Source organism: Orycteropus afer, unplaced genomic scaffold (assembly GCF_000298275.1).
Source record: "Orycteropus afer afer isolate SDZICR_OR568_19922 unplaced genomic scaffold, OryAfe1.0 scaffold00165, whole genome shotgun sequence".
NCBI lineage: Eukaryota > Metazoa > Chordata > Mammalia > Tubulidentata > Orycteropodidae > Orycteropus > Orycteropus afer.
Genome location: NW_006921752.1, coordinates 5,141,266 through 5,193,215, shown reverse-complemented (window position 1 = coordinate 5,193,215; position 51,950 = coordinate 5,141,266). Strand labels below are relative to the sequence as shown.

General features: G+C 47.1%; 4 protein-coding genes across 4 annotated transcripts in view; 2 read left to right on the top strand and 2 right to left on the bottom strand.

Moving 5' to 3' along the window:
- Positions 1-2,788: 2,788 nt before the first annotated feature.
- On the top strand, positions 2,789-14,104 carry LOC103201810 (cytoskeleton-associated protein 5-like). The gene is made up of 10 exons (XM_007946555.2): positions 2,789-2,812; positions 5,343-5,522; positions 6,354-6,541; positions 6,848-6,923; positions 7,907-8,095; positions 8,190-8,327; positions 9,411-9,494; positions 9,588-9,747; positions 13,560-13,711; positions 13,859-14,104. Exons 1-10 carry the CDS (start codon positions 2,789-2,791, stop codon positions 14,102-14,104), a joined length of 1,437 nt encoding a protein of 478 aa, XP_007944746.2.
- Positions 14,105-20,789: 6,685 nt separating this feature from the next.
- Positions 20,790-32,865, bottom strand: F2 (coagulation factor II, thrombin). Its single transcript, XM_007946554.1, has 14 exons — positions 32,787-32,865; positions 32,288-32,451; positions 31,550-31,574; positions 31,277-31,327; positions 29,539-29,644; positions 29,294-29,430; positions 26,849-27,163; positions 26,431-26,559; positions 26,217-26,343; positions 25,262-25,429; positions 24,548-24,721; positions 24,120-24,301; positions 21,088-21,158; positions 20,790-20,933 (listed from the first exon to the last, which is right to left on the bottom strand). The coding sequence occupies exons 1-14, from the start codon at positions 32,863-32,865 to the stop codon at positions 20,790-20,792; spliced, it is 1,872 nt and encodes a 623-aa protein (XP_007944745.1).
- A 7,496-nt stretch (positions 32,866-40,361) lies between these two features.
- ZNF408 (zinc finger protein 408) lies at positions 40,362-45,051 on the bottom strand. The gene is made up of 5 exons (XM_007946552.1): positions 45,003-45,051; positions 44,407-44,684; positions 43,390-43,451; positions 42,699-42,958; positions 40,362-41,890 (listed from the first exon to the last, which is right to left on the bottom strand). Exons 1-5 carry the CDS (start codon positions 45,049-45,051, stop codon positions 40,362-40,364), a joined length of 2,178 nt encoding a protein of 725 aa, XP_007944743.1.
- Positions 45,052-45,524: 473 nt separating this feature from the next.
- The window catches only part of ARHGAP1 (Rho GTPase activating protein 1), a 22,261-nt gene continuing 15,835 nt past the window's right edge, over positions 45,525-51,950 (top strand). The window contains exons 1-3 of the mRNA XM_007946551.1: positions 45,525-45,579; positions 49,137-49,277; positions 49,498-49,593. Of these exons, the coding sequence (XP_007944742.1) occupies positions 49,145-49,277; positions 49,498-49,593 (229 nt within the window). The 5' untranslated portion in view covers positions 45,525-45,579; positions 49,137-49,144. The remainder of the gene's footprint in view (positions 45,580-49,136; positions 49,278-49,497; positions 49,594-51,950) is intronic.

Sequence of the window (51,950 nt, the reverse complement as noted above, 5' to 3'; positions counted from 1 at the left end):
CACTGCAGCGAATTATTGAACCCAGGAGAGAGGTGGTGGGTGCTTTGGGAGGAACGGTTGGTGAAAGGGCTGGAGGGAGGCAGCATGTCTGGCCTGGCAGGAATAGGCCTTGGGTTACTGCTGGTAATCCTGTCTTCCTCTTGTGGGATTAGAGGAGGTCAGAACATGCAGCCTCCTTGCCGTTTTTGCAGTGCTCCATCCATGTAAAGGGAGGTGATTTGGTAACCATTTAAAAATCAAGTAAAGAAAATTAAACAACATAATACAGAAGCCCACGTGGTTCTTGGAAATAATATAGATTGTTTGTTATGATTGACCATATAAGATTCTGTAGGCTGAATGATTTGGAATGAATTGTGCTATTATATTGATTCTTTCTAAGATGAAGTTAACAATTAGGGCACTCCTTATCATGCAAGGTATAAAAATTGTCGTAGAAAAGGATTTATATCCATATGTTTTGTTTTTCTTTTGTAAACTTTATCATGAGAATGAACTAATAGTGCCAATTTTTCTTCATTTTTTTTTGTCATAAGCAAACAATATAGGAATTTTAATGCCTCCTCTATTCTGAAAATTCATATTATTCTTCCTTCTTTTTTCAATATTCTGTGTTTACAGTCTTTGACATGCTTTAGTAATTCTCAAAATGCTCAAAGTGTACAATCATGAAAATTGGATATGAGATCACAAATAAAAATGGAAACTAAATATGACTGAACTAAATATGATTCTGTTATTTTGATAATTGCAAGTAGTCCTAACCAAATTCACTCCTATTTTGTTTACTACATTATTGCAATTTTGAGTTTCTCTTCAGTTATAGAAAGCATTTATACATTTCAATGATTATTATAACTGCACAATTTAGCACAAATTAATGTCCTATAAAGAAACACATGTTTAGTTTTACTATGTTTCAAAGTCATCTACCTTTATTTGCTTAAAGCTATAGATGTTGCTTATAAGGTGCCATTTTGTTTTTCCACAACATAAACTTAAATGAAAAAAGAACTCTAAAAGTCACATTTTCTTCTTACAATATTCTGTCAAGGAATGTTAAAGGACATTTCTATTTCATATCCCTGTACCCCTGGTGGCTGCAAAGTTGCAAGAGCAGGATTTGGAGGGTATAATGGAAAATAAAAACTGTGGCCTGGGAATTTACTTATTAACTGTGTGATAGTCACTTAATACCTATGGGTTACAGTTGCCTTTTCTATAAAAGGAGGAACTTGCATTAGAATGATTCTTTCTTTTGATTTTTTAATGTGTTTTGAGTGAAACTTTACAGAGAAAAATTGGTTTTCCATGAACTCTTCATGCATGTTTTGTGTCGTGACATTAAATGTAGTCCCCATGATGTGACGGCACTCTTCCCACTTCTTCCGCATGTTTACCATTTCCATACCTCTTTCTTTCCTATCCTTTCTTGCCTTCTGAACTTTGTCCCTGGGCAAATGCTAAAGTCTTCTATAACTTCAGGTTTTATGTGTTGACAGTCAGGGGGTTTCATTTGTCAGAGGAAGAAATTCTGTTCCTGATTTGATCTGGAAGGCAAGAATTTTTAGGACTGCACAAGATGATTCCTTTCTTAGGTAATTTTCTTGTTACATGAATATTCCTCTATCTTGAGTGTAAGAAGACAAGCCACAAGTAAAAAAAAGCTCCATTTAACATTAGTGATGTATTCATGTGCTCTTGCAATAGTCACAGCACATTTTCACCTGTTCAGGAGGTGTGGGCCATCACTTTTATGGTTTGAGGTTCCTCAGTGATACTGAAGAATGAGCTATAGAAACAATCTTAAAACCATATGTATGATTTTATGATTGTAAACACAACCTTCAACAAATCATAACTTTTTCTGAAAAGCCTACTACCTACTGTAACTTTAGGAAAAAATGATTTAATCTTTTTTATGGAATAGTAAGTTCATTGAAAGTAGGTTCTGATTTTTTAAGTTATGAAAGTAGTAGATGAATGCTATAACAAGTGAAGCAATACACAAAGATGCATAAAAAATCTTAATCACCATCTCTGCCCCTCCTACGACCTCTATGCACTAAAGTAGCCACTTATAAATAGCCCTAAGTGTTTTAGTTAACACATTTAACTGCTCATGCAAGCACATGCAAGTAAGCTCTCTTTTTCCAACTTACACAAGATAGCATAAAAGTCCAAGTGACTAAAAAAGCATGACTCTTTTCAGTGACTATGAACATTTCATTGCTAGGTGAAGTCCTTACTTAAAACTTATCTTCGCCTGAGCTCAAACTCAGAGCCCATGATCCTTTGCCATTTCGATGTCTCTCATTCTTTGAAAATGAAGCCATTAATTTCTTAAGAAAGCTTTCTCTTGGGTGAGCAATAAGCATGATACTTCCTTTCTAGTAGCTATAAACTTAACTGTAGATAAAAAAAAATTTACTTCCCACACTGAAACATTTGAACAATATTGATACCTAAATATTTAGCCCTATTGTGGAATAGCCAGAGCAGATTCCAAAGTTTCTTCTGAAGTGATTCAAAGAAGAAGAATACAATCTCACTTGCAAAGTGTTGGTTAGACTTACTCACACACTGCATAAACTTTGATCTCATTTCCAACTACAAATTTTATTTACAGAGACAAAACAGAGATTCTGAGAGAGTTCGAAATACTATTTAGGAACTAGTTTGGGAATATATCCCTTTCATTCTCCAACCATAGAAGTTGGCTACTTACTGTGGTATATATCTCTCTGATTCAAGTCTCAGTTGAAAATAGCAATTTCTTCAGGAAATAATGGTTTTTGTGGTAGAAGAGCAGGTTCGTTGTATGCATACAATGTTGATCCTGAAGTGCCACTCCCTAGGTTGGGCAATCTACTTCCGTAGTAATACTGCCTACATTTATAGAAGCTGGCAAGTCCAAAGTTCCTGGATCAAACGTCAAGCTGGAAGCTTTTCCCGACTCTTGCAGCCACAGAGGCTGAGGAGCTTAAGGTAGGCAGGCAGTACACCGGCTGTTGACTCCAACGAATGACGAATCCAAGATCTTCAAGCTGAATGGTGGATTGTTCACTCATGGACAGTTGTAGGCAGCACAACAGAATCCCAATCCACAGAAGAATCATGAGCATACCTAGTGTCTAGATATTTGTCATATAAATATCTTTCCACTAAGAGGAATGAGGGCTCCTTGGAGAAATGGCCAATTCCAGGGCTGAGTTAGAGAAAATACAAGATGAGCCTAGAACATCTTATGGTGGCAAACAAGAAGAGGCTCAAGGAATGATAGGGATATGTCCGAAGGACACAGAAGTCAGTTGGAATTGCCTCCTATGTCTGGATAGAGACAACTGGAGTACAAAATAAATAATGATAGTAATGAGTTACAGGTCAAATAAAATTCAGTAAATTTATTGAAGGAGCTTTGGTAGCACAGGGCATTTGACCGCTAACCAGGAGGCTGGCGGTTCAAACCCACCAGCCGCTCTTCGGAAGGAAGATGGGGCAATCTACTTCTGTAGTGATACTGCCTCAGAAACCCAAGGAGGGGTCGCTATGAGTCGGGTCCGACTTGACGGCACATAACAACAACAAAAACAGTTCATGCACGTATTAATTAATTAAAACTTTTAAGAGACATGGAATATTTGCATAGTTTCATAGTACCTCCCTGCAAAATACTTAAATACAAAGAGTAGTGTAATACACGAGGTGTTTATTGTAACTTTTGTAGTGAACAAAAAACAAACTAGAAACACACTAAAAGTTCATCAGTGAGGGAATGATTGAATAAATTTTGGTACATACATACATGGACTGATGTAGTCTTTAAAAATTAATTAGAATTTGTTTGCACAGGGAGAGATAGCTCAGGGGTGGGAATGCATGATAGGGAAGGACACAGGGAAGAGGTTGTGGGGAGAAAGTAGAAAGAGAGCTGTTACATTGTGGGGAATTGCAGTTTGTAATGAAACAAAATGTGTATGAAATGCTGTATGGAAAATGAATTTGCTCTGTAAACTTTCATCCAAATCACACATACACACACACACACAGAAACTGTTCCTGTTGATTTAAGGATTTCACAAGTTTCTGTGGAGTGAGAGAGATGCAGAGAAGTGTATATATGCTGTAGTACTCTTGTACAGTGAACAGTGGGCCAAATCTTGACCCTCTCTGTGTGTGCATTTGTGGTTGTATATAATTCTGTGAACATGAAAGAATATATATCAGGTTCTTAATGTTAGTTACCTCAGTAAAAGGTAGAGAATAAGCCACAAACAAAATCAAACCTACTGCCCTTGATTCCAACTCTTAACAACCCTGTAGGACAAAGTTGAACTGCCCCATAGGATTTCCAAGGCTGGAAATCTTTTTGGAAGCAGACCACCACATCTTTCTCCCATGGAGTCTCTGGTGGGTTCAAACTGCCAAGCTTTCAGTTAGCAGCCAGTGTTTAACCACTGCACCACCAGGACTCCTTGAGGAGTAAGCGCTCCAATAAAATACAGTATTTTTTTTTTTATGTTGACCATGTTGAAACAGCAATGTTAAATCATCTCAGTTATACAAACCTGTGTGTATGTGCCTGTGGGGTGTGCATGCATAAAGAAATGAAAGGACTACTGGCTTCCAGGATTCCAGAGGCACCATTCATGTTATAGTGTATAGAAATGCTGCCTCCTGGAACATGGGCTACACTGAAATTTGGTGCCCCTTGGAGTTGTGGAATTGTGCATTGTGACAGCCCTGCATAAAAGCTTAGTCACTGAAGATTGATTATGGTTATTGCAGAACATAATGTATGTAATTTATAAAATTGTAAAAATAAAGCTATTTTTACTATAGTGAATAGATTTGTTTATCCCCCCAGTAACATGTTACCATTAGTGACAATCAGTGTACTGAACCAAAAAGAGCACTGCACCAAAATGTGGGAGACCCAACTTTTGTGTTGGACTCAGTAGTCTGATCTTTCTGAACCTCGTTTTTCTCGTCTGGTAAATAGATACCTTACTCTCAGCCCTGTCTACCTTGCAGTAGCTACTGGGATGATCAAAAGATAATGGGTATAAAAGCACTCTTACAAATTGAACAGTTAAGCATAGGGATTATTGGAATAGGATCTGTAACTGATTCACCTGAGAGTGTCTTGCTCAGTAAATATTTACTGAATGATTGAATCCCAAAGGACTAGTTATTTGTATGTTAAGTGACTGGGTTTTTTCTAGCTAATATATTAGAAGTGCTTTGCCAATAAATACTCTTTCAGATGAGTTCCTTGCAGTGTCTTCTGCTATTTAGAAGTATGAAGTTTGGAAAATACATCTTGGATTTTTTGTTATCAGATTGATGAGGTCCTGAGACAGGAAGACAAAGCTGAAGCTATGTCTGGCCATATTGATCAGTTTCTGATAGCCACGTTCATGCAGCTAAGACTCATCTATAACACACACATGGCAGATGAGAAACTGGAGAAGGATGAGATCATCAAGTTGTACAGCTGTATCATTGGCAACATGATTTCGGTAAGGGCACCTCCAATCCCTCACTCCACCCAAAGCCTAAAGCCCAGGTCAGTGCAGGTGTTCCAGTGAGTCCTGTGTCTCTTGGTAGAATTGTACACGTGTGGTACAGCAAGCCACTGACTACTTACGTTGGATACTAGACTATATTCCAGCTTACCTTATTCTTAGGATATAAAATAGAATGCTTCAGACTACCTAAAATTCTGCTTCTTGTCAGTTTCTTCATCAGGCATGGTGGGTCCCAGCTAGCTTTGCACAGATGAGTATGCTCATGTTAGAAATATTTTATAAACCAAGGAAGCACATCAATTAATTTTGGTTATTACTCGTGGCTATAGGGGATTGTGTTGGTTTTTATTTTTTCTCAATACTTTGAATTTTTAAAAGTATGGTTGAATATATATATATATATATATATATATATATATATATGATTAAGTGTTTATTAGAATATGCCATATATATATATATAGATATAGATATATAGAGATATATATATATGATTAAGTGTTTATTAGAATATGCCACCCACAAAGGACAACAACATGGAAGATTAGATAGGAAATTTAGAGGGCAGTGACTTTATGTTAAATGGAGGACGAACAGTTTGGAAAAGGAGGGTGAAAATGGTTGTACAACTTGAAGAAAGTTATCAGTGTCACTGAATTGTATGTACATGGAGAAATTATTGAATTGGTGTATGTTCTGTTGTATATGTCCTCAACAACAACAAATAAATTATTGAAAATACATATTTATGCCACCTACGTTTATCTTCTTTAATCCACGTATTGAGTTATATACCTCCCTAACACAGTTGTGCTTGGGTAGCTGTTTCAGATAGAGAGTCTAGCCCGGGAGGCCTCAACTGGAGTACTGAAGGACCTGATGCATGGCCTCATCACCCTAATGCTGGATTCTAGAATTGAAGATCTAGAAGAAGGACAGCAAGTGATTCGCTCTGTGAACCTATTGGTGGTGAAGGTTCTAGAGAAATCAGACCAGACCAACATTCTGAGGTAAATCTGTTCTGTCAGCATTAGAACCTAGAACGGCCTCTCTTTTGTCTACACCGAAAAACCAGAAAGTCACTAGATCAGTTGTAACTTTACGTTTGCCTAATAAGGCAATTTATTACTCTTCTTTTCCTTATGGGCCAGAGGTAATCCAGCCTTGAGACAGAAGCTAAATCCAGCAACAACTCAGTAAGCCATCCAAGATTAGGAGTTTCTAGACTAGGACTGTAAACGTATAATTGCCTTCAGTTACTGATTTTAGGTGGAATGCACATTTGAAATTCATGGTATTGTATTTGTTTTTTCCAGTGCCCTACTTGTTTTGCTCCAAGACAGTCTACTAGCAACAGCCAGTTCTCCCAAATTCTCAGAGCTTGTTATGAAGGTGAAGTTGAAATGATTTGATCTCATCTCTTTCAAAGATGCACTCACTTGTTAAAGTGTGAGGAGAGGGGCGTTAGAGATAAGGCATAGACACAGTCCAACCAACACCCACTTGAAGAAGTGGTTGGTCTTCAGTTTTCCCTTTCTCCAGTTTATGCCCCAAGTCCATGCCTAAACGAACGATTCCTGTATGATACTGGCCTCAGAAAGAGTGAAAAGGAGGAGCTAGTTTTTAAATATCTTGCCAATTCTCCTAGAATCAAAAGGCAAGAAGTTTGGAACCCAGTCTTAGAAATTAATGGCTTTTTTTTGAGACAGATTTCATTTCTGTGTAGAAAAAAAGATATGTATAGTCCTATAATATTTTTGTGTTTAGTGGAAGACTCCAACTAAACATATCTATGACACTGTAAAAGAAGCCATGGACAGTGGCCCTCAGCTGCTAACCGAAAGGTCAACAGTTTGAACCACCAGTAGTTTAAGAAAAGACCTGGCACTCTGCTCCTGTAAAGATTTCGGCCTAGGAAACCCTCTGGGGCAGTTCTCCTCTGTCACAGTGACTCAGTCTGTCACTGAGTCGGAATTGACTTGATAGCAACAACAACATGACATGGTAATATTGTTACTCCACTGTAACAGGGTAAGATGCTTTGTCTCCTCAGATTAAGTTTGAGTAAGCAGTCTACTCCCAGGTCCCAATCACACCCAGGACAGAAGTTCCACATTTTCACAATCATTTAAAGCCCTTATCTTGGAGAGCAATTGGGTGGTAGGAGTGAGGAAGGTAGAGGGCTAACTTGTCACACCAGCCAGTGACATGGTTGATGTGGTTTAGTAGCTGAACTTGAAAGACATGATGTTCTACAAATATATCCTTGACCATCTTTTAGAAATGGTCCCAGAGCTTAGGGAAGATGAATGGTGGCAGAAATGATCCTCATTTTACAGTCACTCCTTTTAAACATTGGTTTTACTTTTCAATAGTGTCTCTGGAGAATGGTTCGACTCTTGCCTGATACCATCAACAGCATTAATCTGGACAGAATTCTTCTGGATATACACATTTTCATGAAGGTCTTTCCCAAAGAGAAGCTGAAGCAGTGCAAAAGTGAATTTCCCATAAGGACCCTAAAGACTCTGCTGCATACCTTATGCAAATTAAAAGGGCCCAAGGTGAGCAAGAACAGGACCTGGTCCCTGCACAAGCTTGAGAGAACATCACGGACGTGGCATTACTACCATTTGAATATGCATATGTCTCCCTCAGATCCTGGACCACCTAACAATGATTGACAACAAGAATGAGTCTGAGCTGGAGGCCCACCTCTGCCGCATGATGAAGCACAGTATGGACCAGACCGGGAGCAAATCTGATAAGGAAACAGAAAAGGGAGCATCTCGAATAGTGAGTGTCCTGACTGGAAGGAGGGCTGAGGGAAATGAGGTGATACCAGAAGTGATCTAAGGTATAAGCCAACTGGAGCCTGTCCTTCTTTGAGCCAAAGGTGAAGGTTCAAGAACCAGTATAATCAATCTCCTGCTATAGTGCTGTAACTATTTCTACCTTGAAATTTTTTAATATATTATAACCATGTGCTTCTTGGTCCCCAAGGAAAGTTTCTATGTATGTGCCTGTTCTGGTTACCTAGTGTCGCTCTGACAAGAATATACCATGAATGGGATAGCCTTAACAAACAGGAGTTTATTCTTACAATTTGGAGGCTTTAAGTCCAAGTTCAAAGTACCAGGCTCTATGGGCTGGGTGAAAGCCCCTCAACCTTGGGATCCAGCTCTGCCTCCTGCTCCTGGCCCACTGAAGTTTGAGGCATTTCTTCACTCAGACAGCTGCTGGCTGCTGAGGCTGAGAAGCCCCAAGGTTGACAAGTAAAAAGGCACAGACTTGATGTTACCAAACCACATGGCAGGCCATTAACTTAAGTCATTGTAAATCCCAAGGTCAGCAGAGCATAGCAGGCTGCTGAACAATGACACGGCTACATGCAGGGGCCAAGCGTGCCATAGGCTAGAGACCATTCTCAAAGCTTCTCCTTAAATACAGGAAGCAGACCACATCCCAAAGGCAGTTACTCAGCTGCTTGTGGTAGATCCCACCCTGGAGTTGATTGCCAGTCTCATCATGGGGAATAACTACCACCAGCTGCCCAGCCACTCAACCAGGTCCAGCCAAGTTGACACACAAACGTAACTACCACAGTGCCTAAGGTATTGGTCTCCAGATAAATCCACTGTCAGTTCCATTTAATTGGGAAGGAATGGTCCAGGTCCTTCATCAAGTGTAATTGAAAACCCAGATTGTTAGTGTTTCCACCACAGACCCTGTAGTGTTTGGGCTTCCTGTAGTATGTCTGCAAGAACATAACTAATAAGCTCCAGATTCTGAGATGTTTTCAGTACATATCCAGTTATTGGTTCCTTAATTAATAACTCAAGGCTAACTAGTCCTTCTTGGTGTCTTTCAACTTTTCAGGATGAAAAATCATCCAAGGCCAAAGTGAATGATTTCTTAGCTGAGATTTTTAAGAAGATTGGCTCCAAAGAGAACACTAAAGAGGTGAGCGGGGAAGAGTTAAGCCATGTTGGGATCTGCTTTATGCAAAAGGGACACTAACTAACATCCATTTCTACCCCTTTTCCTTTTGACTAGGGTCTAGCAGAATTGTATGAATATAAGAAAAAATACTCAGATGCTGATATTGAACCGTTTCTAAAAAATTCCTCACAGTTCTTCCAGAACTATGTGGAGAGAGGCCTTCGAATGATTGAGATGGAGAGGGAGGGCAAAGGCCATATCCCCACCTCCACAGGTATGGTTTCTTCAGTGTTGTTGAGCTGGCCGCTGACTCATGGCAACCCCGTGCACCGTAGAACGGATCATGGTCCCGTGACATGCCCGTGATCAAACTGCTGTAACCCATCGGGCTTTCATTGGCCAATTTTTGGAAGCAGATCCCCAGACCTCTCTTCCTAGTCTGTCTTAGTCTGGAAGCTCTGCTGAAAGCTGTCACAAGCATGACAAGTGGTGGCTGCCCATTGCATTGGCTGGGAATCGAACTCATATTTCCTACCTGGTAGCCAAGAATTCTCCCATTGAAGTGCCTTCATCTAATAGCTCTGGGAATAAGCTCAAAGTACCTTCCAGCTCAGAAGTTAAAGTTTTGATTAGTTTAAATTCATATCCGTGAACCTTGAGGTTAGGGTCACCAATGATCTTCACAGTGCTCTATCCTGTGGTCGATTCTTTGTCACCTTCATAACTCACTGCTATTATTGGATAATGATAATCATTCCCTGACCTTCAGATGGTATCTTCACTTTGCTTCCCTATCTCATTTTCTTCACATTAGCTGTTCCTTTTTGTTGTCCTAGTTTTTAGTGCTACTGTAACAGAAGTACCACAAGTTGGTGACTTTATCAAACAGAAATTTATTTTCTCACCATTGAGGAGACTAGAAGTCTGAATTCAGGATGTCAGCTCTAGGGGAAGGTTCTCACTGTCTGCTCTGGGGAAGATACTTTCCTCATCTTCTGAAACAGTCTTCTCGGCATTCCTTGGTGATCACGTGCCATCTGCTTTTTCCCCATGTTTGCTTGTTTCTGGACCTAATCTGCTCCTTTTATATCTCAACAGTGATTGCCTTATAACACACTCTACACTGATAGGGCCTCATTAACATAACAAAGAAGACCCTATTCCGAAATGGGATGACATCCACAGGTCTAGGGATCAGGATTCCAACACATTTTTGTGGGACACAGTTGAGTCCATACATAACAGTCTCTTTGGCTGCTACTCTCCTTGACCTCATAATATTGGTATCCCCCAGGGTTCAGTGCATGATTATCTCTTTCCTCTTACTCTTATACCCTTAACAAATTCATCTACTCTCATCACTTTAGATGCCATTTACATTGCAATGAGTCCAATTTTTTTAATCTCCACTTCAGACTTCCTCCTGATCTCTAGACTGATAGATCCCACATGACATCCCCACTTGGGTTTCTAGTTGTTGAGGTTAGGTGCTTTGAGTCAATTCCGACTTACAGCAACCCTATAGGACAGAATAGAACCACCCCATAGGGTTTCCTAGGCTGTAACCTTTATGGAAACAGGTCGCCAGGTCTTTTCTCCTGCAGAGCAGCTGGTGGGTTTGAACCACTGACCTTTTGGTTAGTAACCAAGCACTTAACCATTGTACCACCAGGGTGCCTTTGGGTTTCTAGTAGACATGATGAATTTAACATGTCAAAAGCTACGTTCCTCATTTACCTCAAGTAGACACACGCCCTGGAGAGAACAATCATGGGAGAAGGAAGGGCTGCATATGCACAGGGAGACAGCTCAGGGGGCAGGAGAGTATGGAGGGATGGACACTGGGAAGTGGTAACTATGTGGAGGAAGTGGGAGGGGAGCTGTTGCATTGTGGTAAACCGTGGTCAATGACATGAGACAAAGTATATGTGAACTGCTGTATGGAAAGTGAATTTGCTCTGTAAATCTTTACCTAAATCACAATTTAAAAAAAAAAAAGCTACATTTCTGATCTCTGCTGCCCCTCTTCACCCTCCCCCAAAAAAATAAACCTGCTTTATTTGCATTCTTCTCCATCTTGGTTGATGCCAGTTTTGCACATACCGCATACTTTTGAATCTTCTCTTTCTCTCTATCAGGAAATCCTTTTGGCTCCATCTGCAAACTGTATGCAAAATCCACCCACACTTATCACCTTCGCTGCTGTCACCCTGGTCTGAGGCATCTCAGCCTGGATGTAGCACTTCCCTCCTAGCTGATCTCCATGTTGCCACCCCTGCCTCCCTGTATTCATTTCTCCACATAGCATCAAAACAGCTCTTCTTGACAATGTTCCTCCACCTATGAAGTCCTACACTGTATGGCCTCCTGACACCTCTGTGCTCTCATCTCCTGCTGATCTCCTGAACTCTTTCCACTCCAGGCCCACTGCCTCCTTGCTATTCCTGGAACATACCAGGCGTGTGCCTTCTTAGGGCCTTTGCGATGGCTATGTCTTACATGTAGATTGTGCTTCCTCAAGGTGGCCTTGTGGCTAGCTCCCTTTTCTCCTTCACATCTTTGTTCAGAGACTTTATTTAAAACTTGCAACCTACTCCCTACTCCTTATAGCACTTACCACCTCTAACATACCATATAATGGACTACTTATTAGGTTACTTGTTTGGTGTATGTCTCTCTGCTAGAATTTAAAATCCACAAGGGCAGGGAATTGTATCTGTTTTGTCATCTAGTACAGAGTAGGCCCTTGGTAGGCATTTGTTGACCAACATAAATGAATGTTTATCCTAAGAGAAATTGAAATGTTACTATCCCCACAGTGAAAAGCCAGTCTTTTAGAATTACTGCTCGGGATCTAGAGACTAAAGGAAAACCTTGGAGATTTTAGTGACAGGAAATACTTACCAGAGTGTTAAGCCAAAAAAGAAGACCCAGCTGCAAAACTTCCCTCTCACGAGTGCTAACTGGGGCTCTGGCATGTTCCCTCAGCATGCACCCTGCTGGGCTGATGTGCCCATTCAAGTGTGTGTGCTCTCTTAAATCATCTCTTTGTTTCCTTTTGGCCCATTAAGTTATCCTTCTTCAAGACCTTAAAAGTCTTTTTCCTAAAGTGTGGTGAGAAGACTGTCAAATAGTGTGCCAGCATAGACGTATCAGAGTCGGGTAATCAGGCTAGGGCCTCCTTTTCTCATTTCCAAAGTCCTTTCTGGTGATGTCCAGCATTTGATTGATATTTTGGGCCTAAACGTCACATTTGTAGCACAAGTATGTGATCCCACTGATTAATTGGTCTCATGCCTGAAAGTATTCACACATCTCTCATGACTGGTCCTTCCTTTTCCACCCTGAGAGTGTTCTCACCTTCACATGAAAGGGCTCTTCTTTCCCTCTGGTCACTTACTTTACTTCCTGTGGACCATAAGGGAGTTTTCTTCTCAGCACCTCCATCATGCGTTTTCTTTGCCTATATTTTATGACTATTCTTTGCTGAAGTGTAGACACATTAAGGCACCTTAAATTTAGGCATGGGGTGTTTTGGGTTTGGTTTGGTGTTTTAGTTTTTCTGTCCTGTCAGAATGTTGATCCTCGTCAGGGTGTTACACATACTGCCGTTTCTCTCACCGTAGCAGACAGGTCCTTGTTGCCCTTCACGGGTATCATTAGGAACTTTACTCTGTGTCATCTGGGCTCAACTGAGACGAATTCTTTCAGATACTTGAAGTCCTCAGAGTGTTCCTTTAGGAAGTTACAAGGGTGGCTATTTGCTCGCACAATTCAGAGGGCTGAGACCTGGGATTATGGAAAACAACCTTCTGTATAACCTAGAGTATAGATGGACAGCCCAGCTTATGTCTGCCCTTCTGTGTCAGTTCTCAAAGTTCCTGCTAAGCTTACTGTGTATATTTCAAAGTACCCTTTACCATCAACCCCTGGTGGATGCTTGTGGATTACTTAGTTTTCAAGTATAGTGGAGATATGTAAGCCCCCAGGAAATTCTTCATTGTTCCCTTTGTTGGTAGATCAGCCAGGAGTCTAGAAGTGGGGAATGTATGGGTCTGAATATTCTTTCTGCATTTTCCTCTGTAGGCATCTCCCCTCAGATGGAAGTCACATGCGTCCCCACTCCCACAAGCACAGTGTCCTCCATAGGTAATACAAATGGAGAAGAGGTCGGACCATCTGTCTACCTGGAAAGGCTAAAAATCCTCCGGCAGCGCTGTGGTCTGGACAATACCAAGGTACTATTCTTTTACTTCTGGGTGGTCCAAGGAGGCCAGTGACAAGCCAGGGCAGGGGCCAGCTGGCCCGTAGAGAAGTGTTTCAGTCTTGCTACATGCTGTTCTGGAGCTGCTCCTTGACCTGGTTAATGTCTCTTCTCTCAACAGCAAGACGACCGACCTCCATTGACGTCTTTGCTTTCCAAACCAGCAGTTCCTACCATCGTCTCCTCCACAGACATGCTTCACAGCAAACTCTCACAGCTCCGGGAGTCACGGGAGCAGCACCAGCATTCAGACCTGGATTCTAACCAGACTCACTCTTCAGGAACCATGACCACATCGTCCTCCTCCACAGCAAACATTGATGACTTGAAAAAAAGACTGGAGAGAATAAAGAGCAGTCGCAAATGAAGCTGCCCCATTCTCCCAGCACCCTGCAGCTTTAGTTTACTAAACTAGAAGTCCTCATAGTTTAAAGTGGCCTCGGCAGGCCTAGTGTACACAAACAGGTTGTATGTATCATACCGTGGATCTAGGGGAGGAGTCGTTGTGGCACAAGTATTTGTACATACTCTGCTTCTCTCCGTCAGCATCCTGCCTCTCTGAAAGACTGTCTGTGTATTAGTTTAGTGTACAGACCTGTAAACAGCTGCTCTCCTCTCAACTCAGACTAGTTTCCCTATCCTTTTCCTTTTATTTTTAATTTCTCATTTGTAAAGTCCTAATCTTTCCTAGCTTTTAACTATTAGAAACTCTTTAATAGTTTTCCTTTCAGTTTGTGAGTTCTTCTCCCTGTAACCCTGAAGGGTCACTGTATTCTGTATGAATGCATGGCATGATAAAACTAATTTTAAGAGTCTTCTGTAAATAAAGTTTGCATTAACTATACTTGTCTCCCAAGAAGTCCCATATCTTGGAGTGCTGAGGTAGCTCTTTCTGTGACCTTTTCTTGGGACAAGCTGGTGTTCAGCCAGCTGGAGAAAGGTCACACCCTTGAAGTCGTCTTTCACTCTTTTGGAGTAGGAAGAACACACCTCTGCAGCTTTTTCTCAGCTGCTAGGGGAGCAGAGAAATGTCATTTTGAGATTTTGATCATGACTTCCCTCCCATCATCACTGCGGTTCCAAGGAGCTCCTAGGCATCTTTCACTTCCTGCCCAAGTGTACTTGAGATTATGCCCAGGGATTGACTGTGCTACAGAGGTTCTTCCACTGCAACGTGATTTGGGTGCATTTGGCTCGTGGATTGAGGGCTGGCTTAGGGGCTTCCTGCTGGTTTTCTGGGGCTATTTGGATACAGGGTAACAGCTGTTTCACATTCAGTCTGAGTGAGAACCAGAAAGTGAACTGACAGTTCCCCACTGAATAAATTCCACAAGGCCTCCCTCCACAGTCAGAAAACTCTTCAGGTCTAAGAGGTTTAGGATTCAGGTGGGAGAGAAACTTTTTGGACAAAGTTCAGAGGAACTTTCGTCTTCTAGTCCACCTTGTACTCAACTAATGTTCAAGAAATGAAAGGAAAAATGAATACCAGGCATCATTTTCAGGTGGCCTCTATGCTGCCTGAAGTTAATAATTCCTCTCCCTTTTGTTTACTGAAGGGAAGATAGAGTTCAGTGCTACAGCAGAAAGACATGTTAAAAAGAGTGGCTGCATTTGGCTCTGAAATTAGCACAGCTAATAAAAACGAAGTACCCAGAGCTTACAACCCTGACAGCTGTGATAGAGGGAGGCATTCTTATGAGATTGTGTGCCCTTGTTTAAAAAGCAGATTCAGGATGTTACAACACTTTATTATTATTATTATTGTGATTTGGCTGAAAATGTACCGAGCAAATTCACTTTCCACACAACAGTTCATCTATACTTTGTCTCATGACATTGACTACAATTTACCACAATGCAACAACTCCCCTCCCACTTCCTTCCGATGGTTACTTATTCCCTGTGTCCATCCCTCCATGCACTCCTGCCCCCTGAGCTGTCTCCCTGTGCATAAGCAGCCCTTCTTTATCCCATGATTGTTCTCTCCAACGAGTGTATCTACCTCAGATAAATGTTCAACTCATATGCCTATCTTTTGTTTGGCTGGAAGCCACAGGAGTGGGTTCAATTCCAGACCTGAAGGGCAGCTAGGGGCCATGGTCTCAGTGGTTCCACCATGCTCTATCAGACCAGCAAACCTGGTCCCCCTTTCCCCGCCCAAATGATTTTGAGTTTTGGATCCCCCTCTGAGTGGTTGACGGGTAGCCGGGCACCATCTAGTTCTTCTACTCTCATAGTCGTATAGGCTGAAGATCACAGGGTGTACCAGTTGCAAGGACTAATTGTTACCATGAATCTTCAGTTTTCTTCATTCTTCTTTACTCTGGACAAGGAGAGACCCATCATTGCATCTAGATGGCTGCTTGCAAGCTTTTAAGACCCCAGCCACTACTTGCCAAAGTAGGAGGTGGAACAATATCTTGTGTAGTATGTTATGCCAATTGAGCTTGATGTCCTCTGTGACTATGGTCCTGAGCCCACAGGTTCAACTACTTGGTCCCTCTGGATAGCTGGCTGTGACCACGAAGTGACTACAACCTTGTCCCTTGTCAGCTCTACTATACTCCTGGGAGTTCTTACAGAACATACAAGTACACTTGTAGAACCATTGTCTGCCAACCCTATACGTGGTCTTGGGTACACTCCCTGCTGCATAGACGTACCTAATAGTTCAGCTTGTCCTCCCATCTATCTACCTGTATACCTGTGTTTGCCTTCACTGACAACGCAGTACTGTATGTGCAAAAGGGTTCATCTTTGTTGTCTGCACCTCCCATGTACCTCTCTATGTCTTCCTCTTCCTCAATTCCCCTTCTCTGCACCCAAATCAATACTTATGTCTACCTATCTGACAGTGTTCCCTCCCCTCCCCTCCCACTCCTGGTAACCAGCAAAGAAAATTTCCTTCCATATAGAAAACTTTCCTTGACTTGTACAATAACGGATTAATACAGTAGTCTCTGTGACTGACTTATTTCACCCAGCATAATGTTCTCCAATTTCATCCACATTATGCGGTTTTTGTTTTTAATGCATTTCATTGAAATATAATTTATGTACAGTGAAATACACAAAACTAAAGTGGCATGGGTCAATGCATTTATTTTTTTCAGTGTTCCCTTCCCTCCTCTCCCACCCCTGGGAACCATCAAAGAGTTTTCCTCCATATATAAACCTTTCCTTGACCCTCCACAACAATGAACTAATACTATATTTGTCCTTCTGTGATTGACTTATGTCACTCAGCATAATGTCCTCCAAGTTCATCCATATCATGCAGTGTTTTGCAGACTCTACATTATTCTTTAATGCTGCACAGCATTCCATTATATATGTGTGTGTACCATAGTTTGGTCATCCACTCATCCACTATAAATCTTAGAGGTAAGTCCCTTGCCAAATACATAATTATCGGCAAATACGAACTTGTTGCATCATTTTTGTTATGTGCTTTTTCATGGCATCAATTTCTTTGTTCCATATAATTTTCTATGCTGAGCTCGTTTTGTTTATGAATTGTGTTATCACTTCCTTCATTGCTATTGTTTTAGTATTTGCTGAATATTTATGCTGGTTCTCTTTTTTGATGTGAAGGTTTATCATTTTTCTTTGAGGTTACCCTGTGATTTATAGTTTTCTTCCCAAGTTTAGAACAGTCTATTCTATCTCATAGTTGTCATGACTTCCCTACCATCTATAAGTTCTGTAATGCCACGGTTTTTTTCCCTCTTTTTGGTTTGCAGTTGTCCTCATTTGTTAATTGATGTCTCTGGTTCCCTGTTTACAACCTTGTAGGCTTGTTTACTTTGGCTATTTCCATAGCTGGGTTGGTTTCTGGGTTACATCATCATGTGTGTTAATGATCAGTTGTTGTTGGCTGTTCTTGCTTCTCTGTCCAAAGGGCTCCCTTTAGCATCTCTTATAAGGTTGGTCTGGTTTTAACAAATTCCCTTACTTTCTGCTTATCTGGAAATGTCTTAATTTCACCATCATATTTGAGGGACAGTTTTGTTGGGTACATCATTCTTGGTTGGAAATTTTTCTCTTTCAGTTTTATATATACCATCCCATTGTCTTCTCGCCTGCATGGTTTCTGTTGAGAAATCCAAGCTTAGTCTTATTGGTTGCCCCTTGTAGGTAACTTTTTGTTTTTCTCATGTTACTCTCATGATTCTTTGTCTTTGGTTTTGGTAAGTTTGTTGATGATATGTCTTGGTGATTTTCTTTTGGGGTCTATCCTGTTTGGGATTCATTGGACTTCCTGAATGGATATATTCTCATCTTTCACCTTACCAGGAAAATTCTCTTCCAAAAAATCTTTCACAATTTTCTCTGTGGTTTTATTTGTGTCTTCCTGTTCTGGAATTCCGATTACACGTAGGTTATTCCTTTTGATGGTATCCCACATGACCCTTAGGCTTTCTTCATTTTGTTTTGATCTTTTTTCCGATTGATTCCTTTCCAAAGAAGTGTTCAGGTACTTGCCTTCAGATTCCCTTAATTCTGTTTTCCATTGATTCAGTTCTGCCCCTTTGCCCATTCAGTGTCTTATCTATTTCTGAAAATTTAGTATTAATCTTCTGGATTTCTGTGTGTATATTTTGTATCATTTCTAATTTTTCATTTATTTTGTCATTTTGTTCTTGTGTTGTCTTTCAAAATTGTTCTAGGGTTTTCTGTGTTTTTCTTGCTCTGTCTCTCAATTCGTTGAAGATACCTAAATATAATTCTTTCGAATTCCTTATCAGGGAGTTCCAATGCTGCCTCTTCCTCAGGGATGTGTTTTGGGTCTGTATCCTGGTCCCTTGTTTCTCCTGCTTTATCTTGCTTCCTTGTGTGATGCTCTGCTATCTATGAGGCATTGTGATGTTTTTGTGTCTAAAGTTAATTGGTGATTGTATGTTGGAGTGACTTACCCATGATTTTAGTTTGCTTTGTATGTTATCTATGCAAGCAGGGTACTATGCTCCTCTATTAGCTAGTTGACAGCACTTTGGCACTCACCACTTGTCTCCTGTTGTCAGCCTCTCAATGTCCCTGCCAACCTTGGCTAACAGAGCCTATTCTTAGGTCCCTGGAATCCGAATGAGAATGCTATCACTTTAAAATCCAAAATGGCCACCACTTGTAAACATTCAAAATGGCTGCACCCTCAGTCAGTTTAAATATCCCAAATGGCCTCCACTTGTAAACATTCAAAATGGCTACCCCTCAGTCACTTTAAATATCCAAAATGGGCACTACTTGTAAACATTCAAAATGGCTGCATCTTGGTCACTTTAAATACCCAAAATGGCTGCCGTGTGTAAACAACCAAAATGGCTACACCCTCCAGACAATGGAAAGTCCACAGCTTAGGTAGTCTCCCTCCTTGGTGTTTCCCTTCCTAGTCACAGGCCACCAGTGCAGTCGTCCATGCAGCCTTTGGTGACCAGGGCTGAACTTTAGGTCAATTCTCAGGTCCCAACACCACTTGGAAATATTCAGGCTGTCGGTCCCGTCAGAGTAGCTGATAATCTGCAGCTCCGACCATCTCTGTACTCACTGTTTTCGTTCCAAGTTTTTCCACTAGTTGGTGCCTAATCCACTTCTGTATAGTTCCTTTCAAAGTTCAGGGTTCCAGGATAATCTTCTATGTCTCTGTCAATTGGTTTTTCTTTTCTTTGTTGAAGAGTGTCTGTGTCGCTTGAATGCCTATTCTTCCATCTTATTCTCTACGTTATTCTTTAGGGTTGCATAGTATTCCAGTGTGTGTATGTACCATACCCAATCACACAAGCTGAAATTCACTGTTGTAGGCTATGGTGTCTAATTCCCCGAGTCATAAATGCACCTAATGGGCAGAGCTACATTTGCTGAATCAAGAACTATAGTTTGAGGGCAACAGTGGGTAAGTGCCATGCTTCATGCCTGACTGTGACCTCTGACAGCAGTAACGGGAGTGTGCACCCTGCAAGGGCATCTTTGTGGTTCCATGACTCACAACTTTCAGATATGCCCAAACCCTTATGAATCCACGTGTATACCCTAGCTCCCACTTCTTGGAAAAACAAGTGGCCTAAGTCTGACAGCTGCCGTGTGAGTAGGAATTCTGTGAAGCAACAGCCCCACCAGTATGCTATTTACGGGAGCCAGAGGAGGGAATCAGTAAGTGGCAGAGGGACTTTCCACATGTAAGCACTAGTGACAAAAAAGAGCAATGTATGGACAGCTGAGCGAGTACTAGGCATTGTGCTAAGTACTTCCGTAATACCACATTGAATCCACACAACTTTATGGGGTAGTGTCATTCTATGTATCTTTTCAAAGGTTCAGGAAGGTTACTTGACCATAGCTATCCATTAAAGTCAGAATCAGAATATGAACCCAGGCAATCTGACGCTAGGGCCCATGCTCCCAAGTGCTGGATCCCACAGTACTCTTAACAGGAAGACATTTAAAATACTAAGCTCTTTTTCGGCATAAACTTGGTATTTTAATGACACGCAGAAGGATGTAGGAACTTACAGAAGAGTTAAGGTAAAGACAAACATGCATCTGTCCATCCTTCACTACACCCCTCCTCCTGCATCTTCTCTGGTCCTAGGACAAACGCCCTGTAGCACAGCCACTAGGAGCATAAGCCTTGCCATCTTGTGACCACATTTCAAGTCTTAGATTTACCCCTTCTTAGCTGTGGAACCTTGGGCAAAATACTTCAACCCTGTTCACTCCTCTATGTTTTATGAGGACAATACCTATCACTTGTGATAAATACAAGAGAGAAAGGCCCAAGTCGAACTTTTTAGGTGCTCACAGATTCAAGCTGCCTTCTCCCCTCTCACCCGGCCCTGGCCTGGAGGTGATGGGTTCTTTAAGTCCTACCCAGCATTATTACAGGGTCTTCCTGAGCCCGCTCCAGGGAGCTGCCCACGAACAGCACCAGGAGCACTGAGACTCGTTGAGAGAGTCACTTTTATTGAGAACTAGTCTTAGAAACAAACCACAAAAATACTTTGACTGGATTGGTTTTGGTGATTTTGCAGTAAGGAGTACAGAATGTGGGTGGCCCCCTAACTTCCAAACCGATCAATGACTTTCTGTATCCACTTCTTCAGGCGGAAGACATGTGTGTAGAAGCCATATTTCCCATCCCGGTCGCAGCCTTCGCCCCATGAGACGATGCCCATTTGATACCAGCGGTTGTTAAAAGAGCTCTGTGAAAGAAAGATGGGATTTCCAATAGAGTCAGATCCAAGGTAGTCTTCATATTACCCTGCCAGGAAGCTGTTTCTGAAAAGAAGTCCCTTCCCAACTCCCCTCCCCCAAAAAGTACCTACCCAGCAGGTCCTGGTCTATAGAAAAGCTTACCTTCATGACAAAGGGTCCCCCACTGTCACCTTCACAAGCATCCCCTCTTCGCCCCTCCTCAGGCTTGAAACCTTGGGCGGGAACAGAAGTGTTCAGGGGCACAGCTCACATGCTAGCTGCTCCCCTTCAAAGAGGCGTAGCTGGTGAGTGTGAGTGGAAGGGATGAGGCTTGAGAATTGGTGGCCTAGGGGTGGCACTTCTCAGGAGATACTTTTGTTTTTTTTGAGGGGGATACTTAAGACTTTTGGAACCCTCTTAATGTTTCACATAATCCAAAAATAAAAACAAGAATGAAGGGGAAGAAAAACTGAATATAAACAAATGAACCTAAATGTATTTTTAATAACCCTAGGGAACCAACGCAAGTACTTTTTTCAAACTAGTTGGATTTTGTACCCTCACGCTTAAAAGCAAAAACAACTGTAAAGAAACATTGAACTCTGGCTAGTAGAATTGTTTTTTATAGTAGTATGGGTGAGCAATTCTGGAACTCACTGATCAGTATATTTCTATTCTTAAATATATATGGATAGTGAGAGTTAGATTTCTGGTTCTTAAGGAAGTAAGGGAGAAGTTAAAATTAGCCTTGTGCTATAGGATTGGAATTGGAGATTTCAGTATGAATTCATGATTTTTAATAGACGATGGACAGATGGACAGAGGAAAAGAAAAACAGACACAGATGTAGGTATATGTGTAGCATACATACTTCCCAGTTGTGTCTGCTGAGAGCACTTAGAAGCTATGATACCCCAGTAGCAGTGTGCATGCCTAGCATCCAAACCTTAGTTTCTGAACACCATTCTCCACTAGAAGTGTTCCTTGAAGAAATGGCTGATTGTAAGACTGCAGTTAGGACAGCAGGGTGAAAATGGAACATCCTGCTGTGACGAAAATTAAGAAAGTACACAAAGTCTATGGGGACATCCCCAAAGTTACAGAAGCCAGCTGGAAGTGACTCCCACTGGCCAAATCTTTATCACTTGAACGTCAAAATAATAATACAAATAAATACTACATCCTTTACAATAAAATAAGCGTGACTCCACACTGACAGAAAAAAAGTGATAAAAATGCCAACTAATAAACACAGAAGGCTTGGAACATCGCTGTTAGGCAGCCACCATGGCTGAGAGAGTGCTCTGACAAGAGACAGGATGCACAGCATCAACATGTCCCCTCACAAGATATTTATTAATTACAAAAGGGAAGACAGAATGTCACCGTCAGAAACCTGGCAGACACCACCTTCACCTAATGGTCAGCGTTAATACCCCCAGTAATGGGACAAGCCGGCATCACAGGCCTGCTGATAGGATGCACCGAGAAAGATACAACATCACTCTGCCTAAATCTAATTGTGAAGAAACAGACAAACCCAAACTGAGGGCCAGTCTTCAAAATAATTGGCCTCTCCTCTTCAAAATGCCAAGGTCATAGTAGACAAAGAAAAGACTGACAACAAAATGGGCTACATGATCCTGGACTGGATCCTGGTGAGAAACACTTTTTTTCCTTTGTTATAAAAGATATTAGTGGAACAATTAGCAAAACGTGAGTAAGGTCTACAGTTTAGATCATAGTATTATATCATTAATTTCCTGAGTTTAATAATTGTACTGTGGTTATGTAAGAGAGCATCCTTAGTTTTTATGGAAATACATACTCAACTATTCAGGGCTAAAAACACATAAGCACAATTTACTCTCAAACAGTATATGTGTGTAAACACATGTATGTACATGTAGATACATACATGTATTATATAAATAAACACACAAGGAGCCTTGGTGGTGCAATGGTTAAGCACCCAGCTGCTAACTTAAAGGCTGGGGGTTCCACAGGAAATGATCTGCTTCTGCAAAGATTCCAGCCTAGAAAACCCTAGGGGGCAGCTCTTTTCTGTCACGTGGGGTCATTATGAGTCAGAGTTGACTCAATGGCACCCAGAAACATACACACACACATACATACATACTATATGTATGTATACACACACACACAGATGTACATACATACAAAGACAGAGAAATGGGATCTAGATGAAAGTATACAGAAATCCTTTACAATGATTCTGTAAGTTACATTAATCACATTAAATAAATAATGTAATTAATACATAAATAACATTATTTACATTAAAAAGTTTCTTTTTAATTTATTCACCTGTCCTAAACTCTCTGATAACTCCCCATCTCACTCCAAATAAAAGCCTAAGTGCTTCAAGGCCCTAAGTGAGATGTCCATCGTCTGCCCACGTCCTCTGCCACCCACCTCTCTCTCCTCATCTGCTGCTGCCTCTCCTGTCTTTACTGCACTCCAGCCACACTGGCCTCCCTGCTAGTCTTCAGACGCACCTCACACGCTCCCACCTCAGGGCCTTGCCCCTGCTCCACCTGCAGTGCACGTCCTCCAGATGCGTCTGGCTCACTCCCTCACTCCTTCCAGTCTCTGTTCACACCTGTCCTTTTCCAAAAGGCCTTCTGGGACCACCCTGGCTCCTGTCCTGCCCTCTCCCTTACTCTGCTTCACTTGACTCATAGCAACTATCTGGGCCTCAACGAACAGAGCTGTTGATTAACGTTCCCTCCTAAGAAGGAAGCTCTCTGAGGACAAAGACAGTCTGATGGGTCCCTGTTGTATATTCAAGTCTAGAATAGTGCCTGCGACATAGTAAGCATTCAGTAAATATCTGCTGAATGAGTGAATGGCTTTTACTTTCATCCCCACCCTCATGGCCTCCTTCTGCCTTCTGAGCTCACATATATTAAATACTTTATCAGTGGCTAGCACCGTGCCAAACACTTTATATATGGTACCTCATTGAACCCTCACGCAATCTTCTGGGATAAAGATTTATCTCCATTTTACAGAGAAGGAAATTGAGCTTCAAAGAGGTTAAGCAACTTGCCTAAAGCCATATGGTTTATAAGTGACCAGAGCCAGGACTTGAACCCAGGTCTGTGCTCTTACAATGCCTCAGTGCCTCTACCCCTGCATCCTTCCTGCCGAGCTACTCCCAGGGAACTTGCCAGCACAGAACATGTTGTCCGTGATGCGGATGCGCGTGGAGGCCTTGCAGACCGGCCTCTCCACAATGGGCAGGTTTACCACCTGCAGGACACTGGGTTGCACTTCGCCAACGTTAGACATCCACGTCTCCTTCAGGTTGCCCCAGCCGGTCACCCGCCCTTTGTATCCAGCCTGGAGCAATCTTTGGGGAAGGGAGAAGAACCTAGTGAGACCCAGCCCCTCCAGGAGCCTCCTGGCCACACGACCATCCCTTAGAGACCCGGATCCAAAACACCAAGGCAGGAACAACGAACTCTAGGGTTTACTTCCCCATCCATTTAACCAAGAAACTGAGGTCAGAAAAGGGAAGAAACTTGTGCAGACTGCAGAGTAGCAGAATCAGTCCCAGAACTCAGCCCCAGGGTTAATGGCCCTCTGGCCACCCCACCTGGCCGCCGTCTCCCTGTCAGGCAGGCACACGGGGTGAATGTAGTCGCTGAAGGTGATGGGCTTCTTGAGCTTTAGCAGGGCAATGTCCCGGTCCAGGTTCTCCTTCCAGTTATACCTGGGGTGGATGTAGATCTTCTCCAGCATGGAGATCTTCTCAATGTTCCGCTCATACCTGCAGAGAGCCCAAAAGAGAAATGGGGCAGCAGTAGCCCACCCAGCGAGGGGCAGCTGGCTCCCTGAGGAAGGAAACTACCTGCCCTCAGGGTCTGGGAGTCAGGGTGACCAGTGGGTCACTGATGAGAGGAAAAGACTGTCTCCTGCCTCCCTGATGCCAAAGGTCTCCTTGGCGGCTTCTTTCTGGGCCTGAAGCTGCACAGGGCTTTGGGGTCAGAGAGCTCAGGCAGACAGGGGCAAGGCACAAGCTGCACGTCCTGGGCCAACCACCCTGCATTCTGACACTTCCACCAAAGCCACGTCCTGGTGTCTGGAGGGAAACCAGGGGCAGGCCAGGGCTTCACTCTCAGCAAAGTCTTCATTTCTGTCCCAGCTCCAAGCCTCAGTCAGGACGTGGCTAAATGGCCTTCCCAGCAGTGACTGCTAGGATGTCATAGCACAGGGGATGTACAGACATAGCCCAGGGCCACCAGAACACTTCGCCATCACTTTGGAGAGCTCAACCCTTGCCAGACACCCAGGGGCCCTGGTTCTGTACCTGGTGCGGGAGTGCTTGCCAATGCGCACCAGAAGGTCATTCTCAGTGAAGTTCTTGTCCCAGGGTGGGTACAGCAGGCAGTGGGCTGCAGTGAGGACCCAGCGGTCACTGAGAAGGCTGGCCCCACACAGTAGCTCCTGGGGGCTCTTCCGGAAAAGCATCACCTGCCTGGGAGGAGGAGGAGTAAGCTTTAAGAGCTGGGGGCTGCCCTCCACCAACACTTGAAGAAGAAAGTCTCAGGTTTAAGAATTAACTGTGAGACCTACATGCAGAGCACCTACACCAGGGAGATGCACCCCTTAGAGCAATCAGCCATGAGACATCAGAGGGGCAGCATTCACACAGAGGGAAAGCTGGACAGACAGGAAGGCACAGATAAGAGGGGCCCAGGGAGGGGGCAGTCACACAGAGGAGAGTTTTTATGGTTGGAGATTGTAACCGGGGTTGTGAAATCAGATGTGCACGAACTGTTGAATGCAAAACAAATCTGCTTGGTAAATCTGCACCCAAAGCACAATTAAAAAAAAAAAAAAATTAACTGGGTTAGTTAGATGGGACCCCAGTCAACTAAGCCTGACTGCCCTTGACAACGGGAGCCTCTGTGTGATGCTGACGGCTGCCTGCTGCTTTTGCACCCCGTCCCCAGCTCCTTCCAATCCAGAGTCTGCACAGCTCAGCACAACTCTGGAGTCAGAAGAAGTGGATTCAAGTTCTGACTGAAACACAGCAGTGTAACTAAGAAAGTAAGTGCGCTGAGCCTCAGCTGCGCCATCTGCAGGATGAGAGAAGAAATACACCCAATCTCACAGGGTTGCCTGGAGGATTGGATGCTGGGCTCTTGGTCTCTGTGAAGCTGGACCTGCGAGGGAAGAGGCCTTTGCAAGGGCTGCAGGCAGTGAGGGGGTCGGCAGCACGCCCCAACAGAGTGTATGGGAGGCGAGGGCCCGCGACGCACCACGGCGCGATGCCTTGCTCGGCGTCCCGACCCTCCACGATGCGCCCCTGTATGTAGGAATCTAGCAGCTCCTTTTCCGTCTTGTCTATCAGCGACTTCTTCTCGAACAGAGGCCGCAGTCCACAGTCTGCAAAGCAAGCGGGCCGTGAGGGGCGGAGAGGCCGCCAGCCTCGCAACACCGCGGCCCGGCGCCCGCCGACCGCCGCCTCCTCACCTGCCTCCCCGGAGCCGAAGGTCTTCTCGTTGAAAAAGGGTTGGTAATCCTCGGTGGTGGTGCGCCCTTGGATAGTCGCGGATGGGTCCTCGCTCAGCCCGTCTCCCGCCTCCTCTTCCACAGGCTCGTCTACAGGGACCCAGGCACCAGCTGGGACTGGGCTGGGCCATTCCTCTCCCAACCCCCAGATCTCCCAAAGTCCCCTGCTGGCTTTGGGGGCCATATGGTGTAGAGGTTAAGACCGCAGGCGCACCTCAGTTTCTAGGTAACTGAACCTTCAGTTTACTCATCTGTAAAATGGGCACAAAGCCTTCCCCACTCCATTACCGTAGTAACTCTTAAACAAGGGGAAGCGGCTTGCTCTTATTCCCTCTGGGCTTTGTCCTTTGCATCTCAGGACGCAGGCCCTGATACTCACCGCAGTACTGGAGGTCGCAGTACTCAAAGCCACCAGGCCTCTCGTCCACATAACACCAGACACCCTCCTCATCCCCATCAGGATTCCGGCAGAAGTTCTCCACCAGCGGCACCTCGGGCCTGAAGTCCTGGTCCTTGCTCAGGGCCTTGGCCTGCGAGCTGGCCCAGGCCAGGCAGGGGGAGCCATATGTGGTCACGGCCAAGCGACCCTGGTACTGCCTGCCACGATCAGGCTCACACAGCTCCAGTGGGGGTGAGACCTTCCCCTTGGAGCCTCCAGTGCGTGGGGTCAGCTGCACAGTGAACCCCCCCTGGCCTGGTGGGAGAGGAGGAAAGGGAGACAGGTGGGTGGGACCCCAGGTGGAACCAGGCAGAAAAGGACTTGAATCCCTGCCTTGCTGCCTCTTCCTGTATGACCCCAGGTAACTTAACCTCTCTGAGCTTCAGTTTGTTTGGTTATAAAAGGGCTTACTAATGAATGATCTGGAAGGAAGTTTGGGCAATCTACTTCCGTAGTGATACCACCTCGGAAACCCAAGGAGGGGTCGCTACGAGTCAGGTCCGATTCAATGGCAAACAACAACAACAACAACAAATGAACGATCTGCTCCCGCAAAGATTACAGCCAACTGTCTGTGGGGGAGTTCTGCTCTGTCACATGGGCTCATTGTGAGCCAAAAGCAACTCAATGGCACCTAACCACAGCAATGCCATCCCTGGGTGGTGCCAGTGGTGGAAAGGCTCAGCTGCTATCAAAAGATTAAGTCCCCGTCCACCCAGCGGTGCCTGGGAAGAAAGGCCTGGTGACCCCCTTCTGAAAAATCATCCTTTGGAAACCCTGTGGAGCCCAGTTCTCTCCGACACACACGGAGTTGCCCTGAGTCAAAGTCAACTCCAAGGCAACTTGTTTGGCAATGCTGTCCTTGTAGGGCTGTTGAGAAGATTAAACAGAATATACCGCACAAGCATTACAGTGTCTGATGACAGAACGTGAATAGCCAGAACAGAAACCAGGTTTCCCCTCCTGGGCTGTCTGAAATCCACTGGTAGTGACTGCCTGGAGCGCTGGGTTAAGAAGGAGTCTATGTTTATAAAGAGGCACAGGAGAGGGATTGCTGGGATTGACTGAGGATGTCTACATGGGCATTGGGCAATCTACTTCCACAGTGATACCTACTGCCATAGTGGAAACCCAAGGAGGGGTGGCTACGAATCGGACTCAACTTGACGGCAGTGAGTTTGGTTTTTCGTTTTGCAGCATACCTATTGTTTCATGTGTCAACGGCTTGGTGAATGGTAGCCATTTTTGTTACTATATTGACTAACGTGTTATAAGACCATTCTCAGGGTCAAGGCCAATAGGGATGCATGAAGGGCAAATGACATGCCAACACGCATGGGCTAGAGTGAGTGACCAGCACAAATTCTTTGTCCCCTGTCTGGGCCCCTGTGATTTTACAGGCAAAGGCGGGTGTACTTCTCCATCTCTTGACAGTGGCCTTGATCACTGACTTTTTCTGGCCAGTGGAATGTGGGCCAAACTGACTGTGCCGGTTCTGAGTCCGGGCCTGGAGAGACACCATGAGAGGAGCTGCTCTCTGGTACTTGCTGCGCTTCAGCCTCAGCCCTGTACTGAACACATGTGGAGCAGACCTGGGCCCAATCTGCAGCAAGGAGCTGAGCTCAACAGGCAGCTGAGCCATCGAGGCAGACCCAGCCTCCACCAGTCCAGCTCACAGCCCCATGAGCGAGGGCAGCTGACATCAGTCGAGGTGCCCAGCCGACCTTCAGACACATGAGAAACAAACACTTATCGCTGAACACCCCTGAGATTTTAAGCTGCTTATTTGCAGCATTGTTATGGCCATAGTTGACTGATTCCAGCTCCGGTTGCTGTCGAGGCAATGCTCATCACACGTGGTGACCACATGGTTGTGTCACTAGAGAACTGTGCTCCACAGAGTTTTGAATGGCTGATTTTCTTGGGGGAGTAGATCACTAGGTTTTTCTTTTAAGATGCTCCTGGGAAGACTCAAACCTCTAACCCCCTGGGGACTGAGCTAACGGATACACCACAGGAAACAAGAATGCTGGAATCACACAGATCTGAAATGAACGAGTCTTCCTCTGTGGTGCTCAGAAAAGAGCAGGTGGAGTGAGATGGTTTCGGAGGGCTTCCTAAAGGAAAAGATCCATGGGCAGGAAGACAGCATGTGTGCAAGGAGCCTAAACTGGATCATGAGGAAGCTAAGGCTGAGGAGGGCAAGGGGAAGATGGGAAGTCAACTTCCTCAGCTCTCCCAGCTTCACTGATCAGCAGGCCTAAGTATGTTTTAGATGACTAACCCCTCCTAAGGTAGCTGGGATCCTAGATCCCATCCCTGGTTGCCAGGCCCAACAGAGATGCCTCAGCTTTGGCCGTGGACCGCCTAACTGCCTCTGCTCACCACACACAGGAATGCTGCACTCTTCCCTCCGCGTCGTGGGGTCTGTAGTGTAGCACCATGGCCCTGTGGTGCTGCCATCTGGGTTGCGGCAAAAATTTTCCCTCAGGTCGGCCTCAGGGTGGGTGGTGGAGTTGATTCTGGAACAGGAAAACGTTCAACTTGGAGTCCCAGCAGGAAGCCCTGCTCCAAGTCTCCCCTTGCTCCCTGTTCTTGGCCCACTGGTTCTGGGCATGCCCATCACTCACTCAGGCTTATGTGGGTAACGACTCCTCCAGAGCTGGCACTCGGTGCCTGACCGGGTGAAGCTCACATTTCCGCGGTAGTTCTTGCCCAGACCCTCAGCACAGTTCCCTGCAAAGGCCCAGCCCAGGTTAGCATCAGGATCTGAGCGTTTGTCTCCCCTCTCCCAGCGCAGCTCTGTCTGTCTACCCCCTCCATGCTCTCTCAGGCCCACATGCTTGACCAGCACTGACTAAGCACCTCCAGTGAACCCAGAAGTTCTCCCATCAGTTAACAAGAGTCACCAAGTAGTCAGTGAACATCTGCCAGGTGCCAGGCACTGTGCCAGGTACTAAGGACACAGTGGTAAATAAGAGTCACAGTCAACGTTTCCGTATCTTTAAATGCACTGGCGCCTCATATCCAAGAGGATGAAAAAGTGAACCAGGTCCTTCTATGACCTGGCCCTGGTCTATTTCTCCTGGTATCTTGGCTCCTAACTCCTGTGCACACCAGGCTCACTCATACCTCAGGGCCTTTGTACGTGGTGTATTCTATGCCTGGAATGCAGAGCTCATCAGTGCCTCCCGTAAGGGCAGGTAAACTCCACTGCCTCTGGGAGCTCTCCCTGATTCTGCCAGTAAACCGAAGCTCCTCCTGTGTTCTCTTGGCACCTTGAACAGAGCTTTTCTAGCAGTCACCTTGATTCTTTCTTATGAGGTGTGTGGGAGCTCTCCTTGGGTAACTGTTAACCAGAAGGCTGGTGGTTCAAACCCACCAGCCACTCCTCAGAAGGAAGGTTGGGCAATCTACTTCCGTAGAGATACTGCCTCAGAAACCCAAGGAAGGGTCACTATGAGTCATATCCAACTCAGTGGCAGCGAGTTTGGTTGTTTTAATTACTTAATTAATTAATTAGTATGAGGTGTACGCTCCTTGAAGGCAAAGACTGTATCTCATTCTTTTGGCATCTCCAGCACTCAACACAGTTTCTCGCACATAGCAGGGTATGTGCCAAGGTAAATATTTGTTGAATGAGCTTTTATAACACATGAAAGCATGGTCAGTGATTAAAGAGTTGGTGCGGTGGGGCCCATGTCATTTTACAGGTATATTCAAAATGCTGTGAAGGTGGAGGAGGGAGGCTCCCTGAAGGCATGTGAATTAGCCCTAGGAGGACAGGGAGGTTTTCAATAGAAAGTGATGAGTGCTCCAGGAGAAGGTGACAGTGTGAGCTAGGACCACAAAGGAGAAACAACATGACATGATAGGCACACGGGTTGAGAAGCGCTGGCTGGGGGTTTGGGTTCATGTGGGTGAAGGTGAGGCCAGAAGGGAAGGCTAAGGCCAGAACGTGAAAAGCTCGCCAGAATTTCTGTGGGCAGTGGGGAGCCCCTACAGGGTTTGGAGAGTGAGTGTGACAGCAGAGGAGCTGGGCTCTGGAGACAGTAGGTAAGACGGGTGAGCCGAGACTCAGGTCATGCAAATGAAAATGAAGCCTTAAGCATTAATTCATCATTCATTCATTCATTCATTTGCTCCTCCATTAAACATCTTCCTGACCACTGGACATACAGCCAGGGGCTGGAGATGCAGAGACACGGACGTGGGACGCAGAGCACATGGACAAAAAAGAAGGCATCTAGTATTGACATCAGTACACGACGCTGCCGCCGCTGGGCCACATCCTGTAACAACCCCCCCCCCGGCTCGGGCTTCTCTCTCTTGGGTCTGCTTCCCACCCCCTTGGCCACGGTCCCTCACCTTCTAGACATTCGACGAGTTTTTCTCGAGGCTTCATCACCGTCCCACAAGCTATAAAAGATCGAGAAATACTTTGGGGATCAGAGTAGGGCCAGGACTGGAGTAAAAAGGGTAGGTGGGGTGATGCTCAAAAACAGAAAAATGGACAGACGGGTGAATGAAAAGAAGGAAGGAAGGAAAGAGGGGTGAGTGGATGGGTGGATATTGATGTTGTGAGGCATTGTCTAGCTGGAGTCCCAGGGGGTCCGGGAGCAAACTCTTCTCAGTGCTCACCTGTGTACTTGGCCCAGAACACATCCTGAAAAACAAAGACTGCAGTGAGGATAAGCTAGGGGCCTTTGATTTACTTCTCTTTGCCTCTCGTAAACTTCTGTTTCCTATTGCTTTCCCTTCCCTTCCCTCAGTCATGTAGAGCCAGGCTCTGCAGAAGTTTAGGATGGAGCCTCCTCTTTTTGTTTCCAAAAGCCCAAGCCCATTAAGAAGAAGGGGATTTGAGAAGAGCGGTGTCCGCATCCCTTACCATGTCTTAAAAGGCGTCCCCTGGGCCGGGGAAGGTGAGAGGAGAGTGAGGCATGAGTCTTTTGCAGTAGGCCCTGACAGACACCCCCCCCCAGGAAGGAAAAGGCCCCCAGAGTTCCAGAAACACTGAAGCCTAAAGCCCAGGGCTCCTGGCCTCACCAGAGTCCCATCACCCAAGGGTGGCAGGGGAAGGCTGAAACTGAGGTCACAGGGGTCAGGCAAGGGACTGCGGAGATCCCAATGCAGACCCAGGAGGCCTCTGGATGTCAGGGAGCCTCACCAGACCCTGGAACCTCAGCATAGCCTGGGGATAGGGACCTCCAAGGACAGCTGAGGTTGATCACCTTGCCAGCCTGTAAAATGGGCTCAGAGTTGAAGGTAGCCTGGCAACAGTTAATGAGTTGTGATATTCCCCTCCCCATTCATTCATGGTCCTAGAGGTAGTCCCATTCCAGGGCACCTGGCCCTCCCTCTGAGTAGCCTTGTCCTCACCGTGTCGGTGGGCGACTCCAGGGCCTCGAAGGCCTCCTCATAGCTGCACTGCTCCTCCACGCACTCTCGCTCCAGGTTCCCCTTGCGCCACTCCTCCAGGAAGCCGCTGTTGGCACGGCGGACCCGCTGGAGCAGCGACAGTGCTTGCTGAGGGGCCAGGAACACTGCGGTAGGAGAGTCATGGGACAGCAGCCTCAGGGAACCAGGCTCCTTAGCCATCATGGGGCCGCCATGTTGGCTTCCAGGAGGGAGTGCCTGGGATGGCAGCAGAACCCGGGAGTCCATCAGCTCCCCTCTTTTCATTGGCCACCCCAGCCCACTTCCAATACTGCAAGAGAACGGCCACCAGAATCCTCTAGCCCTGAGGCTGCTTCCCTAAGCTGGATACCCTGGGCTGAGAGCCCCCTGGGAACTGGCCCTGTGTTCTCTGTCAAGCCAGGAGACCCCAACCATGGCCTTACAGCCTTACAGCCTGTCCCAGCTTCCAAGACCCCCTTACCATGCTGGCTGTGCACAAGGCTGAAGAGGGTAGCCAGGGCCAGGCAGCCAGGCAGCCGCGGGCCTCGGACGTGCGCCATAGTGTGTCAGCTCTAGGGACTCTGAAGGGCTGTCCTGACCCCTCTGGGTTAATGTTGAACTAGCATGAAGAAATCAGCTGAGAGGGAGAGGTTATCAGGTCAGGGCTGTGGGGACAAGCAGATAGATAATCTGCTATCCACCCCCGCCATCTGATGGAATGGGTCCTCCTGGGACCAAAAATGGACGGTCTGGGTGGGGAGTCACAAAGGAAAGGTCAATAAGCACCACCCCCACCGCCTCTCTCCCTCAGGCGTGAGGTGAACTTTGGCCAAGTAGGGTCTCAGGATCTTACTGAGGCTCCTTCCAGCCCTAACACATGGTGATAATTGCTTTCATCTCTATGTGCCTTAGTTTTCTTATCTGTGAAATGGAAATAGTAATAGACCTTGGTGTGAGTAAAACCCAAAAACTCTTAAACTCACTGTTGTTGTGTTGGACCCAACTCATAGTGGCCCCTCCTTGGGTTTCCAAGGTGGTATCATTATGGAAGTAGATTGCCCCATCTTCTTTCTGAGGAGTCATTGGTGGGTTTGAACCTCCACCCTTCTGGTTAGCAGTCAAATGCCTTAGGCACTACGCCACCAGAGGAGATTATAAATTAAAGGGCCGTAGATGGCACAAATGGTTTGCGCTTGGCTACTGACTGAAAGGTTGGTGGTTCGAATCTACCCAGTGGCTCCCAGGAAGAAAGGCCTGATGATCTATTAGATTCTGAAAGATCACAGCCATTGAAAATTCTGTGGAGCACAATTCTACTCTGACACACATGGGGTAGCCATGAGACAGAACTGACTTGAGGGAGGTGTTTGGGTTTTGGTAATAATTGGTAGATATATTATGTAAACAGATGTGGAGGCTTGTGGAATCACAATATGCAGATGCAACACATGGTGACGAGGGTGTGGGCAGGATGTGACCAGACATAAGCTGTCCACCTCACCCTGGATGCACTGGGCAGGGACAGTCAGTATGGGTCCCAGCCTCTCAGTTACTAATGGAGGGTTTCATTTCTCCTCTTTCCTATCTCAGGTGCTGTAGGAGTATGTTTGTGTGTGGTGGGTATCCAGGGGGAGGAGCAGGTCTAGGACCTCTTGGGCTTTGGTCTATTTCCTCTCCTCTCCCAGGACCTCCTGCCCACTCCAGAACAGGCACAAGCCCAATCACCAGGTCTCTGTGGTAAGGCCCCTCCCTCTCTCCCTGCCTGTCTCACCTGGTCCAAGCCTAGAGTGGCTGCCAGTCCTACCTATGCTGCCTCTGGGCCCAACCCTGCTCCATGTCCCTCCCCCAATTCCTGTTTGCAGTCTGCAAGATAAATATTAGTCCTGGGTCTAATTAGGACAGAGGGACAAAGAGCAGGAACACAGGGAAGCACAAGGCCTTGCCTGCGTGTCCTTCAAGACTGGCTGTTTGGGGTCAGGACTGTGGTCACGTACATCTGGGGATCACGGGGAAAGGCCTGGTACAGAGCTATGAAGAGAGAGTTGGCAGAACTCTGGGGACCAGGACTCCTACAAATCAGCTTAATTCCTGGGTGGCCAAAGTTCCTATATTATGTGTGTGTGTGTGTGTGTGTGTATGGTTTGCACCTCCACATTAAAAAAACAATAATCCTCACGACTGCACCAGTGAGCAACATCATGGTAAATGGAGAAAAGATTGAAGTTGTCCAGGATTTCATTTTACTTGGATCCACAATCAATGCCCATGGAAGCACCAGTCAAGAAAACAAGTGACATATAGCATTGGGCAAATCTGCTGCAAAAGACTCTTTCAAGTGTTAAAAAGCAAAGTTGTCACCTTGAGGACTAAGGTGCACCTGACCTAAGCCGTGGTCTTTTCAGTCGCCTCCTCTGCATGCAAAAGCTGAAGAACTGATGCCTTTGAGTTCTGGTGCTGGAGAAGAGTACTGAATGTACCATGGATTGCCAGAAGAACGAGCAAATCTGTCTTGGAAAAATACAGCTGGAATACTCCTTGTTGTTGTTGTTGTTGTTAGGTGCTGTCGAGTCGTTTCCGACTCATAGCGACCCCATGCACACCAGAACGAACACTGCCCGATCCCGCACCACCTCCGTGATCCCTACTATACTTGAGCCCATCATCACAAACACTGTGTCAATCCATCTCATTGAAGCAAGAATGGCTAGACTTCCAACTGGTACACCATGCAATACGCAGCCTATACAACTATGAGACCAGAAGAACTAGATGGTGCCCGGCTACCACTGTCAACCACTCAGAAGGGGGTCTATGTAGGAGATCCTAGATAGAGTGGGAGAACAATGTGGAACAAAACTCAAAATCATTTGCTGGGGGTGGGGGGACCAGGTTTGCTGGTCTGATAGAGCCTGGTGGAACCATTGAGACTATGGCCCCTAGCTGCCCTTCAGGTCTGGAATTGAACCCACTCCTGTGGCTTCTAGCCAAACAAAACACAGGCATATGAGCTGAACATTTACACTGAGTAGATACATTCCTCAGAGAGAACAATCATGGGAGAAAGAAGGGCTGCCTATGCACAGGGAGACAGCTCAGGGGGCAGGAGTGCATGGAGGGATGGACACAAGGAAGAGGTAACTATTTGGAGGAAGTGGGAGGGGAGCTGTTGCATTCTGGTAAATTGTAGTCAACATCATGAGACAAAGAGTAGTGAATTGCTATATGGAAAGTGAATTTGCTCTGTAAACTTTCACCCAAATCACAATTAAAAAAAAAAAAAAAAAGCTAGACTTCATTTCTCATACTTTGATCATGTTGTCAAAAGGAGCAATTCCTGGAGGATATGATGCTTGGTAAAGCAGAAGGTTAATGAAAAAGGGAAAGACCCTCAATGAAATGGATTGACACAGTGGCTGCAATGATGGGCTCAAGGATGGCAACAATTATGATGGTGCAGCACTGGGCCGTGTTTCGCTCTGTTGTACATAGGATCACTAAGTCAGAACTGACCCAACAGGACCCAACAACAGCATAACAGCATTTATGTGTGTGTGTGTGTGTGCATGGACATGTATATACGTGTACATATGTACATACATATGTACACACACACACACAGGCATATGTCAGAGATATTGTGGGTTCGGTTCCAGACTACTGCAATAAAGTGAGTCATGTGAATATTCTGGTTTCCCAGTATGTATAAAGCCCAGTATATACCGTGGGCTGTTAAATGTGCAATAGCATGATGAAAAAGTTAGAAATATTCATCAAAATGTGACAGAGACATGAACTAAGCACATGCTGTTGCAAACATGGTACAGACAGACTTGCTCAATGCCAGGTTGCCACAAACTTTCAATTTGTAAAAAATGCCGTATCTGTGAAACGCAGTACAGTGACATGCAGTAAAACGAGGTATGCCTCCGTGTTTGTTGTGTGTGTGTGTATCTTCACACACACACACACACACACAAGAAGCCCTGGTGGCACAATGGTTAAGTGCTCAGCTGCTAACAAAAGCACTGGCAGTTGGAACCTGCCTAGGGATTATGTAGGTGAGAGATCTGGAGACCTGCTTCTGTAAAGATTACAGCCTAGAAAACCCTATTCTGTCACATGGGGTCACCGAGTCAAAAATCGACTCAGCAGCACTTAACACTAACATACTTGTATGTATACAAAATTTCAGTTGAGGCATAATTTATGCTCACAAATCATAAGTGTGTAATTCAAATTTTTATGTATACACCCATGTAACTAACACCCAGATCATGACAAAGAATATTCCCAGCCCCTAAACAGGCTCCTTCATGTTACTGCTCAGTCCCCGCCAAGGTAACTAGTGTTCTTACCACTATTACCATAAGTAAGTTTTGCCTGTATATGAACGTCCTATGAATGGAATCCTACAGTACATACTTGTTGTTTAGCTGTTTTTACTCAGCATGTTTCTGTGCTTCACTTCATGAGCTACTTTTAATTGTATCCATTTTACTTATCCAGTCACCTGCTGATGAACATTTGGATTCATTTCCAGTTTTGAGCTATTGTATGAATATCCTTGTACAAGACTTTTGGTGTATAAAAGCACTTATTTCTGTTAGGTATATGCTCAGGAGTGACGTTTGCTGGGTCATAAAGTAGGTATATGTTTTCCTTGAGTAGCTATGAAAAATAATTTTCCTAGTTTACTGTCCCACCAAAGTTTGAGAGTTCCAGTTGCTTCATATCCTTGTCAACACTAGACTGTCCGTTCATTTAACCATTCTGATGGATGTTTAGACATACCTCACTGTGATTTGAATCTCTATCTCCTGTTGACTAATGATATCAAGCCTACTCATTCATTTTTTGGGGGGTGGAAAGATCTCACATCGCTAATTTATTCAAAAATTAAATATTGAGTGAGAAAGGTAGCAGGGCTCCTGAGAAGTGGAGAAAAGAGACGGCTTCATTCTTCCTGCCTTGAGACAAATGATCTTCAGATGGCCTCCTTTCCCTGATGACCAGCTTGGGTCAGTGCTGAGTCAACCTGGAGAAGGAAAGGAGAGAGGAACGAGTAGTGACAGGGAGAAGGACAAAACACAACACATCTTCTGTTGAGGGTCTGAGGGGGGAGGGAAGCACAGTTCCATGTTAAGTGACAGGAGTATCCCCAGGATGCCTAACAGCACTGGGCAGACTGCCGGCCCATTACCCAAGCTAAAGTAGGAGCCAGAGAAGAACAGGCCTCACACAGACTCCAAGAAACAGAGCCAGAGTTGGCTGGCTGAAAACTAATCTGTTTTTCAGGTTTTGGATGGTATGGTGTTTCTCTCCACAGATTGCCACCATTTCCTGGTCTTCCCTCCTGGCCAGTTCCAGGATTACACTTTACCAAGAAGCTGTTCAGATTGGGTAGACAGCTGTGCTGATGTCAATGGCAAACTGGGAGACGAGGCTGCTTACAACACTGGAATCAAAGGCTGTGAAGAAGCCAGAAAACCACCTAGATTTGAAATTGGTTTTGAAGTCTTGGCGTGTTGCTTATCCTCTCTGAACCTTAGTGTCCTCATTTGCAAAATGGACCTCACAATACCTCGTTTGCAAGACAGCATAAGGAGGAAGCAGCAATGTACGTTCTGCCTGTCTCTCTTACCTCCAGTCCTCCTCAAAGCAATCCAATCAGGCTTTCAACTGCTCTCATTGGCTCTACAGTGACTTCTACGTATTTCAACCCCCTCAAGAGCAACAGATGCCATTGACCTCTTCCTCTTTTGTTGAAACATTCTTCCATTAGCTTCTGTGATCCCAACGTTGCAGGTTTTTCTATTCCGTTGGAAGCTGATCTATGTTAACTCTGAAGGGTTGGGTTACCTCAGTCCTTAGTCCTAGGCCCTCCTCTCTTCTCTCTGTACTTTCCACCACTCCTACAGCTTCAATGACCACTTCCTGGCAAGTACCTCCTGGGACTCTCCATCTAATCCAGACTTTTCTCCACAGGTTTGTAACTATTTCCAACTGCCCACTTGGGATCTCTCCCACAGACACTCCAAACATCCAAAACCAAAGTCGTATTTGTCCCGGATCCTACCCCAATGTTACCTTATTACCCTCTGGTGGCCTAAACCAGAAACCAAGAGTCCAATCTCTCTCCCTCCCTCTCCGAACCTTTTCATTTGTACTTTGCAAGGAACTTACAAAGTAAGTTGCGGGGACGGGAAGGGGGAGGAAGGGTCTACACAGCCCTCTCTCTCCTCCCATGCTCTGCCTCAGTCACTCCACACACAGGGCCTTTGTCCTTACTGTTCCCTCTACCTGGAGTCCAGCTCCTCCCCCAGACAACATCACAGCTCACTCCCTCCGTTATTCAGGTCTCTGCTCAAGTCACCAGAGGTCTTCCCTAACCATCCTGTCAAAGCATGGTCTGCATCGTAACTCCTCCCCTGAACTATTCTAGGGTCGAATGTAAGCTCTGAGAGAGCAAAGACTGTTATCACTGCTGTCTCCCTAGCAACTAGAACAGTGTCTAGCACGTTGGAGGTGCTCAGTAAAGATCTGTTGGATCAATGATCCCATCTCTCTCCACTTCCACTGCTGCTACCCTATTTCATATCACCTCAGCAACCTCCTAATTATTCTCCCACAATTACACCTGCTCTCCCAACCCAGTGATCTCTTCAAACACAAATCTGGCGTCATTGGCCTGCTCAAAACCCTTCAGAGCGCCTCGGCATCTGAGGATGAAGCCCAACTCCTGGCCCAGGGCCTTGCATCACCTGCTTCCTGCTCCCCTCTTCCTCTTCGCTTCAGCCTTGGTCTCAGCTGCTCAGACCCACCAGGCTCTCTTCCCAGGGCCTTTCTCATGCAGTCCCCAACCCCACCTTCCCTGCCTAACACACGTGAGGGGCAGGAGAGGACAGAGGTTAAGTGCTGGCCTGTGTGGGTCTGAATCTCAGCTCCGCCACTGAGTAGATCTGTGACTTTTGTTCCTCATCTCTAACATGATGAGGATTATATAAACTCATGTAAAGCACTGGCCCACAGTAAGGGTTGTTTACTGTCATTATTCCTCAGGGCTGCCTTCCCTGATGCCCCAGACCAAGTTACTGTCCCATTAAACACGTTCACACACCCAGCAACACTCCTCTTTGGACTCTAGTCTAATGATTTCTCCTCCCTGGAGACCATAAAGGACACCATTCTTGTCTGTCTTGTTCTGGTCATGCTCCCAGCACCGTTGCACATCACACGCCCATGGTAGATACAGGACAAATGCTAACTCCTCACTCCTTCCCTGACCAGAGCAGGGCTGCCTTTAAGCCAGGTGCAAACGGGCACAGCTCTGGACCTCACTACCCCCCAAGGGATAGCTCAGCAGAGAACTGTAACTGACTTTCACTGTGCTCAGGTGGTGAGAAAAGCTACCAAAATTACCCAAAGCCTGAATTACAGAGAAGTGACAAGTCACATCTCTCACAGCTGGGAGCTGAGCACAGGCTCAGGCCTTTTAACCCTTGAAAGCTGCTCAAGTTGGTTCCAAAAAGGGCTTGTTCCTTGGGGAGCACGAAGGGTGTGACTAGCCTAGCGCCAGGCACCCAGGCAGGGCAGTGGCCTGCCCACTACCTATCATGAGTACAGGCCAAGTGCCTGTGGTGTTCCTAGGGAAGTTCTACTGGAAGTCAAGAAACATTTTTAATTCAGAAGTCTTACCTTGGTGGCCCTCTACCCTATAAGCCAGTAGCTATCAGGCTGATTCTGACTCACAGTGACCCCATGTGTGCAGAGCAGAGCTGCTCCATAGGGTTTTTAAGGCTGTGACTTTTAGGAAACGGATCGCCAGGCCTTTCTTCTGAGGTGCCTCTGGGTGGGTTCAAACTGTCAACTTTTTCGTTAGTAGCTGAACACTTAAAAGTCTGTGCCACCCAGGGACTCAGGAAGGAAAGTCATTGACCTGCTTCTCATAGCAGAGTCTCATCCCTATTGGGCAACCCAGAGAGAAAGAAAATGCAAACACTTAGCAGCTGGAAAAAGAAGTCTTTATAGAGACTCTGGGGGGCGGGAAGGTGAGCCATCAGGTGCCCGTCTGCACCTCCACCACTTCTGCCCAGGCACTAAAGCCCATGTCCTTATGGATGAGCATCAGGCTGTGGGTGGGGCCTGGCTCCTCCGGCACCACAAAGCACTTGTCCTGGCTCTCGGAAATGGTGACCTCAATGACGTCTCGGGCTGGGGAGGCTGCCTGGTCGCTGGATCCGTCCAGCAGCTCGGACTCAGTCTGCAGCAGCACCACAGCGGGTGCCAAAGCTGCAGAAGGCACAGAGGGGGGGCTGGAGGGAGCCGCAGGCTGGTGGCTGACCTGGTGCCGCCTGAGGCTTTGGGGGAGGCTGTAGCCCATGCCACAGGTGGGGCAGCGGTAGGGCTTGTCTGCCAGGTGGGATTTGAGGTGGCGCCGCAGCTTGGTAGCCAGGGTGTAAGCGCGGCCACACTGGGGGCACACGAAGGGTCTCTCCCCCGAGTGCAGGCGCTCGTGAGCACGCAGCGTGTGTGGGTCTCGGAGGGCCTTCCCACACACGGGGCACAGGTGGGCCTCCCCAGTGTGGGAGATGAGGTGGCGCCGCAGCTCAGGCAGCTGGGGAAAGGCATCTGTGCAGTGCGGACAGCGATAAGGGCGTTCCCCTGTGTGTAGACGCAAGTGCCCGCGCAGGTTGCCCCGCTGACGGAACGCTCGGCCACAGTGTGGGCACAGGAAGGGCTTTTCCCCTGTGTGGAGCCGCATGTGGTTCCGCAGGGAGCCCTGATTGGCCAGAGGCCGCCCACACACAGGGCATGGGCACGGGGCAGGGGCAGCTGGCATCTGGTGGGTTTTGCGATGTAGCCGCAGGGAGGGCCGGCGGGCGAAGGCCTTGCCACACTGGTCACAAGTAAAGGGTCGGGCGCCAGAATGTACCACCTGGTGCTCTTTGAGGTCTCGCCGGGTGCCATAGGCCTTGTCACACTGTGGGCAGGGGAAGGGGCGCACCCCACGGTGGCCCAGCGTATGGGCTTTGAAGCTTTCCTCTGAGCTATAGCTCTTGCCACACTCGGTGCAAAGGAAGGGCTTGTGGCCCATGTGCACGAATGCGTGTTTCTTGAGGTGGCACAGCTGCAGGAACGCCTTGCCACACTCCCCACATGGGTACCGTCGCCCCTGCTTTGAAGCACTGCCTGCCAGACCAGAAGGGCTCCACAAGGGTGCAGGGAGGCCAGGGTCCTGGGGCTCTTTGGCCTGTTGGTCCTTGGGCTCTGAGGTCTTTGCTCTGGATAGGTGTTGATCACTGGGGCTACAGGACTTCTTGGCCACGTAGGCATGGAGCTGGGTGACTTTGCAAGAGGAGAAGGAACTGGTTTCACTGCTCGCTGGGCCCTGCTGTACAGCTGGGCTGCTCTCAGGTTCAGGAGGCATCTGTGTCTGGGGTGGGTCCTCCTCGTCCACACTGCCATCATGAAGCAATAGGCCAAGTGATTGGCTACCCATGGGAAGGTGGTCCTGGGTTTGGGGTTTCAGTCCAGGGCTCACTGTATTCTCTGCCTGGAGACTGGAGTGCCACTGATGACCGAGATCTGTAAGGCAAGAGTAGGGTGCTGGGGTTAGTACAGTTTGGTAGCAGGTGGCAACAGTGGTGTTAGGAGGAAATTACAGGAACATGTGTTTTCTCCTTTCCAACCCCTGAACCTCAGTGGGAGCAATGACACCAATTTCTTCCCTGAAGCACCACCTACACACTCTATCTCTCTGTCCAGTCTCAAGTGCCTTCTTGGAGAGCACTCCTAGAAATCATGGTGCCCCGGTCAGTTGCAATAATCTCTAGCGTAAGGCCATCCTAAAGGTCTGTTCATCTTCCCTCTGGAGGTAGCCATTTAGGATGTAGGTCTTGACCTACCCCCTTGAGCTCATCTGTAAAATCAAGGACAACCCTCACCCAGAAGAAACATAAGAGATGGAACTTTGTACACAGCTTACTCTCTTCATCAAATAACCTTACTCTTCCAGAAACTCTTGCTTAGGAAGATAAAACTTGGAAATAATTTTATTGTTCATTCCAAGGGAAAGAACTATCACTCTTCAATAGAAATTAAATGATAGTTTACACCCCAAGACCCTCTGAACCTCCTGCCTGAAAATTCTAGCAGCCTTGCTGTGTCAACCAAGCCTAAACCATTGTCATGATCAGTACCCAATCCTGCACTGAAAGATCCACTTTACACCAGACTTCAAAATCTCAATAAATGTCCAACATTGCCCTTCCCCTCAGAGAAGCTAGTTAGCCTCTGCTGTGTTCCCTCTCTCCATGTTAAGCCACACCATGAGCTTTGTCTCACCAACAGATTGTGGTGGTGATAACACGAGGAGCCGGCATTTGACACGTACCTGTGCAGGGCTCGGCTGCATCCTCTCCAGGGGAGGCCCATTCCTGCTGCACGGCAGACTCCACTTCTGTTACCACAGCCGTGGCTGCCTCTTCCTCTAGCCTGGGCTGGGTGGGACCTGGGTCCTCAGAGGGAGGCCGGGGCCACAGCACCAGCTCAAAACCTGGCAGCACAACCCGGAACACCTGCAGGTAGAGCCTCTCGTTGATCCGCACTGGGGCCACGTTTCCCTCACTCTCCCGCCTGCCCTGCTGCACCAAACTGCAAAGGAGAGCAAGAGCTAGATGAGGACGCCATCTTCAAGGGGCTTTCCTTGAAAACCTCAGCTCCCAGGCAGTTGGAGTCCTAAAGGACCTCATGCCTTTGGAATACTCACTGTGCAAGCTCATTGGGTGAGGAATTACAGCTTGCTTCATATCCTATCTCAAGCCACAAACCCACTGCTGTTGAGTCACTGCTGACTTGCAGCAACCCTACAGGACAGAGCAGAACTGACCCACAGGTTTCCAAGGCTGTAACTCATTAGAGAAGCAGACTGCCACATATTTCTGCCATGGAGCAGCTGGTAGGTTCAAACCACTGACCTTCTGGTTAGTAGCCAAGCCTTTAACCACCATGCTACCAAGCCTCCTGAAGCCATAACAGAAAGCATCAAAGGAACAATCTTCTCTACATAGTCTCCTGTAGCTTACCTGGTCCAGCCTGAACTCTGCTCACAGGCACAGACATCTCGCCATGGGCTGAGTGACAGGTCCTGAAATAAACCAGTAAGAGTCCTTCTCAAATGTGTTCAAGGGGCCCAAGGTGGGAAAACAAAACTGGATGGAACTTCTTCTGGGACAGATCCAAGAAGAAGCTTGTGGAAGATCAGTGGCCTATGATTCTGCCTCTACAAGACTGCATTATCCAATGCCTCACTAGTAAAGACCAAAAACTGTGCCCTCATCACCTTCCTAAGGGAGAATTACTAAATGAAACACGTTCTTGCCTGCCAGTGCATACTAAACAAAAGGGGAACATCAACTTTTTTCAGTACTTGTCATATAACAATACCTTTTACTGAATTGTTTCATCTGTTGTCAGTTGCTGTCCAGACACTTCTGACTCACAGTAATGCCATGTGACAGAGCAGAACTGTACCATAGGGTATTCTAGGCTGTAATCTGTATAGGAGCTGCTCTCCATGTCTTATTCCCAAAGAGCTACTGGGTGGCTTCGAATCCAAGGCTGTAAATCATTACGGAAGTAAACTACCACATAGTTCTGCCATGGAGCAGCTGGTGGGTTAGAACCACCAACCTTTTGGTTAGCAGCCAAGTCCTAAACCATTTAACTGTTTGAGCCACCAGGGCTCCTGTATCTGATCTAGTCATTATGTTCCTTTATTTCACAGATGAGTTAAAGGTGGCATATAATTTAACAAGTCAGGATGCGACAAGACAAGACTGGTATCTCTGACCCAAGCCTTTTTAGTTTCAAAACCTTTTGACTATTGTCATCGCTAATAGTATGCTAATGTACTTTCTGCACCTCCATTCTTTTAACTATTGCAAACGATGGGGAGACACCACCCTGGAGAAAAGGAACAAAACCGTCTCTGTCTTGCAGGAAATACCCTGCCTCATCCAACAACCTGGAGGGCTGTCCGGAAATGTCCTAACGTCCCCAAGTTTTCCATCACAGCGAGGAGGCGCCCTATCCCTCAGTACCTCCTCCTGCCGGGTTTCCACTTCCTCGCCCTTCTCCTCGGAGACAAAGTTTTCTTCCAGTGGCCCCCACTGCAGTCCCTGCTGCAGGGGCTCCCCGACACACCAGATTCCCAGGCGCTGCTCTTTGGCAAGTGAGGGGCCAAGGGCCAAACCCTGGGGGAGGTTCTTTAGAGCGAGTATGGCGCGGGCCGACTCCGGTGGGAAGTCCTTGAGACTCTGAGCGCAGCCTTCTCCGGAAGGGGTCCATGCTGAGTGTGGGCTCGGGCGCGGCTCGGGGGCTGCAGGCACATGGGAAGACTGTAAGGGGGCGGCCGACGGTGAGGGAATGGTTCAAGATGGAGGGGACAAGAAAAGGTGCAGGAGGCAGCCGCAGGTCCAGCTAGGCCTCAGGAGACTCAAGTATCTGTGTGCTCTAAGGGAGCCTTTCAAGGATCGGAAAGATTTCGGGGGCTCTTAAAAGGCCCCCATTGACTCTGAGGGCGTCGGAGAAGGATCCTGGGCTCAGAAGGAGCATAGACGGGGAGAGGGAGTTCACTAGAGAACGTTAGGTCCATCCCGTCCAAAGCTGAAGGCCGCATACACTGCAGGTCACTCACCAAGCGGCGATCTCTTTCCTTCCAGGTGTAGCTCCTCTGCCTCCTCCATCCCGGGTCAGACACCCTCATGCCACCGGAAGTGAGCGTTGTCTCCTCAGCTCCTCCCGGAAACAGTCATTGATTTCCAAATTACTTCTAAGGAAAGACGTCTACGAGTCGGGCCTCATTTGTGCACAGGACCGGAAGTTTGAGAGTACTTATGAAAAAGTACTGTCAAAACTCTGTCCGAGGACAATACGAATGTTAAGTTTCCGGAGATACGCCTGAGATTCGGGTATCAGGGAAATCGGAACTAATGTTTTCAACCATCTCCTGTTGGGAAGGAGAAGACTCGGACAGTTATGCTGAAGTCCCCGAGGCGGGCACTTAAGCAGCAGCCACCTTCAGGAAGTGGGCGGGGATCCTGAACAGACCAGCTTGGACCGGGCAACGGGCCGGAAGTGGATTGGAGGTGTGGCGGAAGTGGTTGGGGACTGTGGCTTGTAGAGACTGGGAGGGGGCGGTTCCCGTTTCACGGCGGAGCCGGATGTTTGCTGAGCTTTGACAGGCGTGGCAGAGTGAGCAGTGCCTGAGCGCGGTGAGCTGCAGGGCGCGGGGGTCTCCTCGGGTGGGGTTGGGGGAAGGGAGGAGTCTAGCCGGGGTCGTCTAAAGGGATGGGATCCCAATGGGGAGGACCCCAGTAATCTGAGGAGAGGATTTGAAGGGGAAGGTTAGCCTGGCCTTCCCACTGCCCCACTTCGGGGTCTGCAGTGAAAGGACTTCTCTCCCTTCACTTTCTTGTGCCATTCCCGGGCCAGATCGCTGTCCTCGAGCAACCTGTGGGAGGGGGGAAGTCTCCCTGGTCCAATCTAACGAAGCACCAAGAAGAGTAATGGGGGAATTTTTCCACCATGCCAGTTATTAGGCTACACTTTCATGTCAATTTCTTAATCTGTGAAATGGGATAATTATACCCAATCCGGGATTTGTGAGGCAAGAAGCTCTATGCAAACGCGACTGTAGTTGTATTGTGGTGGGATTCGGGTTTTTGCAGTTCTCGAGCTGCCACTCTTTCTCCTTGAGGCTCTGAGCATTCTCCGGAAGGGCTGCATGCTGAGCGTGGGCTCCAGTGCGGTTCCATTGCCTGAGAATAACCACATCAGGTTGCTATCCCTGTTCTGAGCGGAAGTGAAAATAAAGCGAGAGGCTTTAGTCTGCCCTTTTGTCCCTCAGGTTTTCTCTCTGACCCTTGAGAACCACATCAGTGAGGTACTTAGAGAATTGTTGAGAGGTTGACCTTTTTACCAGAAGACAGCCTCAGACTCACAGGGATTAAAATCCTAACACTCTGGCTGTATGACCCTAAGCAATGTACTTATTTTTTTTGGTCCTCACTTTCCTCAAACTGTAAAGTGGGTTTAATAATACTTGCTTGGCTGTGTTGTTGTGAAGGGAGAGATTTGTCTATTTCCTGGTGCCTTGTAGGCCCTCAGCAAATGTTTGATCCGTTTTCTACTTAAGAGATGAGTTGATTTAGTCATTCAACAGGTATTGTTGACCCTTAACTGTGTCCTAGACATTATTTTCAGTAGGTCAGAGGTTCTTAAATAGGAGTTCTCAAAGGGTCTGTAAAGCCCATAAAATTGCACGACAGATTTCATACATGTGTTGATTTTTCTTAGGGTAAAGGTCCACACATTTCATCAGAGAGGTCCAGGACTTCTCGAAATTAAACTTGGGGTTCTCAGATTTTTGTGAAGGTAGGTGGTTTACCTGCTGAAAAGGGAAACATTTGTCTCAGAATAGAGAAGATTTTCCACAGATTGGAGCAGTGTTTTATGGGTGGCTGGGGTCTTAAACCAGCCAGAATAATTCACTTCCATCACCTTTTTCCCTCACTCACCAATGAATGAGCTCAGAGAGGACAGCAGCTGTGGGTTGAAGGGTGGTGAAAGAAGCCAGTCTGGCAGGGAGGTGGAACAACCCTGATTAGCCATGCTGGAAGAGGAGGTTGGTTATGGTGGGGGTGGGGGGAATCGGAACGGATAGAATACAGGAGGGAATGCTGGAAAAGAGGTGGAGTTCAAATTCAGCTCCCTTTTAGAGAGTGTCCCTGTCCCTCTCTCACACATACCTCAGCTCCCAGCTGTTCCTCTAATCCTGTTGTTCACTTTAGCACAAGCATTTTAGAACAGTGGAGAATTGTATTTCTGGGAGGAGCCTTGGCTTTTATAGATGAGGAAATTGAGACCCAGATAGGAGAAGGGCTTGCAACGCAGTGGCTTAGGCAGGACTCTTAAGTCAGTTCTCTATATTTCATCCCATGCTTTTTCCTTCACATCGGTCGCCTACTATGTGCCGAAAGGTTCCTCTGGGAAGGCTGGTGGGAGGGCTGAAGGAGCACCCAGTACCGGAGCAGTGACAGAACAGAGGGGTGGGGAGTGGCTCAGATCTGGAGGGGTTGCTTTGAGCTGGATTCTCACCCTGCTGCCTAGCTGGGGGCCCTTTCCAGGGAGCAGACTCACAGTCTCCTGGTTGAATAAGGGGAGGAGGGTGTAGGTAGATCAGGGGTGAATTCCTCAAGGCTGAGGACTGCCTGCATTAGAAGGTTGAAGGAGAGTGGGCAGCTGGGTTTCAGGGGTGAGGGGCACAACAGTACTCACCAAGAGAAAAATACATCCCAACCGTGAGCGAGTCATCTTTCTCTGTGTTTTGGGGCAGGGATTTATATCTAAGGGGTAAGCAGGGGAAGATGAGAGAGCAGTGGATAAGGTCAGGGAAGAGGAGGAGAAAATGGTTTTCTCTTGGTTTTGGCTTGAGTGCCTGAAACAGCTTTTCCCGCTGACTCAATGTGGTTGCCCTGGTAACAGGGCAGTTGTTGCTAGGCACGGGAATTCGGTTTGGTTTGCCATCCAAAATCCTTGGCTATGATGCGTGTAGGAAGTTATCATGTTGCCTCAGAGCCCTGAGGTGTTCAGGCTCTGGATCTCAGATGGCAGTTCTCTCTCCCTCTTCTCCCTACCCGCCCCTGGCTCTTGTCTGTACTCCTTATCTGTCCTGCTGATTCTCTGACCATATATGTCCCTTTTTGGGCTCCAAGAATGCAGTCGGGCTTGGAGCAGCCTCTTGTCTGAGGCTGGACTGAGTGGGTTGAATTGAGACTCCCCTCCCTCACCCATGTGGTGCACTTGTGGTTGGAGAGGGATTTGCTTCCCATTAGGGCTGAGAGCAGAAGGTGCCTGCTTGGCTGCATGTACCACATCCTTACGGCCATGACCAGATCTCAGACTCAGGGAAACCCAGTCTCATTGTCCACTTCTCCCTTCCTGCCAGCTGTCTGTTCCTCACCTCCCAGGCCTCAGCACTCCATGTCATAAGTTTCGCCCTTTCCCACTTGTGCCCTCCAACCCTTGGAGCACTCTACTGACCTTTCCCACCTTGAAACTAGTGTCAGCTGTGGGCTTGGGAGCCCCTAGGAACCTACAGATTGTCTGCTCTGTGATTGGCAGGCCAACTCCACTCCTTTGCTGCTGGTCCTTGTTCTGAGGCAAGCCTCTATTCCGGGCTTCTGAGCCATGACCTTTTTTTCTGCAACCCTGTAACTTCTGGCCACTTCCCCTGCTCCAGAGCAGGGGTGAGGGATAGAGCAACCAGAGACACAGGTGAATTGTTTCAGACATAGGGTCTGTGTCCCTTGGATTCTTGTAGTATCTCTATCCTTGTAGCTGCAGGGTCCTGAGAAGTTTCTGGGTTCCAGGGCCCCTAAGGAGAGGGATGTGAACCTCCAGCCTCTGCAGCTGGGAGCACATGGCTGAGCCAGTTGTGTGGTGGTCAGTACAGGGCCTGGCATGGCTGTTCTCTGCAGCTGGGGGACCTGAGGGAGGTGCTGAGCGGTGCCACCCTCTGCCCCAGCTGCATTTTCTGGCAACATGCCTGAACTGTGGAGCCAGGAAAACCGAGAGCTGCACGGAGCTGTTGGCATGGATGAGAAGTGTTGAACATGGGACAGGAAAGGATGAGGGCAGGAGGGTTTGAAATGGGGAGGCTTGCTGTCGAAGTTACAGGAGGTAGAAAGATGACAGTGACCTGCCACATCCCCCGCTTTCTCCTTCAGTTTTCTCTTCAGGTACTGTGGACTGAGGCAGTGGGGGTCAGGCTTGGCCATGGACCCCCTCTCAGAGCTGCAGGATGACATGACCTTAGATGACAGCAGCCAGGCTCTGAACCAGCTGAAGCTGGCCTCCATTGATGAGAAGAACTGGCCCTCAGATGAAATGCCAGACTTTCCCAAGTCAGGTGGGTGCTGCCAGATCTTAGGTAGCCCTAAGAGGGGAGACCCTTTCTTGCTAAAGGGAGACCTTGGGAGGGCGAGATGGAGGCAAGCAGTGCAGCCTCATGGTGGGGGTGGGGCAGGATCAGAAGTCTTTCTGGGGGGCTGCCATGCCAAAGAGCATGAGTTTTGGTGAGCACTGCATCAGCCCTCTGGGCTGACCCCTTACTTGGCTGTGTTCCTCAGATGATTCCAAGTGCAGCTCCCCGGAACCTGTCACACACCTGAAGTGGGATGACCCTTACTACGACATCGCCCGGCACCAGATTGTGGAGGTGGCAGGTGAGCACAGCCAGCATTGCACCTTTTTTCTCACAGGAAAAGCCAGCTTGTCACGCCACAGGGAAGGGGACTGGGGGAGAGGGCAGGTGCCCACCCTGTAGTCTGACCCCTGGCCCTGGAGCTCCTGAGCACAGGTGCCATTCTTTAAAATCACAGACTTATGATTGCCATTCGGTACAGTCACCTGTAACTGCATCCTGACCTCTGACTCTATTGTCTCATGGTGGCTGAAATGTGGGAGGCAGTGTGGCCTGTTGTTGTTGTTGTTTGCCGTTGAGTCACCCCGACTCATAGCGACCCCTCCTTGGGCTTCTGAGGCAGTATCACTACGGAAGTAGGATTGCCCAACCTTCCTTCCGAGGAGTGGCTGGTGGGTTTGAACTGCCAGCCTTCTGGTGAGCAGTCAAGTTCCTTAGGCACTATGCTACCAGAGCTCCTGCAGTGTGGCCTAGTGACTGAGAAGTCAGAAAGCCCTGGGTTTGATTTCAGCTCTGCTGCTGGGACCACATGGCTGGGCCTGCTGGGCCAGCTAGGCAGTTGTCAGGGCCTGGCATGGCTCTGCTCTGTAGCAGGAGGACCTGAGGGAGGACATGAACTCATCTCTTCCTCATGGAGTCGCTAGGAGGATTACAGTAGTGATGTGTGTTAGAGTCTGACATCATTGTGGCCTGCAAGGTCACATCACAAGGCAGAGCTGGGGAGGCTGGGCCCCACCCCCCTGGGTGCCCTCTCTGCCTCCTGTGAGCAGAGCTACAACATGCTTCTATTTCTCCAGGGTGCGATGAGCCTGAGGGGGCCCAGCCAGGTAGGTGTTAGCCCTGGCTCTTTGTGATTGGCCACTGGACTCTGGGCTGCTGCCTTGGGGCCTATTGATCAAAGAAGGGTTCTCGGTGGAGGCCAGAGGGGACCAGATTAATTGCAGCAGGGAGCTGGTGGTGCCTGGGAGCTGGAAAGAGGAGAGAAATTGGTATGACAGGGTGGGGGCTATGTGGGGACACACCCAAAGTCCAAAGGGAAGGAAGCTCCAGGGGACAAAAGGGCCTTTTCCCTGCCCCACCTTGTAACTGGGCCTGGCTGTGTGTAGTGTCCTGCTGCTAGCCCCTCAAGGCTGAATACAGAATGCTAGTTGAGGGATGCTCTGGGTGTCCTGCTTGATGAGACCATGGTGACGTCCTAGGAAGCTGCTTCCTGGCACTAGAAGCGGGAGAATGAGCCCCTGCCAGAGAAAAGGATTGCCCCCAGCTCTGCTGCAGCCTGTTTCCCTGGCTAGCAGTGGCTGTCATGCTCCATGGTCAAATTTGGCTGAGTCCAAGTGGGCTCTTTCCAGTGTGGTCCTGGTAAATGTTTAACAACTGGCTCTCAGAAATGGGGTGGGGGGAGGCCACTGTTGTGGCATTTACCAGTTTCTACCATGGCCCATTTCACGCTACCAATGTGATGTCAGCCAGCTTGCAAAATTCCTGACAGTTTAATAATTGGCTTCTGCAAGCATGACTCGGTCAGCCCCAGCCCCACCTCCATCTCCTTGCCTTGGCCTGCTAGGTTGTGGGCGTGGGCAGGCAGCTGGTCTGGCAGTTCCCAGAATGCCAGCGGGGAGAAGCTACCCTGGGAGAGCTCCTGATTGGTATCTGGGGAATGCAGACACCTCCTCTCAGGCAACTTGTCTTTTTCCTGGTGTTTTCCACAAATATTGTACTTCCCTCCTCCTTGGGACCTCCCCCAGGGCTCTGGAGGAAGGGGAATTCCAGGCCTTTTTACTGCCTGCTGGTGAATGTCTGGGCACCTGAGGACTTGCGCAGTGAGAACCTGCTCCAGGAAGTGGAGGGCAGGAGCTAGACCCTAGAATTGCTACTCTCCTTCCTCATCTGTGTAGAAGTCTTGCCATTCAAATCCTGGGTGATCCCCACGTCCACTGCCATCCTGGCTTCATTAAGCATGCATTTATAGAACATCTACCCTGGAATAAGTCCTGTAGGCAGGGGTTTAGTGAGGGATTCCGTCAGGCAAAACACATGTTCCCTCCTTCAAGGAGCTTGTAGTCTAGTAAAATGGTTCCTAAGACTGGTCATAGTCCCCTTTGAGAACCTGAGAAGTTTGGACCTTATCTCCTAGAAAAAAAATTTACATGTAATTGTAATATTTTTCGTATAACATTATGGAATTGAGAGGCCCTCTGAAGCCCGTTTGATGGAGCTGTGGTGGAGAACCCAAAGTTTCTCATTTACAAGCGACTTTGGTCAGCTGAGGAGCCCTGGTGGCACAGTAGTTAAGCACTGGGCTGCTAACTAAAGGTTGACGTGTTTGTACCCACCAGTGGCTCCATAAGAGAAAGATGTGGCAGTCTGCTTTTTTTTTTT

Excerpts from the sequence above, each read along its gene's own strand:
- LOC103201810 (XM_007946555.2), top strand. The coding sequence starts at position 2,789 with ATGGTTTTTGTGGTAGAAGAGCAG. Across the intron at positions 2,813-5,342 it reads TTTTTGTGGTAGAAGAGCAG|ATTGATGAGGTCCTGAGACA; the intron begins GTTCGTTGTATG and ends TTTTGTTATCAG. Across the intron at positions 13,712-13,858 it reads GTGGTCTGGACAATACCAAG|CAAGACGACCGACCTCCATT; the intron begins GTACTATTCTTT and ends TTCTCTCAACAG.
- ZNF408 (XM_007946552.1), bottom strand. The coding sequence starts at position 45,051 with ATGGAGGAGGCAGAGGAGCTACACCTGGAAGGAAAGAGATCGCCGCTT. Across the intron at positions 44,685-45,002 it reads AGGAAAGAGATCGCCGCTTG|CCCCCGAGCCGCGCCCGAGC; the intron begins GTGAGTGACCTG and ends ATGTGCCTGCAG. Across the intron at positions 41,891-42,698 it reads TGCAGCCGAGCCCTGCACAG|ATCTCGGTCATCAGTGGCAC; the intron begins GTACGTGTCAAA and ends CTTGCCTTACAG.
- F2 (XM_007946554.1), bottom strand. The coding sequence starts at position 32,865 with ATGGCGCACGTCCGAGGCCCGCGGCTGCCTGGCTGCCTGGCCCTGGCT. Across the intron at positions 31,328-31,549 it reads GTTCTGGGCCAAGTACACAG|CTTGTGGGACGGTGATGAAG; the intron begins GTGAGCACTGAG and ends GATCTTTTATAG. Across the intron at positions 26,344-26,430 it reads CTTCGGCTCCGGGGAGGCAG|ACTGTGGACTGCGGCCTCTG; the intron begins GTGAGGAGGCGG and ends CTTGCTTTGCAG.